At 44.4% G+C, this 72,089-nt stretch overlaps 1 protein-coding gene, 1 long non-coding RNA gene and 1 pseudogene across 2 annotated transcripts; 2 read left to right on the top strand and 1 right to left on the bottom strand.

The window, feature by feature from the left end:
* The first annotated feature begins 5,240 nt into the window (after nt 1-5,240).
* LOC8024674 lies at nt 5,241-7,747 on the top strand (annotated as a pseudogene).
* A 31,728-nt stretch (nt 7,748-39,475) lies between these two features.
* Nucleotides 39,476-40,836, bottom strand: LOC115316915. The gene is made up of 2 exons (XR_003917961.4): nt 39,950-40,836; nt 39,476-39,559 (listed from the first exon to the last, which is right to left on the bottom strand). It is a non-coding gene; the product is annotated as an uncharacterized LOC115316915 (long non-coding RNA).
* Nucleotides 40,837-45,053: 4,217 nt separating this feature from the next.
* Nucleotides 45,054-52,155, top strand: LOC115313362. Its single transcript, XM_029972308.4, has 9 exons — nt 45,054-45,214; nt 47,036-47,207; nt 47,314-47,358; nt 48,110-48,175; nt 48,955-49,020; nt 50,029-50,118; nt 51,003-51,070; nt 51,156-51,378; nt 51,953-52,155. The coding sequence occupies exons 1-9, from the start codon at nt 45,212-45,214 to the stop codon at nt 52,117-52,119; spliced, it is 900 nt and encodes a 299-aa protein (XP_029828168.4). The 5' UTR covers nt 45,054-45,211; the 3' UTR covers nt 52,120-52,155.
* The last annotated feature ends 19,934 nt before the right edge of the window (nt 52,156-72,089 follow it).

Raw genomic sequence — 72,089 nt, 5'->3', positions numbered from 1 at the left:
AAACTCATCCAGATCGAAACGGGCGGGGGTCGGCGGGGACTCGAACCCAGGGGGTTCCCAGCGCAAGCTTTCGCTCCACGCTCCGAGCTCATTTCCCGAGGTACCAGTGAATCGGTCCAAACTTTTTTAGAGCTCAGCTCCTAGGCGCCCGTTTAGGGCTTAAGCGGCGTCGCTGTCGGAGTAACCGCGCTTGCATTATGGGACGTTTCCCATAATGCACGAGGGTCGCTCGTGATGTCGCAGCGCGTTGTATTATGCGTAAAATTCCTTACTAAATTTAGCGGAAAATTTTCCCCGCTAAATTTAGCGAAAAAATTCCCCCGCTAAATTTAACGAAACAAAACTCCCCACTAATGTTAGAGTGAAAATTTTCCCGCTAAATTTAGCAAAAAAGTCTCCGCTAAATGTAGCGGAAAAAATAGGGAATTGTAGTAGAGCGTTTCCGCAGCCCGCTAAGCACCCGGATAGCGCTCCGTAATCCGGCACACGACCTTGAACTATGCAGACAAGGCTGGGGGCGCGCATGCGCAGCTGCGGAGTTTTCTTCAGGGATACCGTAGCGAAGGAGAAAAACGATCTACTACAATTCCCTACTGCCCCGTTATAGTTAGCGGAAAGAAGTCTCCTCTAAATTCAAAGGAAAAATTCCCAACTAAATGTATCGAGAAAAATTCACCGCTAAATTTGGCGGAAAAGTTTCCCCGCTAAATTTAGCAGAAAAATTTCCCTTTCCCGGTAAATTTTGCGTAAACATTTCCCCGCTAAGATTAGCGGGAACATTTTGCCCGCTAAATTTCGCGCGAAGAATTCCCCGCTCTATTTAGCGAAAAATATTCCCTTCTATATTTATTGGAAAAATTCCCCGCTAAATGTAGCGTGAAAAATTCCCCGATAAAATTAGAAGAAAACATTTCCCGCTAAATTTTCTCAGAAACATTTTTTCGCTAAATTCAGCATAAGATTTTTTCACCTAAATTTAGCGGAAAAATTTCCTCGATAAATTTAGGGGGAAGAATTCTCCGCTCAATTTAGCGGAAAAAAGTGCACGCTAAAATTAGTAGAAAAATTCCTCGCCACATGTAGCGAAAACAATTTCTCACTAAATTTAGCGGAACATTTTCTCCGCTAAAATTAACTGAAAATTTTCTCCCCTAAATTTAGCGGAAAAATTCCCCGCTAATTTTTGTGGCAAAAAAATTCCCTGTTAAATTTATCGGAAAAAGTTTCACGCTAAGTTTAGTGGAAGAAAGTTTTCCTCAAAATTGATTGGAAAATTCCCCAAAATTTAACGGAAACTTTTCACCGCTATATTTACCGGAACAATTTCCATATTTAGCGGGAAAAGTTCCCGCTATATTTAACAGAAAAAAATTCCCGGCGGTATTTAGTTGGAAATTTTACCCGCTAAATTTTGCTTGAAAATTCCCTGCTGAATTTAGCGAAAATTTCCCACTAAATGGCAGGGGAGAAGGAGAGGAGGCGGGGAGGGTACGGATGAGGAGGAGGGGCATACCCTTCTCTCCGTACCTACCCCTCCTCCTCAAAAAAGCTGCGCTCTAATTCGGCGTTACAGGTGATTGTAAAGCTGTTTCACTTTTTTTTATTGGTGTTCATAATAATGATAATAATAATAATAATAATAATAGTAAAATTATTATTATTATTATTATTAACAATAATAATATTAATAATAATAAAAATCTTTTATTTTCCTTTTTTTCATTACAAAACAAAAAAAGGTGGAAAAGAGGGCAAAAAGCTGCTACTGCAGCTTGACGAGGCCCTTCTTCCCATACAAACCTTGGCGGAAAAACAGCGGAAAATAAAAATACACCAGAGCCAAAAAATGAAAATTACACCAGAACAACACTCCATTCATTATACTTGTTTATATAGAAAGATAACTAAAAGGCGTTTAAATACTTGTTGTTCGCTTTTTTTCATTCCTGTCTTGCATACTATACTCTCTTTTATACTTAGCCTGCAAAACTGTCAAAGCTACTGGCGCGAGCGCGTGGCTGCATCTATGGTTTTGTTTGCGCGAGAACGCGTGCCAATGATCAACGAGATCAAGCCCCACGCTCGCGCCAGTAGCTTTGACAGGGTTGCACACTAAGTATGAAACAGAGTATAGCTCGGCTTCATCGTACTTTGCCCATGCAGAAGGAGCCAACCACGATTTGGCTATTTTATATAATCTTTGTTTTCTTATTGAATCGTATTTTAAGACGATTCGAAAGTCATGGTTTTTCAAAAGAAGACCGGATATTTATTGAAGGAACGAACTGATCACAGGGATCTAGTAGCTTTGTTTAAATACTCTCCAGTTTTCATGAACAGTTCTATATTCAAAGACAGTAATGCATGCACTTGAAAAGGATTGTAGGCTTCGACAGAAGTCATCTATATGAGCTCAAGAATAGTTGTAGATGCATTTGTCCAGTGGACTGTGTTTTTCTCGGGGGTAGCAAATTCGACGTTTATGAAGACATGCTCACTTAGTGGTTTCATGAAACTTAGTCCAACTACATAGTCAAGTTCTGAAAGAAAATAATAATAATAAACACAAACAAGACCGCAAAGTTACGGGTTGGGTTGTCAGCCATTTGAAAAAGAAAGAAGGCATTTATCATGTCTACATGTAAAGTCACGACTTTGCTTAGAAAGTTTATGCCATGCCTCAAAGCATATGAGATTGGCAGTTGCCTGGCCATTTTATTTCGAGATAATAAAAGCCTCCGGAAAGAGCAATGAGGTCATTTAGATAAGATAAGTAAGAAACAAAAAAAATGTATTGAGCCGATTGAGCTAAGGGGGAAAAATGTTGATGCATTACATTAGGAGGAGTACTTGACTTCTTGCGTACGCTTTGACCTAATTTCGGCCTCCTCGTTGTCTTTTATGATCGATTATTCAATGTAGACTTTGGATTATCTCCGATTAGGGCTCCTCAATAAAAAGAATAAATGATCGGCTTCATTTAATCTGGGCTCCAGTGGCCTCGCTACTTGACACGGAAGTTATCTACGGTATGTTCTCGCGCAGCCTGTGACAAAAAGGGTTCAGGTGGTATTTAAGAGCTCGAGTCTGGCGAAGTTCTAAGTCACGCAGCCACCCGGAATTCGATATAATTGGTTGTCGCCCCTCAACTGCAGAAAGATAAGCTGCACTGTAGAGACAGCTTGACGCATATTTTTTTGTGTGATTGAAGTCCTGAGCTTGGAGCGTTTCTCTCCGATCCAGTTCCACTAAGGTGTCACGTGACACATTGGAGACCCGTGATTAGGTTGACCCGTTTTTTCCTTCGGTTCCATGGGTTAGGAAGTGTTGAGCAAAATATAGTTCCTACGATAGGGAAAGTCATGCGCTTCATGTCTCTTTTCACCTCTAATTTTCCAGAGTCGACCACGCATTCAACAGGAACACAATTTGTTTATACCGTCATTATCCCGAGTATAAAGGTAAATCAAGCCTATAAATTGGAATTACCCGGTAAAAATATGCACAACAGTGTACCTGAGTATGTCCGTTCTTCAACATGCAAGGTAATGTCAGACTGAGCCAGCTGCATGTGTAAAGAGCTTGCACTATGCGTGATCAAAAACAGGTGACGTGAGCACATACTGATTTGCATTCATGTCTCCTCTTCCCATTCATATTGAAAAAAAGGTAACGTCCCATCGTTTTACACCTTAAAACACGCAGCTTCGTCCGTTTTCGACAATGGTTGAACTTCGGTTCAACGTTAATGTGTTGCCCTAAACACAGGGTGTCACAAAAGAAAATTTACAGGGTTTACTTTACCGCAAAATTAAACTAGGCATCGCCGAACGCTCATTCTCCGCCCAAAGCGCTAGATGTCTCCACCAGATGCCAAAGTTTCAGCCCGATCCGATACCTTATTCAAAAGTTATGCGTAATTTTCTGAAAATTTCAATGGGACAATGGCGGCCGACGGAGTTTTCAAATACATGGGGATCTATGGCACCAGAAACCGAAAACGGGCAAAAATGGGCTCCACTTTCTCATTGAAATTTTCAGAAAATCACATAACTTTTGATTAATTATCGGATCGGGCTGAAATTTTGGCATATGGTTGTGACCTCTGGCGCTACCTTCGGGTGGACAATGGGCGTTCGGCGATGCTTAGTTTATGTTTGAGGTGAAAAATATAGTGTAATTTTTTTTTGTGATACCCTGTATATCAAAGCCCTCAATCAAGCCATACGATCAAGATGTTTCCTCTTAAAGGCTGGTTAAGACATCTGCACAGAACGCGTCGGCTACGAATGCGTGCCTTGCGGCCAGAGCGACTAGAACGACCGCTCTGCTGCGCGTACACACTCTTCCAACAAACTCAGCAATTAGGACAAACATGACACAGCACTCTCCGCAGCACTAGTAGTTTTGATGTCAGCTCCCTACCCCCTATGCAGAAAAAAAATGAAAGCCGTTTACAACTCCCTGTTACGCCGAATGAGAGCGCAGCTCTTGAGGAGGATGAGAGAAGGGTACTGGGGGGGTCAGTTGACCTAGGAAGGGGGGGGGTCACGTGACCTCGGGGGTCACGTGACCTGGGAGATCACGTGACCTCGGGGGGGTGGTCACGTGACGATGACGATGACGATGCGGATGCCGATGACGTCATCAGTGACATCACTGATGACGTCATCAGTGATGATGACGTCATCGTCACGTGACCCCCAGGTTCCGTGACCGCCCCCCCCAGGTCCACCCGAAGGAACCCGAGGTCCTCCCGAGGGAGACCGAGGTCCTCCCGAGGTCCTCCCGGAGGAACCCGACGTCCTTCTGAGGTCCTCTCGAAGAAACCCGAAGTCCTCGCGAGGACCTCCCGAAGGAACCCAAGGTCCTCCCGAGGTCCTCCCGAAGGAACCCGAGGTCCTTCGGGAGGATCTTGGGTTCCTTCGGGAAAATTTACCCATAATGCACCGCGCGGTTACGCCGACGGTGACGGCGATGGCGACGGCGACGCCGCTCTAGCCGGAAACGGGCGCCTAAGAGCTGCGCTCTAAAACAAAACATGAATGAAACGCCGATTGCCTGTCCGCGCTAACACTGTCGCGCTATGAAGCACAAACGCCATTTTATCTATTTGTATGACGTCAGATTTAAACCATATTTGTCAAATTCATAAGGACGTTAGTTCCATTCGTCGTGCTTCAAGTCGTTTGTATTCCGTCGTCCAAAAAAAAAAAGCATTCCTCTCCTGCAGAGCAATAATGGCACTGAGGGTAGCCATATCGTTGATCTTGTTCCTCCTGTCTGCTGTGATTTGCACGGGACATCCTGACAGAGCTGACGATGAGGCCTGCAGAGACCTGTATCCGTCCCACGGATACACAGCCACGAGCGCCGCGGAGGGCCACGCCGAGGGCTACCGTCTCGTCCAAGACAAAGAGGACAACTAGCCGGGCGACGTCATCACCGGTGGGCCCTCGCATTTCTGTTTCCTTGTTGGACATAAAAAAAAGAACTACAAAATTTTCGAATATTTTGAGTGCCTCTAAAGAAATCTTGACAACGCGTACCCACTTCGTTGTCGAATTTTTACCGATGGTGAGATGTAGCATTGTGAGATACCGTGTCATACGCCTGTCCACCTAAAACATTTCGCTTATGGTCTCAAAGGGATTGAGCGGTTCAAATAGCTACCTATTCTATCCAGACATTTTAATATTTCAGATAGGAATGATGCTTTCACAGTGATCAAATTAAAACATGTCCATTGAACGGTACGGTTTAGCACATCCGAGTATTTGTTTCAAATTGTTCATGTCCAGGCGCTGACGGGTTACTGCAAGAAGTGAGAGCAAATATACGCGGGCACTGAGTTTCTCTCTATACCTTTCCGCTATACGAATTATGGAAATGGAAATATATCTGGATTTCATTAAAGTTTTAGATTTTTATCAATAATCCCTTGAATACAATCTGGATTTTATGTTTCCAGAAACAATTCCAGGTAGATATCACCTCACAAAATCAGTGAAGCCAACGGTGCAGTCCCGTCCAGTCCAGTCTAGTCCAAACCAATGACGGCTGCATGCCCCAGCGCAATAAATGCCAACAGATTTAAAAAGAACTTGTATATGCCTTGTGTTAGAACGCAGACGTTTTAACCGACAATTTAGAGTTTTGGTTGAAATCGTTCTGCTCAAGACTTTGGGTTTCAATGATTATTTTGCTATGTGAGATATCTTAAAAGCCGCACCACTGGGAGGGTTAAGCATACATTTTGTGTACAGTGACACTGTCGTCGGATGCCTCTCGCTTTAAGGGGTTCCTGATCAAGGTTTTCGACGAGGACGAGAAGGACGTGGGCTCCTTCAGAAGCACCGGGCCTGACTCAAGGACATTCAGCCCCTGCGCCGGAATCACGCACACCTGGAGGGACCTGAAGAAGAGGGTTGTCGTCCAGTGGCTGGCAATAGAGGACAAATCCTGCAAGGTTCACTTCAAGTAAGTTTGCCTGATATATGTTTGGACAAGCTGAAAAATGAATGTAGCCGGAGATATTTCTCAAGCCATGGTCTTCGCAGTCTCCACGACCATTTTGCTCCAATTCGTATAACAAGTATAACCCATAGAGTGTTCTAGGTATGTTCCTCAAATGCAAAAAAAATGCCCATTAGGTGGGTGCTCTTCCTTCCTAGATCATCTTTTTGTCATAATTGCTTAATCGCCTATTTCATCCATTCCAACATTTATTTCTAATAAGAACTTCCAATCATACCAGAATATACCAAATATTAAAGTCATTCATCAGTCATAATTAGCGGTCACCTGGTTGCTGTGTGTGAAAGTTTCCAAATATTTATTCAATAAACTTTCTGAACATTCCTGCAATTAATCCATATGCAGTATTGGGTCGACTTTCTAGTGCCATCTTCTATTTGGGGTATCAGCTTGGCACAAAGAATACATTGTAGTGCGGAAGGAAAAACATCTCTACTAAGCTTCCCTACCGAAAAACCTAGTTTAACTTTTCACTATCTGGATTATGGAACTTTCAATCTATCTTGGTTCTCTCTGGATTTCAGGTTTCCAGAAACGATTCGAGTTATATTACCAGTTTCATAATCTAGATGGTAAATATTTACTGTTTGTTTTCGGTAGGGTCGTCTTGAATAAAATGTGTTTCGGACCCACAAGTGTAAACATAGCTTTGAGGTTTAACTCCTCGCCACTGAGAAACACGCCGTCACTGGCAGTAAGACAAACGTACATATATGCAACCAGTGGTAAACGCGAACAAAAAGGAAAGTGCGTAACCAAGTTGTTGGTAAACTAACTAAAGTGACACAGCGAAGCTTCATCGAAGGCCTTACAGGTGTACAGAAGGAATGCGGGCTAATGATGTTAAAATATTAACATAAATATTGGTAATAATATATTAGACAAGCTTCAAGTTAAACACAATGAACATTTCTATAAGATTTTGATAAGCCAATATTTTGTTCACAGACTCAAGCGAGGATATACCCCCCTCATGCGAGAGCTACAGCAGTATTTTGGCACGAAGCGAGAGCTACAGCAGTATTTTGGCACGAAGGTTTAAGTTCAGCGAATACCTAGCGCGGTATCAGCTCCTACTACAGTGTGAAAACATTTATTTTCTTTTTGTTCCAGGGTCACAGTCGTCAAACAAGTGAAGGACTTCTACCACACCATTCCAAGCACGTTGGCTCGAACCGGCCCAATGTTTTACGACAGAAGAACGAAATAAAGAGTATAAACGCTCAGGCTTTTTTTTTGTAATTTGTGTAATTCAAAACATTACCGGGTATTGGATTGAACCCCACCCAATCTGCGTACCTACGTGCGCAACGTGTACGGACAATGATCGCAGTGTTTTTTCTTTGACTGCACGTGCCGTGCAAATACAGATTCTTGAGTATATGACATAAAATCTATTATTCATTTGAATTATACAGTAATGCAGTATTTGTTGTACTTTTGCAATTGTATTTATGTTCGTGAGTATGTGTTTTATTTTGTGTTTCTCTGCTATAATGCTTTGGCGCTGCAGGTTGTTTCTGTAAATAAATCATAATAACAAACAAATACCACCCGAAGCCCCAAGTCGTGTGATCTCCGTCGCCCTTCAGCCTTATTTTTGTCCCTGTGACTTAATCGTCATGGCCACAATACTGTCCTTTGAGTCGGTGTTGTAACTACCTTTGATTTCCCTATTGAAAATTCGGATTTGTATGAGAAATTTCTGTATCTAATAAACATATATGACTAAGAAATTGAGGTGGGCTAGGCGCTTGTCCTGTCTACATGTTCTGTCCTTTGTCTAATCTTTGCGCTATTTAATTTTTATAAAACACATATGAATCATACAAAATATATAAGAACATATAAGAACTATATAAGAACCATCAAAGACCTATATAAGACCTATATGAGATATATGAGAACATACAAGCGCCATATAAGAGACTTGTGAGAAGTTTCTTATATGTTTCTCATATGGTTCTTATATCTCTTATATAGTTCTTATGTGGTACTTTTATGGTTCTTATATGTTCTTATATATCTTGTATGATTTATATGTGTTTATTGGACATAAGAAATTTCTCATACAAATGACTTTTTTCACTAGGGTTGGAGGCCCAGAGATATCTGGGTTTCATTATAACCACCACCGTTCAGTTTATTATTAGGTCTGAGACTTAACAATGAGTTTTGGGATTTCACAAAGATCGGGATATTCTTGAATGTCAAATGAAGATGTGGAATATTTTCTTATTTTTAGAAAAAACACATACATAATTTTGCCTCAGCCAAATCATTTACCTCATTTTAATTGGCCCTGTTTAAAATATTGTTGATGGGCAGCTAAATCATTCAGGCAGAGGAATGACTGGATGCAATAAATTTCTTTTTGCCGACAAATAACATAACACTAAGTCTACCTCCCTGCGGTATGCCGCTTATAACCATTCTATACTAAGAGTTGTGGCCATCTAAACGCAACACTTGTATAAAAAGCGGTCATGTTAGATTATGTTACATCCTATTTAAACCCCTCGTATTAACCTGCGCGACTTTAGACAAATTCTAGCCTTGTGGGTTGGATGAATCAACATGACTTCCTCACTGTTCCATTCAATCTCGTTTACCATGTATTAGTAAAAACCTTTAACTGCAACGATTTTGCATATATTTCTCGTTATTTGCCAAAGAAGATATCCTTAATTTGGGGAAGAGCATGGACTCAATCGCATGGCATTAGAGAGCGTTCTGAAGTGCACAAGCACCAGCGAACCCGATACTTTGCTGAATCCTGTGCTCTCTTTCCCAAGTCTTTTCCAATACTGTATGCATCCAATGAGACCAAATGTAGGGACCACCATCGTCAACTGTGGAGGATCAATAAATTCTTCCAAAAATAAGTGCGCTTAAAGGGATTGCCCGGTCAAATTTTGTATTCGAGAAAACAATTGAATATCATTGTTATTGCCTCGAGACGCATCGTACGTGCAATATCTGAATTATATATGCCCCTCTGCATGAGTAATTGAATTTATATTGCTCCAGTCGGATTCCAGCGTAAACGCTGCTTTCATTGGCAACATTGAATCTCTGACGTCACACAACACAAAAGCGAGCATTTCTGTCTCGTCGTTTGCCTGTGAGTGGACACCTCAGTGTGCTTCGTTTTTGTTGTTGCGCTCGACTTGTTTCCTGGTTGGGTGAGATCTTTCTTGCGCGGTTGGGTGCCACAACCACCGGGCAGCACATGCGAGCCAAGACGTGACGTCCCACATTTTTCCGCGAGACGTGCAGTGACGAGCAAAGTGGATCGTCGCCGTGCGGAGGGACTTGGTTCCCGTCAAGATCGACATCACGCTTATGCAGCAATCATTGCACAGAAGAGAGCTACGAGCTAAACTCTAAGCGGACGGAAGGCTCGTAATCTGAGGTGTGATGCTGTGACAGCGATATTAAACTACGTCTATCCACTTCTCGCCGAAGTCGGATCAATCAATTTGATTATGCAGCGAAACCGAAGTCAACATCTAGGCCATCTGGAAACGATACCAGAAGTTGTATTTAGCACGTGTGCCGCCAAATTGTTTGTTCCGCATGTGAAAATTGAGCGCGACTGCGATTCACCCAGCTCGTCCGTGTGAAGTGACGACATGCATTTGAACGATTCGCCGTTTGCCTTCGACTCGCGGACATCGGCCTCTGGGGGAACGACCCGCTGCCTCATCGCCGATCGAGTGGATCCGCCGACATGTGTACCCAGATGTCGCTTCGTGTACCTAGGTGTCGCTTCAGAGGCGAAATTTGTATCCTTTGCTTTTCAACTGCTCCTGGTGCTCCTAGTTCGATCGGTGGCCGTCGCAGATGTGTTTGCGCGAAACGGCACACGTTTGCTCCAAGTACTGGTAAAAGCGAGCGAGTTGAATATGAATACTTAAATTCAAAATAATAAAACACGGAGGAGAAGCTCAGGACTACCACGTTCTTTCATTTCGTAACGACGTTTATTTTGGGTAGAAAAATTGCACGATAAACGCGACCCCAAATAAAGGGTGATAAGGGGGAAGGCAAACTGGGAGATGAAAAGGGGCAGAACTACCGTGATGGTGTGGTGATTACGGGGAGTTGCGAAATTTTTCAAGTTTAGGCCTGATGAATTCTATTTCCCGTCTTGATAAGGTTACTGAGGCCGATGAAACGTTGTTTTGTGCGTTCTGGACGAGGAAGGATTTGTTGATCTCGCGTCCGTAACGATTGTGGTGTCCTCCCCTTGTCTTGGTCCTTTACATTCTGATAGAACCTTCGCTGCAGCCTTCTTCAAAACAGGTCCAAGCATCTGACTGAACCGACAACAGTCAGCATATAATTTGAGAAAGACTAGCTCATATTTCCCAATGTGGGTGTCAAAATTTGAAGAAGACAACGGTACTACTGCATCCCCAGGTGGGACTTTTGCCACTCCACCATCAGATGATACTTGTGTAGAGCGTTAGAGCAACAGGAAAAAAAGGATGATTATAGATATGCTAAGTATTCTTACAACCTTACGACACATTGTTCATGACATAAATACGGCACCCAAATTAGTAAAACTTAAAGGCTAAGCTTCCCATACACTGATTACATTGCCATGAAGCCACGAACGTTGGTACGTGTGTTTTCTTTCCCCCTTATCACCCTTTCCTCTTCCAAGTTTTCCTTCCCCCTTATCACCCAATCTTAGTCGGGGTCTCGTTCATTGTGCAATTTTCCTGCCCAAAATAAACGTCGTTGGTAAATGAAAGAATGTGGTAGTCCTGTGGGCTTGTCCTCCGTGTTTTATTCTTTCGATTTTAAGCATTGCTCGAAGCTTATGGCTGTTTTCGAGTAATATCCTGCTAAAAGGGGTGAATTTTTTTGCACATGCTTGGGTACTGCATTAAAAGAATCGTATTTCAGTAGGGCACAGCCTAGGAGACTATATAATTCGAAGCAAAATACAAGACATGCATCGAGCAACGCTTGTTATCCCGACCATCTGACAAACTTTTGCATTTTGTGACGTCATGCAGCAGCTACAGATGTCAGCCATTGACACTAACGAAATTCGGCTTGCAGTTTCGTACATACGCTCATGAAAGGTTTAATTAAAAACGGGAGATCATACATCAAAAAAAAAATATGACGTTTGTCTACATGAAGGCTCCTTCGACGTAACGAGCGAACGAGCGCAAAAAATTAAGCACTTCCGGTTTCGACCGGACGATCCCTTTAACACTGCAGCGCGGCGCATTATGGGACCTCGTTGGCCATAGAGAGGAGTGGCATGGTTTCGGTTTCAAATGTTTCTTTGACGAAGTAGTTCATCTTAGCACGGCATGAAAATAAAGTCAGCGCTCGCTTACATTGGATTTGGTCATCTTAGTGATAGCCCTGGTTGAAACTCGGACCTCCAGCGGCTTAAGGGCCTGCCTGGGCTTAGTGAGGAGTGGTAAAATAGCCTGCCGCGTCCCATACTTTTCTGGCGGCCCGGCTACCAACCCCAAGTGCAGCATGACACCCTTCTCCCGGCGTACGAATAATGTAACAAGTTTAGGACAGAGAGGAGACGATGAAGGTGGATTACCGGCCCAATATATTTCTTCCATGTGTCATCGTAGTCCGGTGTTTACCTGCGCACAAACTTCGAAACGCCAGGAGCTTAAAAAAACAAGCCCCAGCATTCCATATCTATTGGTAGGCGACACCTACAGTATTAAAATTCTAAGGAAAGTCCCATATTCAAAAATGCATCCACTTTATTTGATCGTGACAGAATGTCGTAACGCGAGGGAGGTTGCCCAATCGAAACATAGAGGCCAGGCAGTATTTAAGGTGCTTGGCGTGGAATCTGGCCGCTAAAATCGTCTCGCTTCTTGAAGAGAACTGTTGGACCTGTACAGCGCGGCTTGTAGCTTGGGCTTTTATCTACTGTTTTTCTTTTACGTAGCTATACATTGGTGATCGGGGAATTGGAGAAAAGTTAATGGAATACAATATGTGCAAATATTATATTTGTTTTCATTTATTTATTGAAAAATAACCCTGAGCAGACTTACCAATCAATTTTATACACAAGTAATTAGTAATCGCATTCCATTATATTTAAGGCTGATTAACTTGTGATGTAATAAATATCTTAAGGAAGGGTTACAAGTCTCTTAGATCACATGTGGTCTTTGAAAGCTTTTCGTCTGCCTTGAAAGCATCAAATCCAAATATGTATTCTGAAAATACGTCGGCAACAACAACTCATGCGATTCGTTGCATACCGGAATTGAATGTAAGTTCGCGTGACACCGTCATTGACGCCATTTATCTTGTTAAAGTGCACACTTAAAACCAGGGAAGGCATTTGTACGATATAGGACCTGTTAGACTGAGAAAACACGGCAGCGACAGCAACTGAATGTCTTCTTCAACAGTTAGTCAACTTGGTTCTTGGTCGCCCTGTTGCCTGACAAGCCTGTCACATTGCAGGAATATCAGCACGACACGAGCAACAGTAACGATGTTTCCTCTATGTGACATCTTTTTGCAACAAAAACAGAAGATCCTTGTGTTCAGTGACGCGTGTCGCCCAAATTTGTGAATGAGCGAATTCTGTGCCGTCAACACCACGACACTTATTGCTTCAATAGAACTGTTTTCTGTGAATTATGTGTTTTTTCTAAGAGATTACTCAACTAAAGGCCTGGAAAATACTACGCAACAATAATTAAGGCTGCTGCGCAGCTAAATTATTATGAACTGTGTTTTATTTCGTAGTTACGGAAACTGATTGTAGAAATGGGGACAACTAAGGTCGTGAACGCTCGGACTATTGTTGAAATTAGAACTTCCGATAGACCAGCTCGCATTATTGCCAGAGAAATAAAATGGCATGCCTACTAACCCGTTGATAAAATTCAATAAAAAATTATAAAAGAATGCGAGAGATTAAAACATCGACGGGTGAAGACGACCGCTCTAATCATGATTGTTGATGCTTAAAACGTGAAAACAACCGCTGCAAGACACTTGAATTCTTAAACAAATCCCAGAACGTCTTAGTGAATAAACCAATGACAAAGCAGGCAGTAAAGTTAAATAGGCAGTGTTTAAAATATTTATCTCACCGATTGTTATAAAGGGCGATTGTGTCAGTGTCTTAGTTTTTAATACGAAAGCATTAACTGTCCCCATGGAGCGAACCGACGTCATCAGCTTTTGAAGCCGCGCCAAACGGCACCTTCCTCTGTCTCAATGGAGCGAACCCTGTCGTCTGTAGCAGAAATCTGATGAGTAGGCTCCCATTGGCTGGCGCGTGTTATAGTTTCAAGGAACGAGGCTCCTATTGGATCTCACGCGGAGTAGTTCCAAGGAACGCCACCAGAGGTGTCCTGTACATGGCGGCGCAGCGCACACAGCGGCCCGGCCGCCAGTAAGAGTTGCGGGCCTGGCCGTAGAGCTCGCACTGGCAAGCTCCGGAGAAGCTTCATGGCCGAGCTCAGCGCGGCGAAGCCACCTCACGACAGACCGCGCTCGTCCGTCGGCCGCTACCTCGGCAGTAGCGAAACGTGGCCGTTTGCGCCAGTACGTCGCAGATGAACTAAGGGAGCGGAAGACCGACATTTATGCTTTCGCACTCACAACTCATAAAACCTGCTTAGATGTCCTCGGAATTTGTTTTAAACCCTGTCAGCCCAACTCAGCACTACGCAACAAAAAAAAAGAAAAAAAAAAAGCTGGTGTACTGTTGGCGTTAACTCCACTTTACACAAGAAAGACTACCTGTATGAACGACAAAACCGGAGAGAGCTACTTCATCAGGTGGCATAAATCATGAAAATAGCGGCGATCTCATTTTCTTCGGTTAGGGCTACTGCTTCATCACCGAATGACGAACATTTTGAACAAATCAAGGGTAAAAAAATACTCCTCTTTTGAATATTCTAATCATATTTACATGGGTGATACCGTCCCGAGGTAATTCCCGGCCTTTTGAAGGCCCTAGCACTTTGTAGTCACATTTCCAGCGACGCCCCGCGACACCACCTGGACACAAGGCCTCCGCATGGTTTCCTATCCCTCTATGAAACGTCATCAGAGTCGGATCGCGCTAACTCGGCTATTGGTCTCGAGCCCGACCTTCGACGCGCTGATTGGACACGAGCCCCAGCCGAACACTGACACAGCACTCGTGCCCAGTCACGCGCCTCGATTGATCTGACTGGGATGACGCGTGCGGAGGCCTTCTGTCTAGGTGGTGTTGCGCCGCGCCGTACACGAAGGTAAACAATTAAGATGGTGGAGTGTTGCCCGTCCTGGTCCCGCCATGAGCGCAGTGTGACACGGTGTTCTCCGGCTGTCAGACAACAAATCAGCGAACACGGTTGCTGGGCGACAAAAAACGTGTTTCCCGACAGTCGATGCAGCCTCAATGTGACAGGGTCGCCGAAAACATGCTTCTCTCGTTTTAGTGGAAAGAGTTGTCCAACTGTTTCCGCAATGTGACAGCATGTCTTATTTCACTCTCTTCGCCGCGTCAGCTTTGGCGCGCGTCGCTCGATGTCACTGCCAACAATACGACACGCAGGCCGACGCCGAAATCTCAATACCCCACCGGGACCGATGTCCGCACGGAGCGACACGCGCCAACTCGAGGTGGGCCTTTGGGCCTTGAAACGAAAGTGGCGTTGGCTCCAGTATCAACCAGAATTCTGAAAACTCCTTGCATGTTTCCGTCTGAAAAAAACAAAACAAAAAAAAGTCCATTTTTGTCGACGCGTAGCGTCTCAACCTGAAACGTTGGGATCGATTCTCCCTCCCTTATCAGATACGTTTTGATGAGCAAGCTCGGCTGAAATTTTCTTCTTGGCAACACGTAAAGTCTGCATCCTATCGCGTCATTTGCAATTCCTGTCACCTGCCAACTGCAATGCAGTCAGCAATATTTGCCAACTCCAATATGTTTTAGGCCGCAGCTCAAGGCTACGGGAGATGGTCTTTGATGCTATTGAATTTTGGTCACTGCTTTTTACTGGGGATCCTGGAGCAGATCGGTCTACAAAGGCAGCACTGGAGACCGGGCGGAAATGGCCAAACCATACCAGCTCCCTGACCGTCGGTAGGGGTCGCTGGTCATTTCGAAAGAATCAGCAGGTTGAAGAAAGAAGATAAAAAATAATCATAGAATCTATTTAAAAATAAAAATCTGAAAAAATTGAAAGAAGTACTTAAAAAAGGCAGAGCGGTATAAGAAGACTCATATAAAAAAATCGTTCATGTACTTTGTTATTTTTTCGATCTTGAAACAGACTTTGACCTAACATCTAGCAATTATGTATTTGTAATATGGGTATATTTATCTGTGTGTATATATACAGGGTGTTTCACAAAAGGTAACAGTGATAAAAATTGAAAACTTGAGATAAAAGAGAGAAATTACTTTACTTTGGGTCAAATAAAAACACCCGAGGTGCTCCTCCGCTAAACGGACCACAGCCAGCTCCTCGGTGTTAGCCGACGAGGCCTGCCACACCCGCCACTGTGGAGGAGGTAATTGGGGCGGTAGGGAGATCGGATGGCTGTGGGACAAGCCGAGAGGAGATGCTCAATGTTCGCGTAGAGGCAGGGGCAATTGGGGCAGGAGGGATCTAATCTGAAACGATAGAGGAAAAGTCAAAGACACGATTCCTTCGCAATAACCTTGTTCATTATAGCGGACGTAAGGGCGCAAAAGTCTAAAGTTCTCATTGAAGCCTTAATTAACGTAAGGTCACTATATTTGTAGCATATTGCTTTAGCTAGAATGTTTCAATTAGAGATTCGCAGCCTGTCGTTTGCTGAGGCAAAATCAGTTGAGACATTGCAGAAAAAAAATTCTACGTTGAGTTATCAGGTAAATTTGGCAATCACGGAGCGGGAAATCAAAACAAACTCCAAAAGTCGCGCCCGGAGCGGATACAGTTCCGCTGCCGAAAAGGCGTCAATCTGTGACGTGGGATGACGCGCAAGTTTCTGTAAATTTTTATGTAAATAACGTCAAAATGTATAAAACTAACATCAAAACGAACACTCCGATTCAAAAGTGACAATAATCGCGAGCATCTTTCATATACGATGACTCGCGCTTCTGGTTGACTTTGATACTTTTGACATCAATGGGAGAGATATCTCTCCTCCTTCGATACGCTCTGCCTCTTGCGAGCCGATTTGGGGATTGGGCCAAAGCTTTTAGACAGGTGTCCACAGCAGCTTTCGCGTTACCAAACATGCCAGTCTAACGCATCTCCGGCAGCGAAACTGTTCCTGCTCCTGGCACACTTTCGAGGAGTAAGTTTCGATTTCCCGCTGCCCTGATTGAAAACATTCGCCCCGCAATAACTCGAAGTTGAATCCCCTTCGAAGGTCTCTTTCTGCCTTCAGCCTTAGTAAACGACGGGCTGCTAAATTCTAATTTACACATATTGGCCAGAACAAAAGGCGAAAAAGTAATTAGTGAATTTTTGTTAATCAAGTATACTAATGAACAGATTTCAATTGCTTTCTTACGTTCGCCGCCGTGAACAAAGGTGATACCGAAGCAATCGTGTCTTTATTTTAAGTTTCCTTTTTTTTATTTCTTACTACAGTCATCCTTTCGTAAAACCCTGTATATAGATATCAAACAGCATTGCCCTTGATGTATTAAGTTTTCTTTGCCGATCCCCACAGAAGAATTAAACTGTCAAGGAAGTATTTTGTTTATTTATTACTCGCGAGTGCTTGCTTTTCTTTCCAGGTTAGGTCATCAAAAGGGACACATACACACTTATATATATATATATATATATATATATATATATATATATATATATATATATATATATATATATATATATATATATATATATATATATATATATATATATATATATATATATGGGACCCTTCTTCCTCAAGCGGGGCTTGAAAAGTGAGTTATATATATATATATATATATATATAAAAACTAAGATAATTGTGGGGTCGGGCAAGGGTGCGGGACACGCTTTTTATGTAGCTATTTTTCAGACCAAAACATCTCGAAAACCGCAATACCTAAATGCGAGCAGGCAAGAATCTAAACAACCAAATACAAAGACAAAAAGAAAACAAACGGAGAAAATCAAAAGCAATACAAGGAGTGCGGCGATTTTCATTCAATTTAATAACAATTGCTGCCCAGGTCAGTTTTGCGCTTGAGGTATCACTATCTATAGTTTTTCCCTCTAATTATAATCTAACAATTCGGTTGTAAATTGCGTCAGTTAGTAACAGTTAAATATGATCAAATATAGCTTTAGTAAATGCGAACGAATAAAAAGAAACGAACAGGACAGAACAACGGCTGACTTCAACTGAAGATTACGAAGTGGAAGCCAAGGACATTTCTTATACAGATTACACACACACACAGATTAAAACACACGCCTACTATGCCTACTAAGCAACTGGAGGCCACACAGATATCGCCTTGCAAATGGGCACTCTTGTTCGATCCGAGGTTATCTCCTTTTCGCATAACGCCGCTGATTGGTCACTGACACATTTGTCTGCCAACAAAGAAATAAAGAATTATTCAATTATCTCTCGAGTCTATCTCTCTCGGTGGCTGCTCACTAGAATCAGGTCACAAAAAAAAAAGGGCGGCTTGAACCATCCCTGCAATCTAGGGTAGGAGTACCCGGACCATATCTCCAAGGCATGAGACGGCAATACCCCTTTGTGCAATTTATGAGTGGGCAGATCTGTAGACAAGTATCACCTTCTTAGATCGCAGACAAAAGGGCCATCAAACTTGTTTCCCTTTCTCTTTGAGGAAGAGGGACACATCCAGTAGCTAGATAACCGCTGAGCAATATCGCTTAGTGTCGGGCCACACACGACCATATACACACACTTTTTTTATATAATTATAACTAGGGGTGTGCGAATATTAATATTTTCGAATACGAATCGAATACGAATAGTTAGCTTCGAATATCCTATCGAATATCGAATAGTCGAAGGCACGGTGCATTTATTCACAGTATTTTTTTTATTTTCACATGTCAGAACTGCAATTCATTTTTCTTTTAATTATTTTTATTTTTGAATTGCAGATTTGCAGTAGATTTTTTTGCATGACAACTTGTGATCTTCCCTACGACTAGAATTTTCGTTTTTGTATTTTATTCTCGTTAGCACCAGTGCCTCAGTAGTGGTAACGAGAATAAAAACACAAAAATACTAGGTGTAGGGAAGATCACAGCTTGTCATGCAGAAAAATCAAGTGCTGCAAATGGTCAGGTAGGAGGTGCTCCCTTCGAGCGGAAACTACACCTCCAGCCGCAAAAAAAAAACAATTATTTTTTGGCATTGATGTAGCAGGTATTGCCCGGTATTTGATGCAAAGCTTCGCCAGACTCGGATATCTTGTTAAGCACCCGACAGTTCGCCCTCAGTCACACGGATCACTTTCTCTCTTTAGCAGTGCCTCGTACGCATATGCTACAACTTCCCATTCTGAAGCTGAAACCACTTTGCTTTCCATTGCACTTTTGGTCAAACGCTTGCCAAACTTTGCTCACGGCGTTGAGTCTCCTTCCTCATTTGACTGCGTTGCAGCTTCCGGCAGGGTTTCTTCAGTAGCATCACAAGAGGCTAGCTCTTGCAGAACCAGAGCTTTTAGCCATACTAATTTTTCCTTTTCAGCTTTAAAAATAGTGGACTGGAAGCGTGGGTTCAAGAACACAGCAAGATATGCTTCCTTGTCCTCCTTATACAGAGTGAACCTTGCCTTGATGGATCTTATTCGTTCTGCGGGAAATTGTGATGCCCCAGCACAGTTACCTAGACAGTGGAACATACCGAAAATCGTAGGAACTTGGGAGGACGAAGGCGGATACGTTTTAGCACTGGCAATAACAGTGGCATCAAATAATGGATTCAATGCTTGTAAACCCGCCGGCAATATGAAGGTGAACGCCGGACCTTCGACCGCTCCGTGCTATCAGCGCGATGATGCGGCTGCCGTGACGCCTCGCTTTCTTATCGCAATATGAAATTGAACACCGGACCGTCCGCCGCTCCGTACTATCAGCGCCATGACGTGGCTGCCATGGCAGCCGCGTCATGGCGCTGACAGCACGGAGAGGTCGACGGCCTGGCGTTCACCTTCATATCCCGCACGACTGTACGTATTCAGAAGCATCTTTCCACTCTCATGAACCAAGTCCATCGATGTCACAGTCCGAGGTAGCAAGCTTCACAGTGACTGCTTTTTTTTTTAGTTCCAGAAGGAGAAACAACATCAGATACTGACTATTCCATCTCGTCTCCACGTCTTGCACCAGACGTAGTGTGTCCTTTCCCACCTTCTTTTGGCACTCCTCAAACCTTTTCTGAGCTGATGAACTGTGCTTGTGATGTCCCATAATACGCCTCACTTTCTTGCACAGGCGATCAATGGCCGGCAAACGGGATCTCGCGTCATTAATCACCAGTGGATGCGTATGCATGAAGCACGCTCTTTCAGTCCACGGAAGTCTCCTTACAGCAGCACGGATTTTGCGCCCGTTATACGTTACGATGAACTTCGCACATTCATCGGGTATCTCCCAGTCACGGCACATTTCGTCCGGCATAGTTGCAATGTTCTCAGCACTGTGACTGGCAGCCATGTGTCGAGTGTTCAATGAGAACCGCTTCATCGTGAATTTTGGAGTCAGAAGGTGGCAGGTGAAGCTCACGTAACTTTCGTTAGCGTGCGATGTCCACGTGTCGCTTGCGAAGGCAACAGCGGTTGTGCCATTTTCAAACACACTGTTGAGCTCTGCTTTCACCTTCTCACGTGACACATCCGTGACACAGGCACGCGCGAGAGTGTAGAGCGGGATGGCAGGCGATAGTTGGGAACGGCTTCTGTCAGAAGTTCTCTGAAGCCGCGGTCTTCCACAATGCTGTAAGGCTGTAAATCAAGCGGCACCATGGCGGCCTTTTTGTTATTTAGCGCTCGCACCCTCTTTTCTGGCAGGCGCTCCGTGCAGCGCACGAAGTCCGTCAGCGTCGGATGATCTTTTCCTGGCGTACCAGCGGAAATCCTACGATACCCTTTCGACAATACTGGATGTACTTTGACATGCTTGACAAGGGGCGTTGTCGTACCTGCGGGTTCTTTAAACGTTGACTTACGTGCAGTACATTTCACCATTGATGCCGTCACCCTCGCAAAATATTTCCAAATAGCGCTCCTCTCTCTTCGTCCTTGTGTCGTTTCCCGTTCGTTTCTCCGCTTCGCAGACAGTTCTTCGCAAACACCTCCATCCGCCATAACACGGGTGGGTAAACGCGAAAGTGAGCAGTTTAAGAAGTCAGGAGTCACAAGGGAACAGAAACTCGCAGATTACCGCTACCGACACCGAGCCACCAGTTTAGGTTGAAGCCGCCATGTAGCTATGTCTTTGTCAATGGGCTTTACTTACCGAAACCGAAGACGAAAGCAAAACTTACGCTTGCGAATGCGATCTGGAATATTCGTTTGATTTCGAATATTCGTGTTACGACGAATATTCGAAAAATACCTAAGATTTAGTTTACAAATCGAATATGAATAATGAATCTATATTATTCAATTCGTATTCGAAATTTCGAATATTCGCCCACCCCTAATTATAACGTATTCTGCGAGCCCACAACCGTCGAGTTTTTGTACAAATGTGAAAGTTCTAGGAAACATTCAAGAGACACACGGCTTAAGTTCTTGAACGCGATTTCACCAGTGGCCTTGATAGACGACCTTACCGAGGAAAGCAAATGGTTATTTGGTAGAGAAGAAAACATGTATCCGACACCCACACTAAACGCCGAGCAATCACCATGATCAATGCATTAAAACAATTCTGACACCACATCATAGTTGGCAACCCTAAACAGATCCGCAACAATTAAACATGACATCTATTGTAGAAGGTATGAAGCCATCTGTTTTTGTCATGAACCCTTCCCAGTCATAATAGCCCTAAACGGACTGGAGTCCTTGTCTGTTTTTGCGCTGAAAATCGCTTCGGACCTCTTGACTCTCGCTTCCCACTGACCCAAGGCTAAGTTTTCGCACAACTTTTGTGCCCGACCCCTATTGACTTTTTCAGTACGAATTTCACACCTTTGAAGTTCTGATCAATAACGGCGTCGGTTTTACAAGGAAGCTGTTAATGGCTAGGGTTCCTTGAATTGTTCGAGTGCGTGACCAAAAACTCTACGCTCGCACTGCCGCACGCTCCGCACGCGCACGCCTTTCCGAAATAAAAGATTGCAAGGTTCCACGCGCAGACGCCGGAACGTGCTGCGCGTGGAACACCATTCCCTGCGTTCTCCTTGATGCTTGGGTAATTTAGCAATAGGTATTTCTCACTTCTCTTCTCTCGTTGTAACGGGGAAGGCGTGTAGAGTCCGGACTCCCGAAGAGCAACGCGCCTACGAAAAGCAACGACGGGAAGGGCACCGAGAATGTCAGTGTCGGTTACGGGCAGCTAACACCAACGATGAAGATCGTGCAAAAAACGCCAAGCGCATGCTGCAAACCAGAGAAGACGACGAACGCCGAAGGGCGGAGAACCCATCAAAAAGATGCAGGTATCATGATGCTAAATTGGACATCTTTAATGGAGCATACGCTAAATTCTTTGTCACGTCTACGTCGTGTGCTAAACAACTTCGCTTATCATTCACCTCACGAAGTGGAATGGCTCATACTTTTTTCACAAAACGTGCCTTCTGGCAGCACTGCAAATGCCCCTTATTTCTCTAACACCAACTCACGCAACTCATTGTCAATTATGTAATTGACCAAAGGTTACAGTTATTCCACCTGTCCTACTGATGTTTTCAAACCATCAAGAGCACCCCAACTCGAAATCTGGCTCTTGTTAAGCTTCCTGATTGATGATGTGGAGTGAAACTGGAAAGAAAGCAGTCAACATGCCTGAACACTTCACCATCAATAGTTCGATATAAAGCCGCATATCTATTTTGCAACATGTTATTCGTGAAAAATTGGAAAGTAATATATAATGTGGGCCTTATAAAAGTATACTGTAACTTTAACAACTGCGGGCACAACAACAATGATTATCAGGGAGAACTCAGATCAGCCGAAATTCTAGAATGAAGCAAAACAACGCATTTATTAAAGACGCAGTGTGAGCGAGTTGGTTAACCGCAAGTTGCTTAAACACCTATTTTAAATAATTGTATTGCAAATACGGCCCATCTTTGTGCGTATTGAAGAACAAACAGTTGACGTTATTGCTTTCTCATGAATAGTGCTGTCTTGTTATTTAGACGCGGTGCTCAACTTAATGGTTCATTGGCAGCCTTGAGTGCAGATGCAGCAAGAGCGGTTTCACTGCCTTCACTAAGCAACGGAAAAGGTACGATAACGTTTGGCCAGGCAGAACAAGCTTGATGCCAAAATTCACAAACATTTTATATCAATCGTTTATATTTAATCACCATCACTTGAGTGCCGCGACTATTTTGTTTAACTGATGATAATAGCTTAAATAATCTTTATGAACGCGAGCAGTTTTAATTTGTCAAGCTTTACGATGCTACAAAATGGGCGATAGAAATAAAGTGTAAGCTTGAAGAACAATGTCGAACTGCCAATGTTTGTTTCATTTATAGAAAGTAGTATCTAATTTCACAGTGGCTAACATTTGGCACATAATTTTCACCTCTGCTGAACCAACAAAAAAGCCTAGATTACACTCGCAAATAAAGAAAAATGTAACTTACCGATTCAGCTAAAGAAGAAAAAAAAATGTTGCATCAAAAGGAGTCCATGACTTTCTGCGTAAGCTTTGACCTGATTTCGGCAAGCTCGGTTTCCTTTCCGACTGATTAGTCGATAGAATTGTTGGCTTATCTCCGATCAGGATTCTTCAATAAGGGAATTAAATTATCATCAAAATTAAATCTTTGCTTAAGTGGCCTTGCAATTTGACACGCACGTTATCTACGGTATGCTCTCGCGCAGCCAGTGATAAAAAGGGTTGAATGGTATTAAATTGCTCGAACCTGGCGAAGTTTTTAGTAACGCAGCAACCCGGCATCCGATCCACATGGTGGTCGACTCTCCATTGCAGAAAGGTAGGCTCACCTCTAGAGACAGCTTTACGCTTAGAGTGCGAAGATAGTTGTGAACTTCATTCGAAAGAGAGGGTGCCATCCCAACCTGGCGACAGATAATCACGACGAATATTGACACTATCTTTTTTTAAGAAATGATCAAGCACTTTTCAAAAGAAAGTCACAAATACAAGACGGAACTGGAACGGGGTCTTGTTAACTCTTCCTTATTTATAGTCATGTTAGAGTCCGCTTTCTATTTCGAGCTTTAAAATTTCCTGTCACAAACCCGAGCGCCCTTAAAGAGAGAGCCTAGAGACCTGGGCAGTGAACTGAGGGATAATCGTTATAAATTACTCAGTGATGGATCTTTCACACAAGAAAATAAAGTGAAGAGACGACAAAAAACAGGGTCACCAGTAAATAAAATATACACTGTAAAACAGCTGAGACAGCCTACATACAAATATCGCTTAAATGTACCAATATTGGCCAAAAGCTGCGAAAAACGGTATAGGAAAACGACTTACCTAATAAATAAATATTAATAATAATTCCTTTTCAACGTTTAAGATCTGAACATATAGCTTAATATTTCGTTAAAAAAATAATTCCGAAAATGATACCTTCGCAGTGATTTCAGTATTCTCGACGAAATACGTTAGCACTTTGCGAAAGCTTCTAAAAAATTTTATAACTTTTTGCTATCTGGAATTTTGGAACTGTAAATTTATCTGGATTCGGTCCGGATTTCAGATTTTCAGAAATTACTCCTTTGCCTGCAATCTGAATTTCAGGTTCCTAAAGACCATTCCAGACAGATTTCCAGTTCCATCATCCAGATAGTGAAAGTTACGTATACTGGGTTTATGGGTAGCAAGGGGGATCCGACTAATCGAAGGATGGGAATTCCAACCTTGCAACAATCCGCATACTGTTGCCTTCAAGAGCCAGTTTGTTCTCCCGGGTGTCGACGGCATTGTGCAAACGGCGTCGCCGCTTCTCCCCGGTTTTACGTTGTCGCGTACGTTGTGGATACTGGGCGAACGAAACCATGTACCTACGCTACGACACCTTCGTAACAGGACTTCGCTTGAACAGCGGCGCGTCATTGGAAGCGTGCTAGAAGACTCTCACTCTTACGTAAAATAAAATGTGGACGTAACGAGCGAATGAACACAGCGAAAGTGCAAGGTAAGCAGACATTTTAACCGACAATTTATAGTTATATTTAAGAATCCCACACTTGTGTCATGCTTAAGGCTGCGTTTTATTAAGATTTTGCTATTTGAGATGTTTTAGAAGCGGCACCACGGTTAACCGTACTTTTAATGTACGGTGACACTGTCCTTGGAGGCCTCCCCCTTATTCGTGTTCCTGATCAAGGCTTTCGACGAGAACGAAAAAGACGTGGGCTCCTTCAAGAGCACCGGGTCCGACTCGAGGGCAATTAGCCAGTGTGCCGGAATCACGCACAAGTGGAGGGATCTGAAGAGGGGGGTCGTCATTCAGTGGCTGGCACCAGTGGACAGATCCGGCAAACTCTACTTCAACCAAGTTTGCTTGATATATGTTTGGAAAAGCTGCAAAATCAACGTAGCCGCAGATATTTTTCTCGGCATGGTCTTCGCAATCTCCACGACTATTTTGCTCTAATTCGCACCAAAAATATAACCAATAGAGTGTTCCACGTAGGTTGCCCAAAGTGTGCCCTTAATTGTTAGACATAAAATGCTTTTGGGCGGGCGATCTCCCTTCCAAGATTGTTCTTCTGTCGTAGCTGAGTAATTTCCTATTGCATTCCATTCATCAATTTGTAAAATAAATCTTCTAATCATGCCACCATATCAAAGTCAGTAATGAGTCATAATTAGCGGTCAACGGATTATTGTGTATCATGGTTTCCAATTACGTATTCAAAAAGTGTCTAAACTTTTTTGCAGTTAATCCATAATCAGCATTATGTCAGCGTTTCTATATCATTTCCGACTTGGTGTATTACCTTGACGCAAAAAATACATTGTAGTACGGAGACGATAAAAAGAAAATTACCTAGTAAGCTTCTTTATCGAAAAATTCAGTTTACCTTTTCGCTATCTGGATTACGGAGCTGGAAATATATCTTGGTTCTTTCTGGATTTCAGGTTTTTAGATATTAATACTTTGTCTGCAATCTGGATTTCACCTTACCTGAAACAATTTCAGTTAGATTTTCAGTTTCATAATATATATAGTGAATATTTATACTGTTTTTTCCGGCAGGGTTGCCTTCAAAAAAATTGTGTTTCGAATCCACAATTCCAAACATAACTGGCACGTTTATCTCCTAGCTACTTAGAAATACGCTGTCAGTGGTAGTAAGACGCACATGTATAAGCTTCCAGTGGTGCACGCCAAAGAAGGGAAAGTGCCAAGTCAAGTTTTTGGTACATCAACTAAAGTGACACAGCGAAGCTTCATCAAAGGTTTTGGGGGTCCAAAGTAGGAATGTGTACAATTGATGTTGAAATACAAAACTTAAATATGAGTAACCATATATTAGGCAAGGTTCAAGCTGGGCACAATAAACATTTATGCAAGATTTCTATAACCCATTATTTTATTCACACACTCAAACGAGGATATACAGCTATCACGCGATAGACAACAACAGAATTTCTGACGCGAAGCAGGTGAATCTTGAAGTTCAGCGTATGCGCTTCACGGTACGAGCCGCTACGGGGTGACTACATTTCTTTTCTTGTCGTTCCAGGGTCACCTTTGTCAATCAAGTAAAGTACTTCTGCCACGCCATTCAAGCACGTTGGCTTATACCGGCCCGATGTTTTAAACTGCGTGACCTAAGCTTACTTTCGTACACCGGGAAGAAAGTTAACGTCGCCGGTGCCTCGGACGTCGAGGTAGGTAGCGATGATGGGAAACATGTGCTGCCGTTAATGGTGGCGAGAAGCGGCACCATTAAAGGCTTCCAACGCTGCTTGGTAGAAACTTGCTGCAGCATGTTAAGCTAGACTGGAGGTCAGTTTTCGCTGTTACAGCAAAAGAGGAAATTCCTGAAATGTTGAAAGTGACATTTCCGTCAGTGTTCAAGAAATACTCCGGAGGCATAACAGGATTCACTGCAAGCCTTTTTTTCAAGGAAAGTGTTCAGCCAGTGTTCTGCAACCATCGTACAGTTCCCTTTGCGTTCAGGGACGCTTTTGAAGGCGAGTTGAGAAGTACGATTGACGATAGTATATTGTCTCCTGTGAAGGCGAGTGACTGGGCAACTACGCTAGTCTTTGTTCCGAAGCCCGGCAGAAAAGTTCGTATCTGTGGCGATTACGAGTTTTTTGCAACGTTCACGGAATGCCGCGTGCTCGCGGTTCTTTACCTGCGCGCTTCGTATTTGCAACTGAAACTTGATAGCAACTCGAGCAAAGCGCTGACAGTAAACTTTCAGCTCGGTCTTCTTGAATTTTTGTGGTTCCTTACCGGCGTGTCCAGCGCTCCTGCTATTTTTCAGGCTTCAGTGGATAAGATTTAGATTGGGTTGCCGAAGGTTGCATGTTACACTGATGATCTGTTGATTGGAGGAAAAAATTATGATGAATGTTTTGACAAGATTAAACGGCTATTAGAATGATTTGGCAAGCATTGTGTTGGCTTCAACGTGAAAAAGAGCAAGTTTTTTAGGGAGAAGTGAAGTACCATGGGGTCCGGCCTAGCCCCGACAAAGTGAAAGCGATCAAAAGCGCTACGCCTCCTACCAGGGTTCATGAGCTTCGTAGTTTTCTAAAAATGTTAAACTTCTACGCGACGTTTCTTCCAGACTTGGCAGCATTGTTACGGCCTCTGTATGATTTTATAGAAAAAGGAGCTGAATGGTTGTTGTTAAAAGAATGTGAGTAGTGTGTGAGGAAAGCTAAAGAGCTTCTGTGTAGTGCTGATGTCTTTACTTTGTACAGTCCAAGGAAACTCATTAGGTTGACTTACGATGCTTCTAATTATGATGTAGGAGCAGTTTTGACTCATGAAGTGAGCAAGACAGTTTACAGACCGGTTGAGTGCGCTTCAAGCACATTGACGGCGGCCAAACAAAACTGATCTCAAGTAGAAAAGGAAGCACTTGCCATTGTATTGGGCGTTAAGAGGTTTCATACGTACCTTTGCGGGAGGAGGTTTACATTGGTCACTGACCATTACCCTCTCATCGCTCTTTCGAGGCAAGGTCATAAGTTAACCGGCATGGAGCTGCACGTATAGAGAGATGGCGACTTCTGTTAGCTGAGTACGACTTTGTGATTGTTTTAGCGAAAGGTAACAGCATTGGTCATGCCGACGACCCTTCAAGGCTCCCCCTCCATGTAAAAACAGAGGATTGTGACCAGATTAAATACTTTTCGCCGCTCGAGCAGGTTTCGGTCACCACCTGGACAGTGCACGAAGTGACTAAAACAGATCTTCTACTACCTCGGATTGTCAAACTCACGAAACGAGGATGGCTCAAAAGAGTAGACGATCCAGACTTAACTCTTCTTCCATATAAGAGAGGCGTTTTCTACTGACCGGGACTGCTTGGCATGGGGAACGAGAGTGTTTATCTCGAAAGCATTGAACCAGATCATCATCCATATTTTATATGAAGGGCCCCCAGAAGCATCTAAACTGAAGATGCTTAATAGACAGCATGTCTGGCGGAATGAACTAGACGCTGCTCTCGAGAATCTGGTGCGAACGTGCGACGTCTGCCAAGCCACGCAGAGCAACTCCCCCCATGCTCCCGTCCAACGCTGGCCGTTGTCTACTAGGATGTTCGAATGCGTGCACCTGGACTTCGCACAGAAGGATCAATCGAACATACTGATATTGGTTGACGACCACTCAAAATGGCTGTAAGCCATTCGGATGTCTTCTACGACCTCATGGCACACCATCGACAAGCTGCCGATGATATTCTCGCATTTTGGGTTGCCAAAAGAAGTCGTCACAGATAATGAACCACAGCAGGTGGCTGAAGAGTTCAGATCCTTCATGCAAGAAAAGGTAATCTTGCACAGGACAACTCCTCATTATCACCCGGCACCCAATGGACTTGCGAGCGTGCAGTTCAGACGATGAAAAAATCATTTCTGAAACAGGTGCTGGAGGACAGGCAGCAGGGTAAGAAGAGAAGCATGCAGTTCGAGCTGTCAAACTTTTTGTACCAGTACAGGACATTTAGTCACGGGGTAACGGGAAAGATGCCTGCAGAGCTCTTTCTAGGGCGCTTACCATGGACGCGTCTTGCTTTGCTGAGACCCGGTTCCGCTACATTTCAGCGAGAAAAGCAAAATGAAGCCAAGAACATGGTTGACACTTAACAGGCAAGGCCAGGGGAGTTCAAAGATGGGGACAAAGTGTGAATGCGAGACATGAGAGAGGAGGAAACTGGATGGGCGAGAGTAAAAGCGACGAAAGAAGTCAGTACTCTCACATACTTGGTGCAAGATATTTGTAGGATTTGTTTTGTACAACCTGATCACCTGAGGCCAAGATTTCAAAATGGCTTTGATGCTGAAAGGAGCTCGCCGGTGGATCAAGGTGAACCGGCAGTATCCATGGATTCAAATGACTTGGACTCGGAGCCTGAGAACCACTTTGATAGTCATGGCTATGACAAACCTTCCGTACCCGGTCCTTTTGTAAGCCACAGCTGGCGAAGAAGCAGGCAATCGGACAGGCTTACTGATTAACTGGTTGGCAGACCCAGTTGAAGTGGTGCTGTTGTGCTGTATATTTATGTACGTGTGTTTTGGATTAGTGTGGCGAAATAGAAAAAAAAAACTGAATTAATTTCTTCCGCTAGAAGGCCGATCCGCTACTTGTCTTCTTCTACAAAATAATTACCTCAACCATAACATTAAATTATCGGTTAAAACGTCTGCTCACCGAAACAAGGCATATACAAGTTATTTTCAAATATGTGGACATTTATTGCCCTGGGGCATGCAGCCGTCGTTGGTTTGGACTGGACTAGACTCGACTGTGGGCTGGACTGTTTTTTTTAAGTGAAATTTATCTCGAATTGTTTCTGGAAACATGAATTCAGATTGCAGATAAAAAATTATTGATAAAAAATCTTAAAATCTGATAGAATGCAGACAGATTTTTATATTCAAAATCCATACAGCGAAAAGTTTAACATGGAGGCTTAGTGCCCGCCCGCGTATATTTGCTCTCATTTCTTGCAGTAACCCGCCAGCGTCTAGATGTGGACCATTTGAAACAAGTACTCGAATGCACTATACCGTACATTCAAATGAAAACGTTGTTATTTGAGCACTTTGAAAGCGCCGTTCTTATTTTAAAATATTACAATGTCCGGATAGAATATGTAGCTATTTAATCAACACATAACCTTTGAAACCATGAGCGGATTTAATTAGGTGAACAGGCGTACGACACTTTATCTCACGGTGCTACATCTCACCCTTAGTAGAAATTCGACCACAAAGTAGTCACGCGCTGTCAAGATGTCTTTAGAGGCAGCCAAAATATTCGAAAAATGTGTAGTTCCTTTCTTCATGTCCGTCAAGGAAATAGAAATGCGAAGGCCCACCTGTGATGACGTCGCCCGGCTTGTAGTCATCTTTGTCTTGGACGAGACGGTAGCCTTCGGCGTGGCCCTCAGCAGCGCTCCTTGCAGTGTATCCGTGGGACGGATACAGCTCTTTGCAGGCCTCGTCGTCAGCTCCCTCAGGATGTCTTATGCAAATTGGAGCAGACATGAGGACCTAGATCAGCGACGTGGCTACCTTCACTGCCATTGCTCTTCTTTAGGACAAGAGGAACGCCTTTATCGGACAACGGAAGGCAAAACGACTTGAAGCATGACAAATGGATCTGACGTCCTTCCGGGTTTGACAGATAAGGCTTAAATCTTTCGCCATAAAAGTTATAAAACGGTGTGCGTTCTAGAGAGCGCAACAGTATCAGTGCGGACAGGCAATCGCCGTTTTATTTTCGTCTTCTTATTTTAATGTAGATGGTTGAGGGTGTTGGTTATTAATTTACAACAAGGAAAGAGGGCCATTAAAGACAAACAGACAAGACAACAGACAAGACATTAAAAAACTGGGATCAAAACTGTTAGTGCGGCGGAAAGTGTTGTGCCATGTTAGCACAGTGTCGTAGCGTTTGTTGCAGGAGTGTGTACTCACAGCTCAAAGCAGTCGTCCTAGTCGCTTTGGCCGCAAGGGACGTAGTCGTAGCCGATGCGCTCGGTGCAGACGTCTTAACCAGCCTTTAAGAAGAAAGGGCTTGGCCGTATGGATTCATTGATAGCTTTTGATATACTTCAGGCAACACGTTAACGTGGAACCCACGTACAACAATGAAAGAAAACCTACGAAGGTGGGTGTTTTAAGGTGTCAAAAGTTTGGACGTCAGCTGTTTTCGATATGGATGGAAAGGTGAGATATCAATGCATACGAATACGTGCTTTCGTCACCTGTTCCTGATCATGCATAGTGCCTGCTCTCAACACACGCAGCTGGCTCACTCTGCACTCTAAAAAAAAAGGTGTCGATTTAACTCTTTTTGGAGTGTAACTGGCTTGTCACAGAATCCACTCTTTTAAAGAGTAACTATAACTCTTCGGAGGCAAGTGTATGTTTAACTCTTCCATACAAGTGTTCATTTAACTCTTCTATAGAGAGTCACGCCAATACCTTTGAGAGAGTCAGGGCTACTCTTTTGATTTGTAAGTGTAAGTGTTACCTTCACTCCTTTGTGTAGAGTAACTATAACTCCATGACAAGTGTTGCCTAAACTCTTTGATGAGAGTAAATTTCACTTTTTTGTGTAGAGTGACTATAACTCTATCAGAAGTGTTGCCGAAACTCCTTGTTGACGAGTGAAGGATACTCTCCAGGAAGGGTTACCTTCATTCCTTCGTGTAGGGTAACTACAACTCTATTACAATGTTGCCTGAACTCTGTATTCAAGAGTTACGCGTACTCGCCAGGAAGAGTTACCCTCACTCCATCGTGTAGAGTAGCCACAACTCTATTAGAAGTGTTGCCTAAACTCTGTATGCAAGAGTTAAACATGTTCTCCGCGAAGAGTTGAATCCACTCGTTTGTGGAGAGTAATGACAACTCCATTAGAAGTGTTGCCTGAACTCTATATTTAAGAGTTAAGCACGCTCTCCAGGAAGGGTAGTTTTAACCTTATTGTGGAGTAAATACAACTCCATTTGAATTGTACCTTGAGTCCGTATTAAAGAGTTAACTCTGCTCTCTACCAAGAGTTAATGTCACATAGCAGCACACTTGAGCAGTTTGTATGACCCCTCCTTAGATAGTACTTAACTCTTTAATACAGAGTTTAGGCAACACTTGAATGGGACTGTAATTACTCTACAGAAATAATTGTGTACAGTAAGTACAGACCCATCGGATGTGTTCCTTAAACTCTGTATAAAAGAATTAGCACCCTCTTCAGGAAACCCTAAAATCTAAAAGCAGCTATGTACATGTTCACAAGGAGATGGGTGCAAAGGAAATGTGGAACTGCAGCTTAAAAATGACAAAATATAAAGCATGAGCCTGCACAGAGGCTATAGGTTCTCATAAAAAGTCAGCACTGAAATAAAACAGTAGAATAGATTTTAATAAACCAAAATTTTAATTTCAGCACATGGCAAAAAAGACAAAAACCAACACACAAATGTCCTCTGGTTAACAGTTTTTTTTTAACTTCGTGATCAAGTCTAAAGCCAAGACGGACTTTATTTGTACTTCAAACTAATGAAGTGCCCAATCACTGCGAGTGACTGGCTTGCTTTTTGACGGTAAGAAATATCGTCGACTCCGTGCGATGCAAGAACGAGCGCTGCACCAGCCCGTCACCTCAAAGGAGTGGTCCTCCAACACCACAGTTATGGCACTTGAGTCCTCTTCGTCAATTCTCGTCACCGGATAGGTCGATCGGCCGTGTCCCTCCTCCTGTGAAGAATGAATGCTTAAATGCAGAGTCAGCAATATTAAAAGAGAGGAAACAGCTCGCGAAGTGCTTTTAGTTAATACCAGTGCACTCATTTGCGAGACAATAGACCATTTTCGAAAATCCCAGGAGCCATTCATAGGATGCGCTCCAATAATTGGCTGGGGCTCACTTTCTTGCCGATTGAATAAGAGTCCCAACCAAATACTAAGGCAGCACTGATTGTAGCTCGCTCAGCCGCAAAAATCCAAAACCGTTCGTATCCCCTGCTATGAACACCTAAGAGAAAGATAAACCACACCCCTCGCTCTCTCTCTATTTGTTTCCTTTGTATGCAATAGCAGCCATAAGCGGTTGCATTCATTTATGGTATCCTCAAGTTTGCACCCCATCAGAAAAAGGGGGCAAGGAGAGGGGGCAGTTCCCCTCCCCCTTCTCCCTGACTTTTGGAACAATTATAACAGGCAATATGGGAGTGAGGGACAGAGTTTCGCTTCCTTGCACATCACTCCTCCACCTTCCAAACAGTAGCAAATCAGCTGGCCTCTGCCCATAGCGGTGCAAGACATAGCTTTATTATATAGACACAAGACTGAGGGGTAGGACAAATGCAATTTCTTAACATCTGCATTTGTCCAAGTGGCATACAATATGTTAGGAACATTTTTATAGATAAATTAGTGTAAACAACGTTTTGCGTTTAAGTGCGGACTGCCATATATTATAGCTTATTTCACAACTTTAGAAAGGCAGCTAACGAATGCAAGTAACATCTAAGCTTGGGGAGACCAATCATTAAATATTGTAACTACAGCTCTACAAGGGGATAATTCGCCATAAAGTACCATTGAACCTTAATAAAGAAAAAGTTGTGCCTACTAAAATTCACGAATTCTAAACAAAACAAAACAAGAAGAAAAAGAAATTTAAAATTAGGCCATACCAAGAACATACAAATTAAGATTGGCGAGTATTAAAATAACTGATAAATATGCTACATGTCAAAACAGAACATGCATCGCGGCGAGCTTAACTTCTACCACAACCGACACTACTAGAAAGTCAGCGAGCTGCTCATGTGTGCCAATTCATCGTGCTGCTGCGCAATAGATGTGGGCTCTATGTTTTTTATTGCATGCGGATGAACTGGTTGCACCACTCTGAATGCAGGGGCAGGCACATGCATTGAAAGGTCGAATTTAGAGCTATTTTTTTTCCACATAGTAGAAAGGTTAATCTATAAATTGCTTAGCCCTACTCTGGCAGCATCACAGCGTCTCTCAATCCGTCATCCAAACTTAAAACATGTTTATTGCAATCTCGACATTTAAGTTCACACCTATATTTCTCCGTTGATTTGAAAGAAAAAAAGAAACAGTTTTAAGGAATTGCGGTGTTTGCGGCGCAGAAATATGTAGTTATAAATGTACGCATATTGGGGGGGGGGGGGGGGGGGGGGGCCTTCTATATTTTTTACAAGTTATAAATCAAATCGCTGGCCTCCCCTTCAGCTCACCAGTGTCAAATGTACTTTTAAATTATCAGTCCAATAAATACCCTGTTATACAAACAAAATATGACAGTCCAACGAAACATGATGCTTCAATCAATAAATCACTCACGTAAAAAAAAAAAAAAAAACTTGCAAAGTAAAGACGATTAGTGGCAAATACGCTCGCATAGCGCAGTGACATAGCTGACACTCCACAACCACCCGACTAGCTGAATCTTGGCAAAGAAGGACTACTCAACGCCCCGTGCAATTCGGCTTTGGACATACTGGGAGGACTTTACTACAGCACACATCTACCTTCAAGAAGACAGCCATATTTTAACTGAAAAAAATGAACTAAATGACTTTAAACACGAAAATACCCAATCAGAACGTCTCTCACAGACTATTGGAATAAAAAGCATTTACAAATAACGCTGTACAGGACCTTTCAGGCCGATCGCTGTGGACTACACGCGGGACTCGTCGGAGACTCTCGGCCCAGAGTTAGACACGGTTCAAACGAATCGGATCATGACAAAACGTACATTACGTAGCAAGAACACATGTCCCCGATGGTCAAGAAGAAGGAGAGGATCCTCTCTTTGTCACTCACGTGCAAAAGAAAGCGGTCCGTCGTGTCTTCGGTCCGTCGAAGCTGGTGGTGACATGTATGGCCACAACAAAGGAAGATCACCGGTGTGTAGGCGCTGCCGAGAGAATATCCAAGGTCTTGACATTCCGCATGTTGAAGATCGCGCTTGGCAATAAACCATCGTTCTTACCGGTTCCAGTTGGGGAAGCGTGGATAAAAGAGATGCCGAGCCGGTTCACCCGATAAAAAAATATAAAAAATAAACGTCCGCTAAGCAATCAAATGAACCTAAACAACTTAAGAAACTGACACCACGGTGTCCTGATATGAGCATGTTCATCTTGCCATTCTTGAAAAGAGCTATCTCTGCCGGAAAAAAAACTCCATAAATTGCGAAGCGCCTCTGCCCCTTTCCAGTTCGCGGATGCGCGTGTTGGACATTGAGGGGACCGTCCCCACCGTCGTCCAGTCCCTACCTTATCGTTAGGCCTTGGTTCACGCGACTCCACTTTCTGTGAGTGTGTGTGTGTGCGCGCGCTTCGCGGGCTGGACTCCGTCACTCCTAAGCTGAAAGTAAAGAGGAAGCTAAGGTGTTCGGTGAGCCAATCGTACATTTGGCTTTAATCACATGATCACGCTCCCTCCCGTAACCACGCCGAGAGAGCGGAGCACGCGATAACTGGCATGGCGGGCTCGACGGTCCTCCGACACTGTCAGCTTAGGTATCAAGGGAGCCCTCCTCCTTCAAGGACGCGGACGCCGAGTCCCCTAGGCTCACAAGAGATTTGGAGGGATTAGTGATGGTGGGTGGGGAAAACGGGAGGGAAATTATTTTCTCAGCACCTTCTCTCGCCCTTTTCGAGGGAGAGATAGAGCTCTTGCGCCAGGCCGAGGGACCTTCGTAAGTAACCCGTTTCGAGGCCATCGGCGCGCCCCTCCACTACGCTCTTCCCTCTCTCGAATTCGTCGGTTTGTCTCAGCTGGTATTTGCTATCCGGGTAACCAAAAAAACAATATAGTAGAGATTGCTTACACATGATAACTCTAGAACAAGGGGACAAAAAGGAACTGACAGACACGAAGCACTGAAATCAACTTGAAGCATCGTCAAAAAAAAAAAAAAAAAGATAATGATAAATCAAATGTTTCCCAACGAAAAGAAAAGGGATGATATAAATTGCAAGAAGATTGTCGGCCACTTGGCGTTCCCTCAGAGCACCAGTGAAGCTAACTAGCTTATGCCTCAAAATAAACAAAACAGGAGAGCATGCGCTCAAAGAGACATGCACACAAACATGAAGGATGCGCCACATCGGTAGTCTAAAATATCAACGACATGTGGGCGGTCGTACGGGTGTAGTATTATAGCCCCACGTGCAGAATGTTTGCACACGTTTGAACCGCCGTTGTTTCATGTCATAACCTAATATCTTGAGGGTCTACAAATGACGGCATGATTACCTTCCACGCGCTCGCGTGCACACTAGCTGTCTCTTAAAGGGAAGATGGGGCACTTCTACATTTGAGAAAAAAGGCTTGAATTGCGTTCATTTGACCTTTAGAATAACAGATATCAAAATTATATTTCAATGCGACGCGCCGGAGAGCCACAAGAGCAATTTCAAAATAGGGCTGAAGCCCCGCCCCCCTAGCCTTGGGCAGCCAAAAGATCCGTCGATGACGTCACGGACAGCGACTGTCTTTCGCGTTTTTCTCGCGTTTAACAATACTTACGCAGCAAATGGTTTGGGTATTCGGGTTCACGGGGTAAAAATACACTAGAATTCACTTCTAACTCATTTTTTCCAAGAAGCTCCGTAGCTTCCCTTTAATTAAAAGCAGAATGCTCCGCCGTCACAGCGAGGACCAGGCCACATGATCTGGGAATTCGCGTCATGGGCTTCTGATAAAACTAGCCCTTTGAAGGCAGGGCAAAAGGGCGGGTGTCAGTCGTGGGGCATTTGATATCGGGTGCTTTCGTGCACCACCCGATCGCACATAGAGCATGAACTTTCTATAAAGCGGTCTTCTTTAGGTAACTTGGCAGTCCACTGTGATAAATGTTCGTACGACCCTTTGCTGGATAAACCACAGATTCCGGGCAAGTAGGAACAGAAAACAGAGGGGAAAAATTTCAAGGTGTTCAAAATCAGTGTAAAGGAAGATGACAGTTGCATCAGTGCGTCGTCGCTCGTTTCATCAAATAAGAAATTCAGATTCATTTGGCTTGAGGTATAATAAAGTGTGTATCAGTGGCGTAGCCAGGGAATTTTTTCATGGGTGTTTTTCTTTGCTTAAGCTGTTTGAAAGACAGAAAGAAAAGAAGAGACTGGGAAAAGAAACTGCCCAAACACAATTTTGTTTGCTATTTTCCTGTTTCTTAGACGACAAAAGTCCAACCTTCTTTTCCACCATCTCGTTCGTCCAGTATTTAAAAAAGGAGAATTTAATGTTAAACGACGAAAGAACGCAGTCAGAAAATATTATAATTGACTTCGAGCAAAAAAGTCTAAACAGGCTCACAAAAAATTACGGTGCGTGCACTTCAATGCGGAACACTCGGGTATCCAATGACTGAAAACTATGGAAAAGTGCCAGAGAATAGCGAAGTTTAGAATACGATTAAACACAAAAACTGCAATGCGCAGAGGGGCAATGAGTGAAGTGAATAGTGAAGCGTCACTCTCATTGCTCCTGCGCGGATCACATTTTTTCAGAAAATATTGTTGTATAGTCATGTTTTAGGCTATTTACGTTCTTCGTTGTTGTTTTACGAGAAAGTGTGAGAAAAATACCAGTTTCGATCATTTTGTGGGGTCTAAACATTTAGTGGAAGCCGCCGTCGGTCGATTGGAAGAAGTGAGGCCTGGTTCACACTTACAGCTAATGCGCTGTCACCGAAGCGGAATTGGCCGCGGCAATGCACAGGGGACGCTACGCCCGGCGGCCGAATACTTGCAGATTCGCCCGCCGATGCGCAAGTGTGAACCAGGCCTGAGAGTACCCTTTCCGTGCTGATTTGCATATTTCGGTGAATGTTCAAAAGCGCAGCCCCTATTAGCGGCGAGATATTTTGGTGACGCCCTCGTATACGGTTTCCTCTAGTGACGTCATTACCTTACCGACAACAAGTTCGACGGTGTTTAAAATTAGCATGGTGGAAGCTATTGCGCTAAGCAGGCGGGTTAAGCTAAGCAGGCGGGTTACATTAGGATACAAAGCCTCTAGGCAAATGCAAGTTGCCTGTACCGCCGAGACGCGCTACGCGGTGCGGTCCCTCCACATCTGTGTCAAAACCAGTACTTCCCCAGGAAGTGCATTTAACAAAACGAATGCTCCGCACAGGCCGCCGATTTAATCGAAGTCGAGGCTTGCGACATAGAGACCGACGTCGTTGGCCACAACATCGCTCTCGCCTAGGACGGACGATGCTGCCTGACGTGAATGTGCCGACTCTAGCTGTTGGAGACGGTGATGACACGCTTAAAGTTGTAGGTCAATAATCATTCTTAAAAAAAAGAAAAAAAAAAGAAAGAACGTCAAGAACGGCTTGGCTTTTGAACTCATTTTTGAAAAAGTTCCACGACTCACGTGCTGAACGCAAGCATGTAAACATTACCCACTTCGGCGATTAAAGAAGTCAACTAGATACGCTTTCAAACCAAGTGATTATGAGCATTACAAATATGCTTGAACAGTGCATATGCTGTCGCTTTTCTCTGTTGCTTCTTTTCTTTTTTTTAACGATGGGGATATTTGTGTTTGTGTTTTTTGCATTTTTGTGCCATATTGAAGCTAAATAAGCGCAGGCGAGTGAACCCTAAAAAAAAAAAAAAGACGGAGCAAAAAAAGAAAAAAGTGAAAGCCGTTTACAACTTCCTGTAACGCCGAATTGGAGCGCAGCTCTTGAGGAGGAGGAGTGGAGGGTATATTTCTCCTCCTCCCTCGTGATCATGCCTGCTGGTCCTCCTCCCCTCCTGCTCCCCCTCCCTCTCCTTTACCACCTCCTCGTCCTTAAGGTCCTCCCCTCCCCTCGCCTCCGCCTCCTCGTCTCTCCTCCCCCCGTCATCCACCTTCGTACTGCGTTCCTCCTTGCCGCTCAAGCCGGAAAGGGTCGCGTAAGAGCTGTGCTCTGAAATATAGAGTCAGGACAAATAATTTGGAGGGTTGAAATTTTATTGATTGGGGAAAAACCGTGGTGTATATTGGAAACTGCGTTGCATATCCGGCCAAGGTTTACGCTAATAACGTACAAAGCCAACGTACGCAATTGTTATACCAATGTACCTTAAAGTTTGCTCCGCGAGTTTCCAATTTACGTCCTGGATGAAAACCCCATTATTAATTTAACTAAACCGCCATGATCAGCCGCCGTGGCATGATGTTCAGCAGCCTCTCCAGTGTAGCAGCCAACCAGGACATGAAAAAAAAAAAGCATGTAGTTAAGCAGTGGGCAAATCTTCGCAGGGTTTATGCTTGACATCCACGCTTAGACAGTTGGAAGTTAAAATTCTGCCTACCTTTTTTTGTCTGCTGTGCGTAAGCAGCAAAACTTTTCAGTTCTAAGCTTACACGGGTTTCAAGGTGACGTGATCACCAGACTAAAAGTGTGATGGACACTGGAAGATGGGCACTCGGCCGAGTATAATATAAAAAAGAAAACACTTATAATAAGTGAAACAAGCGTAAAAAAAGACACTTTAGAGAAGCTACAGGCAGGCACACCATCTTAAACTTGATAAGGGACTTACCCCAAACATGGTGTTGTGATTTGTTTAGATCTGACGCAAGATGAACTTCAATACTTGATGATGAAACAGGGTCATGAAAGTCGTCACATGCTTGGAACACACCTATAATAAATGTAGGGAAGCCGGTCTGAACTGTGTTAATGACGTTTACAATGTTTTCGTCGAACGTCTTAACAATGCTGTCGGCCATGTTAAATTCGAATGAAAAATATTCAAGCTCTAGATACTTAGAGTGTGTAGTTCCAGTAGCAAAGGAAGGAAGAGGCCCCGAGCTATGACATTCCCTAAGTTCCAAATGTGCTCCAAGCAAGGGGGGGGGGGGGGGGGGCGGGGGCGAGAGAGAACGGAGGGGTGGGTATGCCCCTCCTCCTCATCCGTACTCTCTCGTCGTCCCCTTCTCCTCCTCCTGTGCTCCTCCTCCTCTTTTGAGGTATCTCAATTTTGCGATATACCGCACTGAACTATGTAATATATTGTGGTATTTTTGCTCACCGCTTGTACGGAGAAAGGGAATATACTTGTCAGATCTGGAAGCTCCAATGTGATTTACGATTGATGAGACCACTTGCTTGCACAACACGTATCTGGCATCTCCTCTCCTCCTCCTCCTCAACCTCACCGTCCTCCTCCTCCTCTTCGTCTTGTACGACTTGCACGCTCCAACTGATAACGAAGCTGGTAGATGCTCCTCCGAGTGGCCCGCCTAACACCTCTCAAGGTACGCAAGACCGTCGGAGGGAACAATTTCCCAGCTTTCGTTCTTCTCCTCCTCCTTTCTTCCTAGCGTGCAGTGCATATCGTCGCCAAAGTTCGGCGTCCAAAATCCCCACAATATATACAAATATAGAGCAAGCTCCTCCTATACTGGTGCTTTAAATAGCACTCTTATCCCAGTCCTTGATTGTTATGAAGGAAGCCTTGTGATCTGAGAAGTGGCAGGATATGTGTTCCAGGTGATGGACCAAAGGCTGATTTTGAAAGACGAGGTCTATGCACGTGTTTCGAGAGGTCGTCACAGCGGTGTGAGCTGTTACGAGGGAGAGAAATGGGAGGTTTTCCTGCATAAGTGGTATGAAGTTCTTATCCTTCTTTAAGTCTGCATTAAAGTCCCCCACTACTAACATGGGTGTGGACCCACGTGTGCTTAACGCAAGTCGCAGAAAATGCACGATATCTTTGGTGAGTGCTGTAGGCGAGATATACAGAGCCACCACTACCAAGCCGTTGTCGAACTTGGCGCCACAAAGTTCTCCAACTTCGTCTGACGTTCCAAATATCTCGATGGGTACGGCAGACAGACCCTTACGCACGTAGATGGCCACCCCTGCCGCTCTGTTGTGCTCTCTACTGACGCCGCAGCAGTACTGGTAGTCCATGATTTCTACCGCCTGTTTTGGATCCATTCACGTTTCCGAGAGGCAAAGTACAGATGCATGGCGTAGGACGGGGTCGTGGTGCACGTCCTTGGAATGCGCCGGCAGAGAACGAACATTAAGTGCGGCGACCGAGAACAAGTGCGGTTGCTTAATCATTGCGTAGCACTTAGCAGTGACAGTTTGGAGTTTGTGTGACTGCAGTCGACGAAACTCATCAAGTAGTACCCTGTCGGGATTGGGCTTGCGGTGGTAGAACGTAAAGTCATTGTCCACATTGGTGAGGTAGAGCCCGTTGATGTCTGTAGCACGACTCAGTGCCACGTATACCAATTTCTGTGGATGACTTTTGGCATACGAGTACACCACGTTTTCATACGTGCCTCCCTGTGATTTGTGAATGGTGATAGCACTTGCTTGCACAACGGGTAGCTGGCATCTCCTCAGGGATATCCTTGACTTCTTATCAATGACGCAAGTGACTGTGCGTCTTTCGATAGGTGTCCAATTTTGCTGAATATTTCTGTCGAGTGCCCGTAACTGCCGGGATTTTGCGGCCGCCACGGTTCCAATCGCAATTTTGGAACCAAGCTCACCGAAATGCAGCCAGATGCGTTCCGGCTCTCGGAGCGTATCGTATTGTATGTACTGCAGTATTCCAACAGAGCCATTGACCAGACCATCGGAAACATCGACATTGAGTGTGAGCATATATGGTTTTCCAATGCATAGCATTATATTAGCTGGCAGGTTTCCGAGTTCGGCCTTGGGCAGCGTTTCGGCCTTGCGCATTGCCTCTGTCTTTTCCTGCATAGACCTGAATCCAACGATTGTGTCCCGTGCCGGACAAGCCACACAATTATCTTCGGTTGCAATGGCCGTGTTCGTATTGTAGTAGTCCGATTCCTTGTTGGAGTAGTACAAGCGGATGCCACCGGGACAACACGTTTCTGCTTGTTGTTGCGTGACGAACCGACTCTGGATCAATGCGATTTCTTCGGAATCCAATTCTGCACCGTCTCCAATTTTGGTAAGTATGGTGGAAAACCTGAGATCGCTTTGCCTTACGACCTTCGTGAGGACAAAGTATGACAAATGGTGCCATGCGATTTCCGTGTTAAACACACTGGTCGTCTTGACGTGCTTGAAAACCTCGGCGGCACGAACGGGGGGAAGCTGGCGCAGGTCTCCGCAGAGGATGATGTCTAACCCGCCGAAAGGCTCTAGATATTTGCAAGTGATGATGCGGAGTCGCGAGTCCACTTTCTGAAGGATGTCGGCGGACATCATGCTAACCTCATCGATAATCACGCACCTGACGTTCCTGAACGCATAGCGGAACGTGTTCAACTCGTTGTCCCGGAGTCCGCCATCCCTATTGATGGTAAGTCTGAACGCTGCATGTACAGTTATTCCACCAAGCGCGACCGCCGCTTTTCCAGTTGTAGCACAGGCAACATAGGCGTTTACATTATCTGAACCAGCAGGGTTGCAATATCTGTTGTAGACGTCCATGATGAGACGCAGTACAAATGTCTTCCCACATCCAGCCACTCCCGTGAAGAAGATTTGTAGTGGCGGAGAGTCCGGTATAGTGAGTCTATGCACGACTTCTCGGACGATCTCGTACTGCTCCTCATTCGTCTTGCGCATTGTGTCCAGGTATTGATCTCTGCTCATGACGTCTTGGCGCGTGCACACGGCGGGGCACTGCTTAAACGGGGCATTGGATTGGACCATACCGATGTCTAGGAGATCGGAGTCGTCGTTTTCCATGGCCATCGGGTGCAGTCTCACATCTGGGAGCTCAGAAGTGGCACAATGTTCCCCGTCATTTGACTGGAGCATGGAATTACAAACGGCACGAATTTGCTCAATGTCTACGTCACTGTGGTACCGTGCCTTGTTCTCTAGAATGACGTCGATGTTTTGCTCATACAGACGCTCGAAACAGTTTTGGTCTAAGATGTCAACTTCTTTGCGGAATGGATAGAAAAGCAGGACATGTTCTCGCTTGAAGTTGACTGAATCGTCTACGGAGTAACCGCGGTAGCGAAGTATCCGTCGCTGATTCCTCTTTTTGTAGGTATATATGTTGTACTCGGTAGCGAACTCTGCTAGAGTAACAGGTTCCAATTCGGGAATGCGGTCTTCGTAGCGCTCGATCATCGTCCGTTTCCATACATCAGTGCTTGATTCTACTAAGCCTTCCTGCGCCATCTGTGCGTTAGACTTCCGAATGCGCGTCCTTTCCTCGGGCCATGCAGAGTTCACGAAGACAACTTTGCGACTCGCCTCCGACATATCCTGGTTGAGCAAACACCATGCGGCCTCCTGTGCGGACAGTTCAATGGCATTCAACATTTTCACACCTAGATGTCTCAGTGCCTGAGAATAGGCCATATCCCCCTTCTCCTTGACAATTTCTTGCACTGCTCGATTGAGGTTCGACATACCTCGGTTGGCCTTGTTTACATATTCCACCACGTAGGCAGCACACGCGTACGTGTCGAGGACGATCTGAAGATCCATGTTAGAATCGAGAATTGATGCAACCCGAAGGAAAAATCCATCAATGTAACGCTGTTTGACAGTCAATGTTTTCTAGTGGACCGCTGACTGTGCCTGACTGTACGTCAAGCATGTCTGATTGGCCAACAAGTTACTCTGACCTACAGTCAAACTCCAGTCAGACTCCGCTTGTCGGCTTTCTGATGGTTTCCTTGTGGCAGTCGGCCGCCGCGAAATGCCATCAGGATGTCTTGGTGGCGATTCTGATTGTACATCGATTGTCTCTGACTGTACGTCAAAAAGCTTTGACGTGCAGACAGACCTACGGTCAAAGGAGGTAAAGTTCGTTCGGATACCACTATTTCGTCAAATATACGGATACGTAAAATCATCTATGCACGAGAAAACGATCTCGGGACGTGAGGCCATAGAACCGCTAATGTTAGAAATACGACAAGCAGGGCACCCGACAACCCTGATCAGAAGCCCGCCGATACGCAGAACGCGCCGCCGACGCCGCTTCTACTTTCGCTTCCAGGTTCGCCGAGCTTCCACGCGGTACAATCGCTCTCGACCTGTTTTGTTTGTCCGCACTACAATGTCTTACGTTTTCGTGGAATTTCTGATGGACAAGACTCAGTCTGTCGTGACTTCGGACTACATAAGGAACTTTAGCGGCGTAATTGAAGACAAGGTGTATCAAGTCTTCTGGGCCGGCGACGCTCGAACGAAAGGCGGATTTTATGACGCGAAACTACTCTACATGGCAGGTGAGTAAAATTTAAGTACGGCGATTGATGTACGAGTGCTTGGTTTAACTGCATATACAGCCGAAGAACTCTTTAGAGCGATGCACTCATTGTCAGAACCTCGCGCTGCAATACTGAAATGCTCTTGGCTCGGTCCGAGAGGTTTAGGCAAGAAAGTTTATACCTTTCTATCTGGTGTGCGCTATTGGCCTTACCGCTGTGTCGCAGCTCATTATTATTGAATTAGAACGGCGAGTTGGGCTAGTTGGTTGTACATGCTTGAAGTGAGGCGCCAAAACAACGAGGACAACTGTCTGCTTCTCTCCTTGTGTCCTCGTTGTTTTGGCGCCTCACTTCAATTATTATTATTGTTTCATGAAGTTCGCAGACAAAAAGCATCCGCGAGGGTAGTTCAGATATGTCTGCTGCTACCTTTCGTCCGTGGAAGCGAGGGCTGCCTGTCGTAGCATGCATGCCTGCTCTCTAGCTTCAACGGAGTCGCATACGTTTTGTGAATTACAGTGTATACGGTCGTCCCGAAAAGTTCAGACATCGAGGGCGTTTCTCTGAAACATGCTTTGGGTGCGCGTGGGCCCGTTTGTAAAGGAATGTCCCTTTTCCCTAAAAAACGCAAATTTCGAAAGTGAAAAAAAAAAAAGAGATAAGGACGGGTACACACTTTTCAGATTTTTGGTGTCATGAATTACATTCACTGTAAGGACTTGTGAACCGTTCCATAGCCATGCAAGATTGCCACTTTGGCTTGTGAACCGTTTCATAGCCATCCAAGATGGCCATCTCGGAATGCAAGCTTTTATATAAAATGCTCCTTTGTTGATGAAATTCCCTTGTTAGAATTTAATATGAACACCTGTCACCATTGCTGAGAAACCCTCAGCACCGGCATAAGGTTCCAAATTATTATAGCATTTTTGAACTTCTGCATTGGAAATGACGCAATAACATTGGTCAAGTGTTGTATATTTTATTCGAAATTGAGCATGCGGTAATGGCCCACAATGTAATATAAGATTGTACATTTTTCAGACTCTGAAGAAGATGTACAGAAATTTAGAACGGAGGAGAAGCGTCGTCTTTGTAAGAGATCAAGAGAAAAAAGAATGGTTTGTGCTTTTGCATTATCTCTGTATTCGAAGAAACTTGTTGTGCACTCCTGTTAGGCTGAAAACCTTTTAGTGTTGCTATAGATTCGGATACCAGCTAGGTCCATGAGTTTAAATTATATTTAAACCAATTTTTCGGTCAAAAGGCTGCGGAAAGTTTTGTAGAATTTTCCTAACCCCTTGTTTTCTGAGGTATCCCCTCTTCAATGTTTTTACACGATCTGGCAAAATAGGATGCAATGCGTCAGGGTTTACGCATCTTTTTTTGCGGGATTGTGCAGAAAGTTTGAAGAGCAATATTTCGGAACACAGCTTTTTAGGATAAAGCTACACAAAATCAAACAATTGGTAGAACACTTGTGCGTCGAAGTTTTCGATGGAAACACATACTTTTATTACGCTAATTAAACCGTCCCTTACTGAATTCTAGTTAATACTTTGTTAGGTAATCAGCGTGTTTTTTTTTCCCCCGCAATTTCTGACGTCTGTTGCGGTAAGTAATGTTATTCCAAAGGAATAATTTTTTTCTCAGTCTTTTGTTTAAAACTATTTTCACTCAGAGGTTATATTCTCTTTATATATTGTCACAAATGACAAGCGGTAAGGTGGCAATTACTGAAAGAATAAGCGTGTAATATAGAAAACTTGTGCCTGCAAGCAAAAAGGACATAACGTGCATCGGGGAAGAGTCGGTAGCGGCGTAACAGGAGGATCAGGTGCTGGCGATACACTGGCTGCATACAACCACGCAGAGGCGCCCTTTTTTAGCTGCTTGCTTTTTTGAATACTCGAACTATAGTGAGTGACAGGTCAAAAATGATCTATGACCTGGAGAGGAAGCAGCAGACAAAAGCTTGGATTGAATGGAGAGTTTTCGTCTCCACTTGCTTTGCTCTCTTTTCGCCTCTCCCCCTCGTACGCAATTCTTGAGCTGTGACTGACTATTCCATCGTAGAACATTTTTTTGCTCAAAGAAACATCAATGTTCTCGAATTTACTAGAACACATAAACTTGCAATTTAACAGAAGATTCATCTGCTCCCAGGATTCGAACCTAAGGTCTTTGCGCGAGAGCCAGACTAAAAAAAATGAAGTACTTATATTGGTACGTCACAGAAAGTGCCCATAGTATGGCGCAACCTAAGAATACAGGAGAAGCCCCTCCCACCGAACCTTACACTAGTCATGATTGGCGATTTCCTCCTCTCCAGAGTCCTTCTGCTAAAGTGGAAAGGATTGAGGGTTTCCTCACCGTTTTCTTATTCTGCAACACACTATACATACCCATTTCCCGTAACTTGTATGCAGGCAGGCATGGGTAGGTTGGTCCAAATAAGTCTGGTTGTCGCAAATGCTTGCTCAAGTCAAATTGTTTTTAAGTGCACTAACACTTAATCTAGTTAATATTTCCAATTTCTTCTCAACAATGTCTGCGACAACCCAATGAGTTAATCAAAACTGTGCTGCTCAAAGCACAGTCTTTGTGTCACGGTGAGGCAACATTTAGCACAGTGACAGTACGGACAACTTTCCTCGCCTTCCTTAAATCACAATAGAGGTAAACAAACCAACTGTTGCACCAGGTGCAAGCTCACTCTGTGATCTCAAGTGGATGATACATATCAGTGGCATACACATTTTTCAAGCATGCAGTTTGTTATCAACTGTCTGTAGTACAAATAACTACCCTTACTAAATGCATCATTCAGATAACTGTCATGGCTGATGATGGTGTTTCAACCACTTACGGTTAAAACGAAAAAATGCCTTTCCATCGAAGGAGCCGGCATCTGATGCTAATATCTAGTGTCCTTCTTTCAGCCCAAAGATCAGGAAAAGTTCAGACAGCAACTAGTTAAACGAAAGAATGACACAGACCTGGTATTTGAATTGGAGACTCAAAAACGGAGAGATGTTACAGAGGAACTGAAAGAATTGCGAAGGACCAACGCACTGCTACAGAGAGCACTTTGCTCCAAAGTGTTTGAGCTCGGTAAGCCAGCAATTTGACACATGGGATTTGTGACCGCTCTTAGTGGAATTTTGCTATTGTGAAATGTGGGTTGTGGTATTCTATTCCAAGTTAATGTATGTTCTAGAGTCAAGACTCCTGGAGCAGTGGCCTGGCAGCAGCACACCTCTATGTAAGTCGCAATGCGTAATCACAGCTTATTTTTGATAATGCGGTGGCTCAAAATTAAACGATGTACACTGTGGTATACGCTTATCTGAAATACGCAATTGGCAGTTCTGTGCAATATTCTCGTGTACGTGAAAGGCTGCTTTCACAACTATTAATGTCTTAGAAAGTGCATCTGGACAGCGTCAGATTAAGAGAGTACCTTTATTTTTGGATACTCACGAGTCAGATCCAAGAGAACGACGTTAGGCGTTCCAACTAAGCATGTCCCTGTGTGCATGCAAAAGCTCTCACAGGCTGCTTCATAATGACTTGACATTGCCCTGCATATGAGGCTACCATTTGTGTCTTCAAGAGAAGGAATGTTTCTGGTGAGAAGAAACATCTTGCTGCTGTCTTGTGTGCAAAGGGTCATCAACTAGTGGTGCTGCATGTACAGAAAGACCCAGTCGGTGTGAATGGGCAATGATATATTGGATGCAGCGGTCATGCATAGTTTGCAGCCCATTTTGGTTAAGACTACATTATATTATTCGGGGCCAATAGAACTTTAGTTTATTCCCAGGCTATAAATTAGGTTACTCTAGAGTTCGGGGAAAGTAGGCTCATGCCCGAAACAGATTCAGTAGCACACTTTTTGTGGGTCTTCCATATTGTGGCAGAATTTACTGCTCCTGCATCAAGTCAGTGTTTGTTTTATTTCTCGGTAACACTATATGTCTACACACTTTGCATACATTTTCTGTGTCCTTCAGCGCATCTGACTGCCACTTCAAGTGCCATGTTGCCCGAATCTCCAGAAAATGAACACCTTGAAACTGGTACGTACCACTTTAGAAGAGAATGGTCTTTTGTAGTTAATTGCAAGAGATAGTACCTTTCTTCCATCCATTACCTTGTTCATTTGATTGTGTTTCAATAAGATCTTAAACATCAAGCACAGGAGAAGAGAATGGTCTTTCGTAAATTGCAAGAGATAGTACCTTTCTTCCATCCATTACCTTGTTCATTTGATTGTGTTTCAATAAGATTTTAAACGTCATGGACAGTAAGTTGTGTTCACAAACAAACTGTATGTCTTAGCAAAAAAAAGAATTAATACATTTGCTGCTGTTTCAAACAGTTTCACCAAAGAAAAATACGTTGACCAGTTATATAATGCCCGTGGTATGATGCACAGTTAACAACAACAAAAAAGTTAAAGGGGATGTCAAGAGACCTACATAACAGCTTGCTGCTGCCTTGTGTGCAAAGAGTCGTCAACGAGTGGTGCTGCATATACTGAAAGACCCAGTCGGTGTGAATGGGCAATGACATATTGGATGCAGCGGTCATGCATAGTTCGCAGCCCATTTTGGTTAAGACTAGATTACTTTATTCGGGGGCAATAGAACTTTAGTGTATTCTCAGGCTATAAATTAGGTCACTCAAGAGTTCGGGGAAAGTAGGCTCATGCCCAAAACAGAATCAGTGGCACACTTTTAGTAGGTCTTCCATATTGTGGCACAATTTACTACTACTGCATCAAGTCAGTGTTTGTTTTATTTCTTGGTAACACTATATGTCTACACCCTTTGCATACATTTTCTGTTTCCTTCAGCGCATCTGACTGCCACTTCAAGTGCCATGTTGCCCGAATCTCCAGAAAATGAACACCTTGAAGCTGGTACGTACCACTTTAGAAGAGAATGGTCTTTTGTAGTTAATTGCAAGAGATAGTACCTTTCTTCCATCCATTACCTTGTTAATTTGATCTTGTTTCAATAAGATCTTGAACATCATGAAGAGTAAGTTGTATTCACCAACAAATTGTACATCTTAGCAAAAAAAAAAGTAATACATTTGTTGCAGTTTTAGACAGTTTCATCAAAGAAAAATGCATTGGCCAGTTCTGTTACATAATGTCTATGGTATGATGCACAGTCAATAACAACCAAAAAGTTAAAGGGGACGACAAGAGACCTACAGTGAGGGCAACGAAAGTATCACATATGGCTCCGCAAGGCTATCACACTGCCCCGCAACTATACAAAGCACTTGCCATTGCAAAGAGAAATTTTCACACAAACTGGTGTCCTTTAAAAAAAAAACAAATCGAACCTGTTGAGAGGAGCCGTGCACGGAATCCTTTCTAGGATGCATGACTGCAAGCTCACATGCGACATATTTGCTTGCCTGGCTGCCAATCAGTTGTCTGTTATCTGGTATGTGATCTCCTGTAGATCACACAGATTACTCTCACAATATGGAAAGCAGGAAAATTCCACCCTGTCCTGGGGTTTAGCGCAGGGATAGTTTCTATCATGGCAAGTATTCCGCCAACCGAATGATCTATTCTGGTGTTTGCCATTTATAGAACGAGCAGAGTTTCTCAACATTACAGATATGACTTCTATAACCGGCCTTAGGAGCAATGAGTTTGGTAGTGACATGAGGATTTAATGAACAACTGTTAAGAATGTCCCCAATTTAGGAAGTTAGACAAAAAGAATGCGGTGGTACTTTCTATAAAAAATGGAAACTAAAATGGCTGAACACAGAGCGGGGCACTTTCTACGAAAGAAAATAAATGTTTGATTGTTTCCTATATGTGATGTCTCCATCAAAATTTCATTTGAATTATCAGTCACATGCTCTTACCGTGAATGTGTGTTACCACGGGATTGCTTCGCAGGTGAAGATTGCAGCACTTCTTATGAAGCCTGTGGACAAGGATCGAAAAGCCCCTGCAATGATGCTTTTGTGGCCACTGCTTCAGACCAAGGTGAAGTGCCCAGTCGTATTGCAGTGATGTGATTGCTGCGCCAAACTGCTTACCCTGCTACATTCTACCAAAATGTGAGGAATTTGCGCCAACGTATACTGAAAAGATTATAGCTGCAGGCCTCACTTCTGGGTCTGATTGTTAGGGTAGGCTTGTGCGGGTTTTCAGGACTTTCGATAATTGCCTTGAATAATGTACTGTTCGATTGGATTTTGCAACAAGCACTGACAGTACTCTGAAGTTTTGCAACAAGTCTTGTGGTCTGTTATGGTGGGTTAGTTAGCTTTGTTGAGTGCACTTCTCCCCGCATATCGGTGTACTGCAGTGAAGCGACAATTGCAAACTAAGCGTCGTGACGTTGCGTGTCTTGCTTTGCCGTACTTCTCCAGAGCGAGACGTGGTGCAAGAAGGTATATATGGACCCTTTTGTAGGTTTATCTTTTATGCTTTGTTTTTTGTCTGAATTAAGAGTTGCAGCTTTGTTACAACCCCCCTCCCCCTAGAACTTGAAGGACCCATAAATCTATGTGCTGAAAATGATTGTTTCTTGACATTTGTTCAGTATGATTTCATACCTTAAATAATCATTCACGGCAGTTTGCGCTGTCCTTCATCGGTTGTCTTGTTACCGTGTCTGGTGCTTCCACACACAACTAAACAGCTAATGTTTGTTCTCCTAATATTTGCAGTCTTTCCTCCTCACCGTATGCAGTAATATAAATGAAAATAAAGTGTGCAATTTTACTCCACAAGCTCTTTTTGCTTCTCCAAAATGAACTCTTGGCTGCTCTAATAGCTGCTCCAAAATGACTAGGACCAATCGCATCACTGTATTGTAATAGAAGCGTGTAATGCTTAATTGTGCATGTATTATTTTATTACAGAGAGAAACTCAAACGATTACCATGGTGAGCAAAAAACAGCGGTGGGTCAACAAAGAGAGGATGGCAAGGTAAGCTATATCCTTGCAGAAACATGCCTCAATTTTCTGAACATCACAAACCTATGCAATCCTTGCAATTGGTCTGGCGTTTCAGGTGTGCGCAGGTCAAAACGTGTGGATTGACATGGAAACCTGGGAGTCCCTAATGGAGCAAGAGACAGACTCCAAGTTCTGCAGACTGGCCGCAGTCTCACTCTGGCCAGCCGACGTCCTTGCCAAGAGGAGCGTAACAGGCACGCTCCCCAACTCAGTGCTCTTCCGAGGCTATCATGATCCATTTCCAGCACTCACTCCAGCGAAACTGAGGGCATTCAAAGGTACTCATGATTTTATTTAAGCATTCCAGTTATAGTCCATTTACTGTTAACTCTGTCTGGAGGCCAAACCCACAAACTTTTCGGGCCAATCCCGTTGCTCTGAGGTGACACATGGATCACACCAGCTCACTGTCCTGCTGCATTATCGCCAGCCTGGCGAGCTTGCAAAGTTCTACCTATGCCACTATTTTTAATTTTTAGCAGAATATTTATATATTTCTGTGATAGCACTATCTGATATTCAGAACTGTTTCAAATTTGTGCTGGAATACCAAGTTTGGAATCAGGGAAGCCTCGTAAAGTTGAGTTCAGGCCGGCAGAAACTCTGTAGCAGACAGCAAGGTTGTCTGCCTCAGCTGGTAGTAGTGCATAGCACGGGAAGGTGGTGAGAGAAGAGGTGATGGATGCAATCGGTGATACGGAGCATGTCGGACGGTGAACGTGTTGGAATACCAAGAAAAGGGACAATGAATAAACATTCGTTACATTTTATAGGTGTTCATATAAAATGCAGTGGCTTTTGATTTGTATCTGAATACCTCCCATCAATACAACTGGGTGTTTTTTCTTGCAGAACTGTTTGGTCACTACCTTGACAAGCGCGGTGCTAAAGACAAGGAAAAAAAGGGTAGGCTCAAGAAGTTGCGGGTGCACCTTTCGCGCAAGATATCCGACCTCAGGCGCCCAAAGTCCCAAAGGAACATCTTTCCACCAGCTGATGCTAAACAAAGCACTGAATGACACTTGAAGGTGCTTCGAAAAGAACTGTGCGCTTTATCCAACCTTGTGAAGCCATTATTTTTTAAGGTTTATGTTGCCTACAGAATCACTTTTTTTTTGTGTTGCATTTTTACATTGAGTGATTGACTGGTTTTGCTCCTGCGTGAAAATATTTTTAAATCAAAATGTTCTGGAAAAACTAAGTTTTAAAACAGATGTGTATGTTTTTGTGAGCTTTAGTCACATTCCAGGGGCCCTAATCTGGACAGTTGGCGAGAAAGTCGGCGAGAAATCCGGCGGCTATGATTGGCCGGCGCCAAAGTCAAGTGCGGCGACGGCCAATCACGGTCTCCAGATTTCTCGCCGACTTTTTCTCCAAGTGTCCAGATTAGGGCCCTAAGAGGAGCTTGTTTGATTTTGGTGTTGTTTTTCTGCTGTTCTAGTCACTCTAGCTTGTGAACAAAACCAACGATCCTTCAGGAGCGCGTGGCATTGGACTGCCTGTATGCCGCAGCACAGAGGCAAGATATCACTTGCACCGAGCATCTGCCAGCTCCGAGAGTGTAGGGCTACCACAGCCTAGCTTCTCGTCCTGCCTATTGTCACCGCTTTGATGCTGCTGTGGTGTTTGCGCCAAAGCAGTGATAACATAAAGCTTAAGCAGCCGGATGTTGGCCACCCTTAAAGAAATGGCAAATGCTCAGGGCAAATGTTTTCTCTTCGTTGTGCTGTGGCACGTGCTTCGTCCGAAACCACTCCCTCCTGTGGCTTCATTAGCTTTGTCTGACACTGTGCTTGATGTTAAATCTTTTCATTATCTGAATTTTTTTTTCTCCGATAGGCTCAATCAACTGGAGCATTGACTGTCAAAGTTTGGTTTGTCCCATAAAACATGAGTACAAGTAGCTTGTTTGAGCAACACTGTTGCTTTCAGTGTTTGCTTGTTTATTTCCAGTTTTAATCGAAACTCTCATAACTACATAAAAGGACTTCAAGCCTTGCATACATTCTAGTAGGAAGTAGTTCAGTCTAAGAACAAAGACATGTTCTCGTGTTTCAGTTCAGAGGAATAAAGATTTTTAAGCAAAACAAAACAGTGTAGTATCTCTTGTAACAGCTGAAGCTCTTTTATGATAACTGCTCATTAAATCTAAAGTTCTGTTTTCTTGAAGCCAAATGCATGGGAATTGAAAGTCGAGAGATTAACAGGAATGTTTGCTTAACAGATGAGCATTGCTCCCTGTACCACGGCCCTTCGTACAGTGGTTTTCTCGCATTAGTGTGATACTTGTGGAAATCGTGCACATTCAGATATCTACTGGAATTTCAGCAATAATTGCCTTGTTCCAGTTTCTGGATATGGCTCTTATATTAAAGACAATATTCATAAATTAGCTCTAGCTTGCTAGTCCTTCATATCTGTTTGGAATTTCAAGCAGAAAAGTTTTTTGACCTTGCTGGGCCATGACACATTGAGCAGATACATCATCTGCAAAATAAAGTACAAGGTTTTCAAAACCTGGTGGACAAGCAAATTCTACGATATAGCTTGCACTTCCCAAGCCTTCAGTTATGACAACGAGCTCTGTGCAAAGTAATGCAAGCTCCCGAGTTTCTTGTCCTAGTGAGAGGATCTTTCGAATTGCACAGTATGTGCCATCCTTCATTTTCAAGTAGCACGAACATGTCTTCTGGGCACGACCATAGCTTGTTCTACTGAACACAACACCATTAATCTGGGCTCGTTCATATGAAGTCGTTCGTGGCAAGAAGCCAAATCTTTCAGAGAGCAGGTTTAAGTGGTTTTCAGGTAGGTCTTCAATTTGTGATGTGCCTAGTGGTTTTGTTCCTCGCACTTCCTTTCGTGTGTGCAACATCTGCCGACAGAGAGTTTTAAGGCGGGAGGCAGCGTAATCGCTTCTTTGAGATATCCCAGTGTTGCGTGCATTACACATCGTTCTCCAATTTGATACGGCACATACCTGGAAGCACTTATTTGACGCAGAATACTTCCAATCTTGTTCTCGTACGGGAAAGTAGAGGTCCCCCAGAGAGGGCCCAGCATTTGGACACTTTTGGGGAGATGCAACAGAATGTGCACATTGAATGTAGCTGCTGGTTCTTTGTAAAGCAAAGCACATTTCCTTACGAATTCTGTGAGCAAACCCTCACTGGCATGTACATCTTGTTCTGTTACAGCTTCTTTTAGTAACAAAAACACTGCTTGGGATAGCATAGAAAAGTGTCTGAAAAACTGGGGAGGTAGAATGTCTGACAAGCAAGGCAAAGCATAAAAAAGAAGGAACGCTTTCCACTCGCTTGCTTTCCACAATGCTCGCTCGGTTAGAGGGCGGGGGAGGCGGGGAAATCCAATGGGTGGTCTGATCTTGCAGATGCGAGCATTGATCTCTCTTATCTGGGCTCCGATATAGAAAGGTCCAGTGGTGCAGGTTAGCCACAGCTCTGTTAGTTGCCTTGTCACACCTTCCAGTACAGCATGCATATAATCGGGCGAAAATCCCCACACAAGATCCATTCCCTTCAGTTGAATTAAGGGTGTCGGGCCATTGATTCCATTGACCACCCTACTCTGCGTGCAGGCTTCTATCATGTTGTCGCATACATCTTGATGTGACCGTTCTTGCGCAGGACCGCTGTAGGGAAATTTCACCGTACCTGAAATTCAAAGTGAAGTTAACCCGTTAACTTCAGCACCTATACATGAGGATAACGTTTTGTAGCAGTGCAGTGGAAAGTGGACAGGTGATTAGGGGGAATTGGTGGCCGAGTGGCCTAAAGCGCACAGCCAGCTCGACTTGCAGGGAGTGAAATCTCACGCTGCAGAACCGAGGAACCCTTGGTCCGAGCCCGACCCCTGCCTGTTTTGATCTGGATGGGCATCACGCCGGCATGTGGTTGTGTATCACTACTGCAATCGTACTGCACTGGCAAAATTGCTCACCTACAGCGTGAACCAGTGTCACATCATACTGGCAGACCCAGGGCCGTATATGCAGAGAGTTTGGCCATTCGTTGGGAAGTATAGGAGACAAATGAGGAGCCGCCATTAGCGGAAAGCGGGCTGGGCGTGTTCTAGGGCGTCTTCATAAATTCGAATGTGGCCAACCAGAAGCCGGCAATAATATTCTGGCGGTGGTCGCTACAAACAAACTTGGTAAGTGCATCGGAGTAACTCTTGGTGACTAAAAATATGGTGCACGTGATGTTTCAATCACGGTCATCGAAACTCGTGGAAGAGAGCGACTAGTGGAACAATCGACATAATCGGTACGTCAAGCACCGAGGGCCGGGAATCTGCCGTCCGAGCGGTCAAACTCTGTCCGAGCAAAACAAAGTTGAGCGGCGCATTCGTTTCTTACATCTTTCTGCATGATCATGATAGAAACATCACGCGCACCCTATTTTCAACCACAAAAGGTTACTGCACGTTACTGTTACGCACTTATTAAAACCATATAGAAACATATACCTTTGATTAAAACAGTTAATTGCTACCACTGCTAGGGGATTCTTTTAGGCTTCTAGGTGGCCAAGAAAGCATGCCAAGCCCCACTTTCTGCATCTGGTGCATGCCCTGGCTCTGCCAGCGCCTCCCATTGACCAAACTCTCTGTATACACGGCTCTGGGTGGGACAACCTTAAGCTGTATAAACACGAACGTCCAATTTGACTTTTTACAGCGGAGCTGTTAAGGGCTAGTTTCCTCAGTATGGTTTTCGCGGGCAAACAAATGTTGACACAATACTCCGGACAGCTACCGCCATCTATAAGCAGCTGCGGCAACCAACAACCGGCTTGCCTGTTGTCTGGATGCCGCTTTAGTCATAGATGGTGTCAACCTTTCCAGCCTTTCCCCTCTGCCTTGCCGACATGCAGCCGGCCATTACTTCATTGTACCATAGTACAGCTTCGCTGGTCTTCCTTCTTCACCAGAGTGGAAAGGCTGAAAGTTTTTTAGGAGGGTTGTCAGATGCAGCGTGCTCGTAGCTGCAATTTGGATGCATGTGTAGGCGTATCAGCCACTTTTAAAGACCATATGTGCCCAAATGAGGAGTTCCATGCCATGATTATGAGACAACAGCTTACCTTCTACAAGGGTTCCAAACTCCATGCACCATGAACAGCTCTGGTATCCATTATACTGTTTCATATTTAGGAGCACTGCTCTTGCTGGAGAGTCAACGAAACAAAAAATGGTGTAGAGGAAAGAGTGAATCCTCTCGCTGCCATGGCACCAGGTGATGTGGCCAATGTTGTTGAACTCCTTGACAAAACTTTTGATGAGTAAGTGTAACGGTGGATGTTTCTTCGAAAACCAAAGTCCTCCAAGGAGTATATGCTGCCATCGAGTCATCACGGGAAGTTCGTTTACAGTCAGTTGGATTGGCCACATTGAATGTTTAGCCGACTTAAATGCCACTGCCCCATCCGTATTGAAGCTCATTGTGATGTCGCTCCATGATAAGGCAAGGCTTTGTCTTACTCGTTGGTACAGTTTGCCATCTGTAATGTCTGTGTAATGGCTGTGCAACGTTGATTGCCATTCCTTTAGACTCTTGTACAGTTCTTCACTTGTTTGTGCTATGACGCGCTGAAGCTGGCTGCGAATGTCAAATATAAAGTAAAAGGAACCGTTTGACACAAGTTGCCCAATGGTGAAGCTTTGGTGGCAAACCTCGCATTTCAATTTTTTGTCTCGCTTTGTGCTGAAGAAGCCTGCTCCTAAATAACTTGTACATGTTTTGCAGAAATAATGAAACTTGAGAAAACGGCTTTGCTTCAAGTTCCAGAGCTTTCGGAGCATGTACTTGGTGGCAGGAAGGACTTCACAACCGAAAAGACCGTTGACCAGTTTCAGCAGTCCGTCAACCTGGTTCCAGGAAAGTCTAGCAGCAACTACATAAGTCAGAATGAGTAGAATTGCTTGTGCTTTAGTTGTCTGCAAGTTGGGGAGTGTTTGGTCAGCAAATTTTTGCAAAAAAGACATGATGCTTTCCTCCTCATGCTCACCAGAGGAGTCGCTTTCCTCATCGTGCTTGCCAGAGCAGTCACATTTCTCATCGTGATCGCCAGTGGAGTCACTTTCCCCATCATAGTTTCCAGACGGGTCGCTTTCTTCGTTTTGCTCACGAGAGGGGTCACTTTCCTCGTCATGCTCATTTGAGGAGTCACTTTCGTTGTCGTGCTCAAAAGAGTCTTCGTCGTCATTATGGTGAACCCTATCTGGCAAGTGCCTTTGCATGCCTCCGGTGTAATCATCACTTGCAAATGTTTCGGGGTCAGCTTCCAGGAGTTCCGCTTCAGAGAAGTTCTCATCTACATTTTCTGGAGCGAAATGGTCGACATGCCTACTCGTGCTTGGTCCACTGGGCACCACAGCTTCATGGTGAGGATTGTCTCTTTCATCCGGCACTACAGTATTCGCCTTCTTTGACCGATTAAAACGAGTCTGCCGAGGTACTGGAGTATCATTTCCAGGTTCCATGTATCGGCGATATCGTTTACGACGACACGGTGATGCCATTACACTTGTTTTACTAAACCAAGCGCAGCGGACGTAGTGCGGTCGGTGCGGTTTGCGGGGCTGCCGGAGCTGCTCTGAGCTGGTCTATCCGGCACCCATCCCATGATCCCTATGCCCGTCCCGCATCACACCAATTATTTACTTCTTTATTTCGATGCCGAGACGCACAGGCCCGTCGGCAGCGAAGAAACGGAATTGTTTACCGAAAGAAATCGTAAGTCATGACCAGTGGCAGCGGGCGTTGACAGTTGCAAAACACAAAACCGAAACAAAGTCGGAACTTTGAACAGAGTGAAAACAGTTTTAATACGCAAAAGTAATTATTTGCAGACATATATTTTTGGGTTTTTTTCAGTAAATTTAACCACATTTATTTTCTTTTAATACAGTAATCACTCAGATACGCAACTACAGTTGCCGTTGTTTTGCTCTACTCAGTCTCAGTTGCCGTTGCTTTGCTCTACTCAGTTCCCTGCACGCTACTGTCGTTACTTTTTTGTTCCAGAGTCTTTAACATGAGTATCGGAGACCAGCAGCTCGCCTGTATGTTAACTGTGTTAAGTTGGTCTGCATTCGCCCCCTGTATCGCCGATGTGTGGGTGCACGGCGCTCCCGGTGCTTCCGTCAATCGCCTTCGCTTGTTAGGCCTGCTGATATGATAAGCCTAGCTGCCCAAGGGCTTTGCAAGGAATGAAGGTAAGTTCCCACAACAGGGCACGTGTATAGAAAAGTTGCAACCTGAAATGGCGCGCTTCGGTTTTAGTCCTGTGTCTGTCCGACACTCGCTACCTTCTGATTTCTTGTGCGAAACGACGTTGGGGTTTAGCGAGGCTCAACTTAGCTCGGCGTCCGTCGGCTGTCGAGTATAACATGTGGCGAAATGCAAAGGGAATCCGCTCGTTTTCGTGGTCAAATGCGCGTGCTATCGCACTAAATCCTTAACATCTACAGCGTGAATGAAGCAGTGGTGGGGCTGTGCGCGAGCGACGCTGCTCTACGCCGGCCAACATTTTCTCGCACGTGAGATTATGTGGCAGCAAGAGTAAAGCTATAAGCACTCCGTCGTGTACCTCGGCCTTGAAAGGGCTATACGCACTACGCGAAACCCGCTGCAGGCGGGGCAATTTCGTCCAGCAACTTGACGTCGCAACACCAGCAACACGGTCCGCCCGCGGTCACACGCAGCAACCGAATTGCTACGACTTGCCATCATCATCATGCAATTTTGTTTTTCTTACACTATTTAGACGCACAGGTACGCGCTACACTACTTAGACGCACAGCTACGCGCTAAAACAATGTTTTTGTATCTGAATAGCATTGAGAATACTGTCTCATTTTTTTAAAAGGTTTATTTCCTGAAACGATCCATTTCAAACCAGAACCAAGCCTTTAGCTGTCATCGTCACCACCAGAGGGGTGTCACATGAAAATATTATGTCCCTGATTGACTGCTACCGCTTCAAACGTCTCGGAGTTGTTTGAGTTGCTCGTCCGTTTTGAGCCGGGCCTCATCTCAGAAATTTATGTCTATCTAGGGAAAGCCAGGGAACAACCCACCAGCAACCCCGAAATTGCTGGAAAAGTTGCCGTCTGAAGCGGGCCAGACCCGCTTCAGACGGGCGATTTTCAGCAACTTGACGTCGCAGCACAGGCAGCCCGCGTTCACATGTAGCAACCGAATTGCTACGACTTGCCATCATCATCATGAAATCTGATTTTTTTTTTTGCACTATTTAGACGCACAGCTACGTGCTACAAACATGTTTTTATATTTTTGAATGACGTTGAGAATACAAACTTATCTTTTTGAAAATGTTTATTTCCTAAAACGGTCCATTTCAAATCAAAGTCTTTAGCTGTTATCATCACCACCACAAGGGTGTCACGTGAAAACATTGCGTCCCTTATTGGTTGCTGCCGCTTCAAACGTCTCAGAGTTCGAGTTGCTCGTCCGTTTCGAGCCAGACCCAATCTCAGGAATTTGTGTCGATCTAGGGAAAGCTGGGGAACAACCCCCCCAGTAACCTCAAAATTGCTGGAAAAGTTGTCCAGTCTGAAGCGGGCCTAAGCGCAGTGCAGGTGTGGCCAGACTGACCCAGCCTAAGACCCGCAAGCAAAACCACGAAATTTCCGAGAGTGGCGGGGGGGGGGGGGGGGGCAACTTTTGTTCAGGGCAATAAAAACTCGAGTGGCTTTCAATCTATCCAGGTTAAAAGCAGCTCAACTGATGTAAGGAAGTAGTAGCAAATGACTACCAAACCCCAACCTGTCTTACAATTTAAAACTCGTTCCATTTCTCTTTTTGGGGAAGCACTCGTGTAACTGGGAGGGAGGCGGGAAGGGGGGAGGGGTGTTAGGGGGGAAGACGCGAGCCGCACTTTAACATGCAAAGAGCTGCATGCGGCTCTTTGCATGCTGCTCGCGACACCTTACACTATGCCACCCCTGGCATAGTGTAAGGTGTCCGCTTCATACGCAAGTGGACGTGGGTTTGGGTCTAGTCTTTTTCTTTTCTTTTTTTTTTTTCAAACATATTGTTTTGTCGAGGCATTTGGCGATATTCACAACATTTCTTTTTTTTACGATCAACACTAAAAAAAGAAAAAAAAAACTGAATGTTGTCGACGAAACTTTGCAGAACTAAATGGTATGGGACTCCCTTTCCCGTGGTGCAGTCGGGGACAGCAGGGCTTGGGTCGCTGCGGAGTGGCGGCCCAAGCCCCGCTGTCCCCGATTGTTGCGGCGGAGTGGTGTGAACGCAGGCGGGGCGGGGGGGGAGGGGGGGGGGGTGTTAACGAGCTTCCCCATGAAACGCGCGTCATTCGAAAAAGGTGACTCAAATGGCATGAGCTCTCCGCATAGAGCATATAGCCATTTCTGGTCGAGCCACACTACTTAGTGTGCATAGCTTTACTCAGGCAGCAAACTTGGCAGAGAATGCTGACTCTCGCTGACGTTACGTTGGGGTATAAACAATCCTTAAAAATCCGGTTTGGAGGGTGGCTGATACGCATATTCTTACGCAGTAAAAACTTCAATTTGCACGAGCAAAATGTGTCAAACTACCGATCGGGCATTATCTGGCAGAGACCCGGTGGTTTTACAGTGTAGTCTTGCATCATTTGATTTTTTGGTGAAGCTTATCGCAGAGCATATTCAGGGGCCCTCTGTTGCGGTTTTTGGGCTCCCACGGCGACTAAGGAGAAGGAAGTGACGTCAACAACCCAGCAAATACAGATTGGATGTTGATTGGTGAGAGTCGCTGATGGCGAATTTCCTCTGAAGAAAACAAAGAAAAAGTGAGCTTGGTTTTCAAGCACCCCTGATCAAGCCGGCATTACCAGAGGGATAGCGGGGAAGGTTGCAGCGGGGCAATGTCCATCCACTACAACCTGAGGGTTAAAACGTGCACCAGTGACTCGCATGGCTAACCACTTTTCTCATCCCATTACAGAATGCCTGCTCACTATCGTGGTTGCGCCGAGGAGGCTACACTGCCAACTTGGAGGGGGCATCGACCAAGGAACGAAGTGGCATGGGCACGATTTCAGTCTCGGTTCACCTGGGCAGGGTGGGGCCCAGCACGCCTTGGGTTCGTCCTACTCCCCTGCCGACTTGCAACACGACTTGTTGCAAGTCGTGTTGCAAGTTGCGTCAGGGAACGGTGACACAATAGCACGGTAAGACAAGAGGTTTAATATGGCGATTGGTTTAGAGCCGGGTATGTTTTACGCACGGGCACGAGGCATGAGTTCATTCGCACGAGCCACGAAGCTCTATCAGCATGGCTGCTCAGTGTAGCGCTGTCCAACAGATCTGACCTGATGAAGATTCCCAGAGTCCTTGGCGCTGTAAAATGGCCACCAGATTCGTCACTTAACCTTCGTGCCATGATTCCCATACCTGTCTCTCCTTGCTGCAGATTGGGAAACAGCTAGATTTAATTACATGTCAGAGCTGAAATTAAAAGGAGAACTGGTATTTCTAGCACCCCTCTACTCTGGCTGTAGAGGGGTGCTACAGGGGAGTGAGGGTTTCCGTGCGCTTTCTCCTTGGACGCTTAATCTCCCTCTCTTTGCTGTCATTAGCGGGCGTTATGCTGCACTATTCCCCCAAGCGATGTCGTGTACCTTGGTGCTGTGGTTCCCATAGTAGTCGCTGCAGATGGTGCAAGAAGTTAGATTTTTGCTTCAATTATTTATGGAATTGCAACATTTTGGAGGAAGATCTTTCCTATCCTTTGGGACAAGACAAACAATATAAAAATTACAAGATGCAAATTTTTTTAAATGTTAAAATCGTTACACGGGCCCTTACTGATCTTGCAGGCATCGATTTTCCAGCTTGGTGAGCTGAGAGTTTAATGTGTGCGCATGAGCTCATGCGCATTCTGACCTCGCTTGTTGAACTCGCTGAATAATTTGACACCCATCCGATCAGTGCAAATGTATGCGATGTGCCCATGCCACAGGGCAAGTGAGGCAGTAATTCCAGACAGCAATGACAAACCGTAATTACAACAAATGGTAAGCCATTCAGAAGCAGTTAGAGGGTGAATTTCACGAGGAGTGGAACGATACGGTCGGTTGTAAGACGGTTCCTGAGCTGGGCTTTTCTCAACAATAGATTGTGCAACTTGTTCATATACAGTGGCTTGAAGCATCATTATCTTGAGCGGCCCTCTTGCATGCCCTGGTGCAGCCAGGAACTTCCCTTAAACGGTCAGTTACAAACTTTACACTAGACTAAGGACGAAAAAGGGCGAAAATATGCAACGGTCTCCAACTCTGTTGCAAATTTTAAATATTTATTTTATTTATCTATATATTTGGAAGATGCTGCCGGCCAACTTTTTATGTTCTAGGCATGGAGTAGACGAAGCAGTTAGAAAAAGTCAGTAAAGCAAGTAAATACTTATAAACATAGAGTAAAACGAGCAAGCAGCTTGGTCTGTAAAGTTTGTTCAAACAAAGAAAAGTTCATCAATGGCACTAAAGAATGAAGCAAAAGAGACAATGTCCGTCACGCTGCGGGGCAACTCGTTCCACCCACAAACGGTACACAGAAAAAGAATATTTTAAAACATCTTTCCTGCAGCGAAACTTGGGAATCAGTCTCTTTAGCTTCCGCCTCGTATCTCGGCTCACGTTAAACTGAGGATAGGCACTAAGCTTTGAACAAGTTTTATGTGTAATATTGTGTAAATATTTTAGGCAATTTACGTTCCTTTGACATGACAACTCGGGCAGTTCAGATGCAGTGTACAATGGTGAAACATGCGATTTTTTGTCACATGAATTCTGGTTCAGAAGAAAGACCCAGTTGCAGTGGTTGAAACTGCTGCGCTAATTGCGCCGAACTGCACCAGAACTAGGGATGCCGCGAACTTTTTCGAACCGAGGGTTCGATGATCGAATCAAGCGGTTCGAAAGATTTCAAACTTTCCATATAGAGAAATTTGACGGAAGTCGAAATTTCAAACTTGTTAAACTAGGAAGTTCGACACTTTTTGAAATTTCAAACTTAATACGCTGCAAAAATCTATGCTTGTCAAACTTTCGAACTTGATAGACTAAAAAAAATCAATGATTTTCGAACTTCTTGCACTAAAAGGTTCAAACTTCCCAAGCTAAGAAATTCAATAATTGTTGAACTTATTAATCTAAAGAATTCGAAAATTGTCGAACTTTCGATTCCTGAGGAGTCAGAAGTTCGATGAACTTTGACTTTTCAGTTGGATTAAAGCAGTAAGGTACATTCGTAAATTTTTTTTTTTTTTTTTGGCATTTGTACATGCTGTGTTGCATTTCTTGCAAAAGACAGTGCCATTTATTCCAGTCATCTGGCATGCTGGGGTTTTAAAGAAGCAGATTCCTGAAGGAGTGAGGAAGGACGACGGGTTTTTGATAATTGTTTGTGCCATATTTGAAGCGCGCTATAGCCGAAGCTATTTATGGTAGAGTTGTTATACTTTTTAAGAATGATCTATGTGTAGCCTAGATAAGTGTCGTCTTAAGATATGATTATTGTTGTTCAAGACGAGTTTCGAAGAAATATCCAAAGCTGTATCTATGGGCAATTATGCTCTAAACTTAGTAATTTTCTTCTTCTAAATTGTATGAGGTACCACATTTAAATTAACACCACAAACAGTATCATTACCATCTGCAGAATACAAAATAATGTTTTTTTTTTTTCACGTTGAGGAATAAATCAACTCATGGGAAAAAATTTTTTTAAAATTGTTCAGCATGTCATAAAATTCTTTTTTTTTCTCATTTCACGTTCCTGAAACGTGTTTCTATTAGCCTGTACAGATTTTGGTAGGAGAAACTTGTTTCATAGTTCTGGGCCTCTGAATATGTAGGAATAGAACACTTTCGGCGGGTTCTTGATAGTTTTTTTTTTTCCAGCTTTTTATTATTGCATTTATTGTTATGTTTATTTATTCATTATTTTTTACCAATGGCACAGTTATTTAGGTCGAAAAGACGCAGCTTTGAACTTCCGAACCACTAAGCATGCGACGAGTAGTGCCTTCTGACAAGTTTCTAACAATGACCATCTACGCAATCTTTTATGCAGTGTAGAGCGACAGTAACTACACATATGCATAAATAATTTTAGATTAAAATAAGCTTGACCATGCCCTCTTTCCCTGTGTTGTTTTCCTAACAGTCCGAAATATCTAGAAGGGGGGGGGGGGGGACTGGAGCCCCCTTCCCCCCCTTGTTTTTGACGCCACTGGTATGGTAGAACGCTCCTCGACCTCAAGTTGTGTCAGCTTCTTTTCTTTTTGCTCGGCGTTTCTTTCGTCCCGAAAAATAAACCTCCAAAGCAATTACAAACTAAAAAATTGTCAAGGTGCAGGTGAGCTGGTTTATGTTGATAATGATGCAAAATCCGGAGACAGGGAATGAAATTCGAAAGAAATAGTGTAAGAAGAAAGAAAAAAGGGGACAGGACAACATCTCAAACTGAGCTGAGTTGAGTTTGAAACATTGTCCTGAGCCGATCATAGATGAAGAAAGAATAAAACAATTAAAACAGGGACAAACACAACCACATCTTTCAACTAGCAACAGACAAGTAAACTTTCAACAGCGAGCAGCTGACTATACCCAGGAGGGAAAGGGGGAGAAGGGGAGATAAAAAACGCGAAGTGCAAATCAGAGTGGTGGGTTCATCTCGGAATTCAACCTCAGTTTTCGTCAACAGGAGGGAAGGGTTTGACACATTGTTTTTTGCTGTGGTCATGGCGAATGGCTCTATGATTTCCCTGCCATATCCGCTGTCATGCCCCCCCCAGGATTTTTGTTTCATCAAAGAGGGGAGGACAACGCAAACACGAACGGGCATGTATGACTATGGGATGATACGAATTTGGAGAGGCCTTAGAAATTTTGTTGTGATGTTCGCGGAGTCTGTGATTGGTGCATCTGCCGGTCTGACCTATGTATTGATGGCCGCAGCTCAAGGGGATGGAGTAAACTTTCTTCTCTTTACATGGAATGAATTTCTTTTCGTGTTTAACAGTGCAGCCAATCGGAATCCGGTTGTTGTTCACTTGTTGATAGAGTTGTTTAAGACGCATGCGATACGAGAAGACAACATTCGTGTCGAACTTTGAGGCAATGGATTTTATCCGGTGGGCTGAATTGTGTATGTAAGGAATGACGGCGAATCAGGGTTTCTTTTTTGTGGCTGGTGACTGTGGTGGTGGCCTGATCGGCAGTCACCAGCCACAAAAAAGAAAGCCCGATTCGCCGTCATTCCTTACATACACAATTCAGCCCACCGGATAAAATCCATTGCCTCAAAGTTCGACACGAATGTTGTCTTCTCGTATCGCATGCGTCTTAAACAACTCTGTCAACAAGTGAACAACAACCGGATTCCGATTGGCTGCACTGTTAAACACGAAAAGAAATTCATTCCATGCAAAGAGAAGAAAGTTTACTCCATCCCCTTGAGCTGCGGCCATCAATACATAGGTCAGACGACCGGCAGATGCACCAATCACAGACTCCGCGAACATCACAACGAAGTTTCTAAGGCCTCTCCAGATTCGTATCATCCCATAGTCATACATGCCCGTTCGTGTTTGCGTTGTCCTCCCCTCTTTGATGAAACAAAAATCCTGGGGGGCATGACAGCAGATATGGCAAGGAAATCATAGAGTCATTCACCATGACCACAGCAAAAAACAATGTGTCAAACCCTTCCCTCCTGTTGACGAAATCTGAAGTTGAATTTCTAAAATCAGAGATACACCCACCACTCTGATTTGCACTTCGCGTTTTTTTTATCTCCCCTTTCCCTCCTGGGTATAGTCGGCTGCTCGCTGTTGAAAGTTTACTTGTCTGTTGCTAGTTGAAAGATGTGGGATGTGGTTGGTGTTGTCCCTGTTTTAATTGTTTTATTCTTTCTTCATCTATGACTTAAACCAACACGCTCTTCTCCCAAGCATCCTGAGCTGAGTTTTTAGCTGAGTTGAGTTTGAGACTTTGTCCTGAGTTGAGTTTGAGACGTTGTCTTGTCCCCTTTTTTCTGTCTTACACTTTTTCATTCAAATTTCATTCCCAGAGCTGAGTTTGAGGCGTTGTCCTGTTCCCTTTTTTCTGTCTTGTTACAGTTTTTCTTTCGAATTTCATTCCCAATCTCAGGATTGTGCATCATGTACAAACTAAAATTACTATATGGCAGCGTCACTCGGGCGGCGTTCGAGCCGATTACTACCAGCGTGCAAGGGGGTGGGGAGGCAGTTTGCCAGGTCGCTTCAAGGTTTTTCTGAGCCTCAACCACCTGCCTGCCCCCGGCCGTTTCGAACTGGATGAGTATCGTCAGACAGTGCGTTCGTGTGATCACTACTTCGTGATGCAGATTAATGACCCCCCGGGCCGGCGGTCACAATTACTGATCTATGGTCACACGTCACTATGCGCTGGTAAATATTACAGCACATTCGGGACACTCGTCGTCTCATTTAATTGCCTCACCAACTTCGGGGAGTCTAAATGTCACACCCAAACTTTTCTAAACCCGATTTTGTGAAAACCAGTGAGGCGTGAAAACATTATTTGAAACTGAAACTGGTGGAACATGAAAACCGGACTTCGAACTTTGTGCACTTAAACTTGAAAGAAATTCGTAACCTTCAAAGTTTTTTTTCGAATTCAGCCCTAAAAGAGAATTGAAACTTTCAAACTTTAGTAGAAATGAATTCGAAATCTTTGAATTTATCGACCTTTAATGTCTATAAGAATTGGAAACAATAGAATTTTCGAATTTCAGTTCCAAATAAATTTGAAACATTCGAATCTCTCGAATTTGAAGTTAGGAAAGTTCGAAATCTTCTAATTTCTCGAACTTCACGTAAAGATATTCAAAATAATCGAACCCAAACCTATAGAAACTGTGAAAGCTTCGATCTTTCGAAATCAAAACTCTGCAATTTTTGAAAGTTGCGAATTTTTCTAATTCGAATTTCCGTACGGTCGAAAATATTGAAACCTTTCGAATTCAATCATCAGTTCGGTTCGGTTCGAAAATATTGAAACCTTTCGAATTCGAACCTAGGGTGGTTCATGGCATCCCTAGCTAGAACAAATAACCTGCTACATGCTGCTCCAAAAGCTGTATATTTGCACAATTTGCCCCATGTCTGCGGCGAAAAGGAGCTGTTTCCGAAAAGGAAACTGAAAGTGTCTTGCACGTGACATTGTTGATGACAATGAAAATTAAGAAAAGTACAGTTTTCTTTTTTGATGCCTAAGTGCTATGTGCGAAGAGTAGAGCTGCGTGAATATTCTAATTTTCTAATCGTAGTTTCAAATAATACGTTATCTGATATTTGCTTCGAAATGAACTGCGATATTCATACTTTTTGAAGTGTTGAAATCGACGGGTTGGCCCCCTTCAGTGCGCTTTTCTTCAAGCACAGGTGCACTGCGGAGAAGCGATACTCACGGAGCGGACACAGTGATCTTTCGACTCTCTTCGCCACAGCTGTGGGAGCCGAGGGTGAAAGACGAGGCAGAGGACATGGGACAGGCGGTTGGCAGAGAAGTCACGAGCTAGCGCGAGAGAGTGCAAGTTGAGCAAGGCTGAAGCTGGTACCAGGAACGTCGGAGCCGGGCTGCCTGGCCTGGCCCATGGCGAACCTTGGAGCAGTCCACCAGCGAGCCCTGGCCATATGACCTGGGCTATGACGATCCCGGGGTGGTTCCGCAGCGAGACTCGGGCATTGATAGCCCGGGACAGCCAGCCTACGCAGTGCTGGCATGGGAAAGGTGATCCACAGGCCTGGACACAAACTCCGACTGTGAGCTCTGATCGACGGGCGACAACAAGGGTCGGCGTGCGTGGACTGTCGGTTCTCAACGACGGGCAACCGAGAGGTACAGTAAACCCATTCGCTGTCTTCTCGTTGCAGTGTGTAACTCCCTGGGTGACGGGTGGAGCGCATACCGATTGGGCGGCGATTATTAATAGAGGGGCCTCTAAAAAAACTCCACATTAAAAGGCGCACCCAATGTCGGGCTCGTTCGGTATACCTCTACTTCTAGTCGTCCCCAGGGTGTCCCACAGATTCGTTGAGTGGTTTGTTCAGTAACGCTAACGACACCCGTTGAGGCAAAGTATGTTGGAATTCTGGCGAGTTGTCTCACAGCAGAGCTCGGCACGTGTCTCTTCGAGTCGAGTACTTAAAGGGCTTGAAGGACGAGGTTGCGGTCGCGCTTTCTCCGGTACCCCATTATAATGGTTGGCAGGAGACGTGGATCACAGTTAAGATGTAGGAAAGTCGTCTTCGGAGGCAGAGGAGAGCCACGACATGTTCGATGGAAGGTAGGATAGCGACTGGCAGGAGGGAAAACACCCAGGACTCATTGCACATTTAGGATTTAGGCTTGGGGTGATGCGGTAGGCAAGTAAGCGCTTGTCGAGTCCCGGGGTGCGGATGGATTTTTTTCAGTGGGTGTGGGAAGGACTGCAGGAATAGCAGTTGACACCGGGAACACTGGCGGACGAGATTGTCAGCGGGTGTCGGGTAAACTGGCGGAAATTGCGGTTGACACCGAAAACGCTGGCAGGTGAGTTAATGAGCACTATGATTTGTAACCGCTGGGCCAAGACGGCTAGTTGCTTCGCATCACTCCAACAACCGACGAAGGGCAGAGGGACGACTCTTCCTTGAGTGGGGTCGTTCCAAGAAAGCTACGAAATGTTTTAAATGATTCTTTCTCTGGCCGGTCTTGGCTGTGACAGCAAGACTTTTAATAAGTTATGTCGCGTCACGACCTGGCCGGGGATGAGGCGGTAGATATTTAGGTGGCTTGCAGCTGTCCAGCTTGCCTTGAGGCGTGAACGGTTTAAGCGGGCTTGCTCACTGAGCTGCTGCCCCCTCTGAAGGCCGATAAGTCCCTAGAGCTCTTCTGCACGTGGACAGAACGGGACGCTGACACTTACATCGGGTAGCTCACGGTATATGTAGTAGTTGCGGAATGCGGGTGTAGTATATGGCCATCCTGCCACAGGCTTTATATTCCTTCGCTTGCGCAAAAGATGGACTAGGTTTACACCATCGTTACCTGTTCTAAAGGAAACTCGCGCGTTGAGCAACGCAGCTAGTGGTTTTGCCGCATCTCTTGCTCCGGGGTGAGAAGGGCACCCGAGGTCTAAAGACGCGACCGTCGTGTCTTACTGCTATTCTTACTCGGCGAGATAGAAACGAGGAGGCTTGCCCGGTTCACATCGCTGACTTGAAAGCATACTACCGTTGTCGCGATGGGGAAGACGTATTACATGAGGTTGCGGCAGGACACAAGAAATCCCCTGTTCTTGGCGACTTAGGAGCGAGCTTTGGAATGCGGACTTGCTGAGTTAGCCGCATGGTGCATGAACCCGTCAGCAAGCAATTTGGCGGTGGAGGCTAGGGCCACTGCCACAATCTGCGGCAGAGAATTTGTTTGTTTTGTGTTGTTTTAACACTTTGTTCTGCGCAGAATGGCTTCTTGGAAAGACGGCCTCTAAAAAGAATCCCACCGATCGGGACCCACGATGGGGGCCATTTTAATGTGGGGTTCTTTATGGAGGTCGCTCTACTAATAATCACCGCCCCATTGGTATGCGACCCGTCTGTCACCCAGGCAGTTACATAACAACAAGAAGACCGCGAATGAGTTTACTGCATTTCACGGTTGCCCGTCGTTCAGAGCCGGCAGTCCGGGCATGCCGACCGTTGTTGTCGCCCGTCATTCAGAGGTCACAATCGGAGTTTGTGTCCAGGCCTACGGATGGTCCTTCCCACGCCAGCGCTGCGTAGGCTGGCTGTCCCGGGCTATCAATGCCCGAGTCTCGCTGCGGAACCACCCCGGGATCGTCATAGCCCAGGTCATATGGCCAGGGCTCGCTGGTGGACTGCTCCAAGGTTCGCCATGGGCCAGAAAAGCAGCCCGGCTCCGACGTTCCCGGTACCAGCTTCAGCCTCGCTCAGTTCGCACTCCTCGCACCAGCTCGTAAGTTCTCCGCCGACCGACTGTCACGTGCCCCCTGCCTCGTCTTTCACCCTCGGCTCCCACACAGCGCAGCTGCGCGCTTAGGCAAAAAGCACACCTTAAGGCTAGTATGGTGCATCTGTGCCTGGTGTCTAAAAATACGCAAAAATTTGTGATCGTTGATATTACATTGTAGTGAAATCTTCAAAATTTAACTGTGGCTATTATGCAAGGGTATACGTTAGGCAGCGATGTTCTAAAAGCCTGTGTTCATTATTTGTGCTTTTCCTTTAAATTAAGAATTGAAGAAAAAGTTTTCGTATAGGAAGAAGATATATAAATCCCCTCAATTAGGTATGACTGGGTTCCTTTATAGGTTAATTTTATGTCAAATCAGTCATTTACTTTATCCCAATGTAGGTACTGGACGTTCTGAGGCCGCAGTCTATAAATATTGCTAGATTAAATTTAACAGAGCTCATGAGTGGGCAATTAGGAACAACCTTCGCGAGTCCAGCTGAATTTTTGTTTAAGCATGGTGTAACAGTAGGAAAAGGCGTGGCGAAAGGTGCATAAAACTCTTCAATATTCAATTCAAAATTATTCGGCCAAAACCACTGTTCACTTTGAATTTGCTTCAAACCCAACAAAATTCATTATTTGCACATGCCTAACGAAGAGTTGTCGGATTTTGTGAAAATGGTGCTCACATTGATATCACTGAATAGCTAGCGCTACTCGTGATCGGTTAGAGTAGCTATGTGCTCCGCTTAGCGGCGGGTTCTATGAACAGCAGCAGGTTAAATACTTGCGAGGGCAGTGTCAGACATGTTCAACACAGAAGTGTCCGTTTGATGTCGAACTCGCGGCAATTTTGTCACCGTGATACAAACTCTCTACAAAGTAGCCCAGAACATCTTTTTACGTCTAACACAGATTGAAGACACCATCAGTACTAATAAGTTAATTGAGACGTCTACAAAATTGCCGGCGTATGATTGTTCAATGGATAAATAAAAATGTGTACAGGCCAGGTCTTCTGTAGGCATAACACTTTAGTCTCCCAATGCTCCAACCACTGCAGTTCTTTCTACGGGCTAACTTTTAAAGAGATTGAATAAAAGTTTTTGACTCGAAAAGTGAGAATGTCTGCTCAAAAACCAGTTTTTGCCTGCTACAAGAGCTTCAAATCACCACTTGTCAGTTCCACCATTGCAGTTACCACTTGCTTTAACTTAATTTATTCTAACAGTGCTGTTTGTTTTATCTTTTCAGATCGAGCATCGCTCAAGGCAGGTGTTTTCTGTGACCTAATAAAAATACAACAGGTTTGATTTTGCATTTTACTTGTCATTTTATTGGCTGTTCTCCTTGGAGTTAACTTGCAGTGATCCTGTGGCAGTCGAAAGTATGTAATAGTTTCTCTGGCAGCGCTGCAATCTGGTTAGCCTATCCTATCAGCTCGGCAGTGATCACAATCACACCTTCCATCAGGTATGTTCCATCAAAGACCACCACAATACGTTCCATCAAAGACCACCACAATACGTTCCATCAAAGACCACCACAGTACGTTCCATCAAAGACCACCACATACGTAATTTGGGACATTCCATCAGTGGCAGTCAGACGTCGTCTGATGGACCATCAGGGCACGTTCCACCAGGGCTGCTGACTGGCAGTCAGTGTCCCAAATTACGTACCTTGATGGAATTTTCAATAGGGAACCCATGGGTTAAAGTAATTCACCCACTTTTGCTGCACAGTACGGGGTAGCATGATGGTGGCACGAGGAGTGCCTGCTCGGAGAACAGAAATGTACTCCGCCTTGTCCGCGACACCGTGATGTTCCCAAAACTGCTCCATGGAGTCATAATTTGTCGTTTCCAGGGCCTGATGCATGGCCTCGTACTTGTTTAGGAGGCTCTCGATTTTCTTCTTCTGCG

Source organism: Ixodes scapularis, unplaced genomic scaffold (genome assembly GCF_016920785.2).
Source record: "Ixodes scapularis isolate PalLabHiFi unplaced genomic scaffold, ASM1692078v2 PGA_scaffold0__279_contigs__length_252992795, whole genome shotgun sequence".
Taxonomy (NCBI): domain Eukaryota; kingdom Metazoa; phylum Arthropoda; class Arachnida; order Ixodida; family Ixodidae; genus Ixodes; species Ixodes scapularis.
This window is presented reverse-complemented; position numbering and strand designations above follow the sequence as displayed.

Coding starts and splice junctions, on each gene's coding strand:
- LOC115313362 (XM_029972308.4), top strand. Junction 47,359..48,109: donor TGGCAGCAGCACACCTCTAT/GTAAGTCGCAAT, acceptor TGTGTCCTTCAG/CGCATCTGACTGCCACTTCA. Junction 49,021..50,028: donor AAATGAACACCTTGAAGCTG/GTACGTACCACT, acceptor ATTGCTTCGCAG/GTGAAGATTGCAGCACTTCT.